Below are 72,089 nucleotides of genomic sequence, written 5' to 3'. Positions count from 1 at the left end.
ACAAGATACAAGTCATTACAAGAAACATTTTACGTCGAATATACACAACATAGTATCATGAGCTCGAAAGAGCTTGTGTTTCGACAAACATCAATTAAAACAGATATACAAACAACAAATAAATATATCACAACAATTAACATAGTTACAATCACAGATATAGATTTAACTTACATCACAGATTTATGAATTAAATAGATAAAGGTCTAAGAATGAACACCAGTATAACATAGACACTGTGTTACTAAAGTTTTAATTAAAACACAATAGAGAAGTGTAATGTACATATATGCTAATGTAGCAAAGAGTAAGAATTTTGAGAATACACTAATATAGTGTACATTAAAATAAAACAATCTTGATAGTAATTTAAATAGATGAAATTAAACTGAGGAATGAAATCAAAACTTGAGACAGCATATTACGAGATACAAAGTATAAAATATCCAGAATAGAACACCACAATTAAGCCACATCACTGAAAGCACATATATAGAGAGTATGGAATAAATAAACATAGAGGTATACACAACGGGACAGTGTGTGAAACAAAACTTTACTCTAAAAGGTAATCATACATGTATTTGCATATGAATAAAATATTTTACAAATGTCCGAAATTTAAATGAAGAATTATGCAAAACAACTTATATGCACTATATACAGATAACTTTTTCCAAATTCTGAATAATAAAGAAGTTTGTTTTTTTCCATGAACTTTATCATTTTATTATTTTGTTATCACAAATCATAGGAATATTTATGCAAGCATTCATTGACCAAAAATAAATAGATATAATTGAAATCTTACTAGATTCATGTAGTTTTTCCCAGTTAATTCTGTTGAAGTACGTTGCCAAAAATTCCAGACATTATTGATGGTGACTCATGAAGATATGATGAATGGTGATGATGATTTAATGATGATATATATATGTGTTTGGAAAATAAAATAAAAAAAAAATTCCAGACATTAATTACAAACATAACAAAACTAATATGAATCCTCAAAGACCGGCCCTGGACTGTCAGTTTCACTTACAGAACGTCACCATATATATGTACATGTATACACTGTAGATATGTAGTTTCAATGACAATGATTGTAAAACTTTTCTCATTAACATTCAAAGTGTAGATAATTACATACCACTGGTACATACGTACAGGACACACATACAAATTATGTATCCACTATTGCACTAAGCAAAAATCAATTAAATATTGTTGAGTCTGATACTTTTTTTTCAGTTTTTGCTGAATGAACTTCAAAAATAAATTCATCATCAATTTCGTTCTGGTTGCATAGGTTACAGATTTTAATACAACATTTTTTTGGGCTTTTGTTCAATCTTCCATATGTTTGTTTGGTAATTCTTATTCTCACAAATTTGAAACTTACATAGATATTGCCATTATATGAGTTATCCATGGAAGTAGATATTACTTCACGTTGTGGGTACACAACTGTATCTCTGATAACTATATGTACACCCCGTAACATATATTGATTTTAAAAATAATAGCATGTATGAAATATTGTTGTCAGCATTGCTCAAATCCAGAAATCCACTGACCAAGTAAGGAAGCAGTATTCTAATATCAAGCAGAGAGGTTTGTATTATTCACAGAAATGTTTTCAAAAAATATACTTGCATGGTATTTTTGTTAAAAATTTGCATTTGATTTGTGTTACTTAGTATCCTTTGTCAATTAAATCTTCTCTTCTGCTTGAGAGTTTTCGAATTTGTTAGGTAGGAATTGCAACTCAGCAAAATTTTTTTAATTAATTTCAGCAATTTGATTATTATAGAATTTGATTTAAACTTTATTTAATTAATTCTTTTCATGCATACACAATAATGATAACCACATACGAATGTAGTAAACTTATATAAATCAGTCTCCTTTAGATATGGAATTTATACCTGTAAATGAAATCAAGAGAGCAAAAAAGACAATGTATACAGATATGATCTATATGCAATAATTTTTTGTTTCATTATTAGGGATTTCCATTTCGGATGGAAATCCCTATTGTTATTGTTATGTTTTTCGGCATAGCCGTCTAATTTTGTTTTGGCCCCGGATATGACGCGACAGGTGGCGTTACTGGTCAAGATGAAGTATGTGATTGGTCAATGTAGCGGTCAATGCAAAATGCAAATATACAGTTAAAAACGAAACAAAGTTAAAGGGACCTCACGGTAAACCAATATTTATTTTTTATTTTTTATCATATTATTGGGTATATCTTGGGTAAAAAATAACCTTCTGAACAATAACCATTCGAATTCGATGATGTATGTACATAAAAACATCAATTATCAATTATTAAAAGGTTATCACAATTCGCTGATCAACAATCTGAATATGCAAACATTTTGTGACATATACGATAAACGCATGCGCACAACAAACTAAAACACATGGAAACAAAAATGGCTTCCAATGTGAATCGACTGCGGTTGAAAACAATAACAGCTTCCGCAATGAAGAGAATAATAGGAAAATGGGTCAAACACAATCCTAGAATTAAACTTGGGAAGCAGTACAATAGACTAACAGTTCAAACATGAAAACAGCAGTAATACGGACGCCGCTCGTATTCTGCTTGATTGTTTGATAGTAGGTCATGACAATCTCGGTAATATTTACACAAACTCGGTAAGATTTCCACAATCTCAGTAATATTTACACAAACTCAGTAATATGAACACAAACTCGGTAATAGTTCCACAAACTCGGTAGTATGTATACAGTCTGTACCAGTACATCGCTACTGTCACTATACTATATGAACAATGTTTACACTTATTATTTACACATAAATATGTGTGCCGTAATATATACAGAACGTGTTGTTTAACATTTAAACCACTGTATAATATCGTTATCCAACTAACCCAGATGGAATATAGATATCGCCTTGTAAACTATCGTGTGTTTGTGCTGCCACGATTTCAAAACAGTCACGTAATGATTTAAAAATAATTTCCGCGCTAAATTTAGAGGGGGATTCCCAACTAAATCGAGTGGTCAAGCTGGACAGCACAGAAACATAACTGGAAAGGAACAAAACGCGTACATTCAGTGAAAATTGCAACGTTTTTTACCGTGATGTCCCCTTTAAATTGAATGCAAGCTGAATAAGTGGATGCATCTATTCAAATGACACATTTGCAGACTTATTATCACAAAAAATGATTCAAACTGATATAATTTTGTTATCTGTGCTGAAACTGCGCTTTTATTAATTACAATGTAGTTCGTTAAGGGGTAAACAAAATGTCGGAAAAAAAATTCTGAAACTAAATATTTTCTTCCCGTTTAAAAGAGCATGAACCACTGAGACGGAGTGTGCAATTTTTTTTATAATTGGATAAAAAATGACGGAGATATGGCACTTTGAAAATTTCGAAGTTTTTCCCGCCAAGATTCAAAAATCAGGCAAAAATGCACTTAAAATGCTTCTCCTCCGTCATCTATACACATACAGACTTGATTGGCACAACAATAGCATATAAGAATGGCTACAAAAATTATTACTTTTCATTGACCTTGACCTTCATTCAAGGTCAAATAATCCCAAAAACTAAAATTTACAAAAAAACGTTTAACTCGAGCTCTTTCTTACTTCGTTTTTTTCCTTGCAAAATCGGTGCATCTTGTAGGCTATGATCAGGGCTAACGTTTCTCCGTAACATGTTATCAGAAAATATGTCAAAGTCAAGTTCCAAGAACGAGGTCAAATGAAGGTCAAAATTTTAAAATTCAAAATGAGCTTATTTTATGAATGCATTGCAAAGAACATGATAAATGAAGACGAAATGTGCAAGTTTCATGGTTGTACGATGAAAAATGACGTAGAAATGGCACTTTGAAAAATGTTGGTTTTCCCGCCAAAATTCAAAGTTGTCTCCAAAATGCACTTAATTTCCGTTTACTCCTATATCGTTACACATACATATTTGATTTTTGGTACAGTGATAGCTTGGACGAAGGGCTACAAACTTAATTGCTTTTTATTGATATTGACCTTCGCTCAAGGTCACAAAGGTCAAATGATCAAAAATCGAAAATTTCAAATTCTTTTAAGAAAATGTTTATTTTGATCCTCTATAGAAGCAAATGCTCTTATGAAGATATATGCAATGTTTCAAGGTCAAATCATAAAAAAAAAAGAATATAACGGTATGGTATACACGATGCACAGTAAGGTATACACGATACACAGTTCAGGATACACGATATTTTTACGGGATACACAATATACGATACAGTTAACACAAAACACAGTACGGTATACACGATACTTTGTACGAAATACACGATACTTGGTACAAGCTACACGGTATAGTATACACAATACACGATACGCTGTACGGAATACAGGATATATGGTTCAGTAAACACGATACACGGTACGAGATCACGGTATGACAAACAATATCACGATACAAGGTACGAGATACACGATTCTCGGTTCAGTAAACACGATACAAGGTACAATCTACGGTATTCACGCTATGGAATACACAATACACGGTACGGGATAGACGATAAATGTTACTGGATACATAATACAGTACGGGATACACGATACATGGAACGGGATTCACAGTACAGTAAACACGATACAAGGTACGAGATAAACGATTCACAGTACAGTAAACACGATACAAGGTACGAGATACACGATTCACAGTACAGTAAACACGATACAAGGTACGAGACACACAATTCAGGGTTTAGTAAACCCGATGTAAGGTACGAGATACAGGGTACAGTTAACACGATACAAGGTACGAGATACACGATTCACGGTCTAGTAAACACGATACAAGGTACGAGATTCAGGGTACAGTTAACACGATAGACGGTACGAGATACACGATTCACGGTTTAGTAAACACGATGCAAGGTATGATATACAGGTACAGTTAACACGATACAAGGTACGAGATACAGGTACAGTAAACACGATACAAGGTACGAGACACAGGTACAGTTAACACGATACAAGGTACGAGATACAGGTACAGTTAACACGATACAAGGTACGAGATACAGTTACAGCAAACACGATACAAGGTACGAGATACAGGTACAGTTAACACGATACAAGGTGCGAGATACAGGTACAGTAAACACGATACAAGGAACGAGACACAGGTACAGTTAACACGATACAAGATACGAGATACACGATTCACGGAGGTCAAATGATACAAAATCTAAAAATTCAAATTCTTTTTAAACGGTTTATTTTCATCGTATGTGAAAGAAAACGTTATTTTAATGATGTTTGCAACGTTAGAAGGTCAACTGATCGGTTAAAGAAGGGAAGCGAAGAGAAAACGAATAGAAAACGAAGAGAAAACGAAGAGAAATCGTAGGTAAAACGTACAAAAGCGTTCGTCAGAACGAGAACATGTCAGCGATCATTTTCTTGTTGGAAATCCCGTGTTTTGATCTTGATCAAATCTAGTTATTATTATTCTTATTATTCTTAGCACTTCTTGATAACACTTTCGTTCGAAAACGAAAACGGACAAAACGTTCGTATTTTGATACATGATAGAGAACTTCAAGCCGAACATTACACTAACATTTTGGTGATCATAAGTTCAAAGGGCAAGGTCACAGATCTAAAAATAGATTTTTTAAAAACGATTTTAGAACGACCATAACATGTGCAAATTTCTTGATAATCGGATAACAAATGACGGAGATATGGCACTTTGAATATTTCAAAGTTTTTCCCGCCAAAATTCAAAAATAAGGCAAAAACGCACGTAAAGTGTATCCTGAACGAAAAATTATATTTAAATATGTTATTGGTATTGATTAATAAACAAGAATGCAGAAAACCGCATCAAAATCGGCCGATCCATTACCAAGTAATTGCGATTTTTCTCGAAAACACACCTGAAGCCCAAAGCCGAATACCTCGTTTTGGTGACCTCTGACCTGTGACGTCACAGGTTGAACACGATCGGAGCCGCCATATAGGAAATATATAGAAACAAACGTGAACACGTGCCTGTAATTAATGCGAATAAGACAACAAAAATGAAAGTACTGAATAAACTCTCTGAGTTATATTTGTGAATTAGTTAATAAAAAGTGCTATCGAAACCAGGGACATCTAATTTTCTTTTTAAACGGGCCATATATAACATGTAGCATCTCACTTTGGTTAATTATTCTATAGACAAACCTTTGAGATACGATTTTTTTTTCGTTTGTAAGGAAAACGAAACTCACTGATTTCCAAAAATAATGTGTTTGATTTCAACAACTTGAAAATGTATTCCCTATAGTATAAACGCAATTCTTAATAAAATTCAAGCTCAATTTATGTACAACCTGTATGACCATGTCTTCGGAACTTTTTTGAAGTGCACAGAAACCAAACGCGTGAACTCAATTATCGGCGTGTGCCGATTAGAACACCAGAAATCACAGACACCTGTGGTGCAGTGACAGGTGTGACGAGCTTGTGGACCGTATTTTCACACCTGGTAATTGTTTAGCGGTATACTAACCCATTCAAACGTGAGAATTCGTAATTCTCCGAATGTTAAAAGTCCCTTTTTAAGTGAAGATATGACTTGCGATACGAATGGAAAGCAAAACCACAAGGATCTGGATCACTTCATAATAATGACACAATTAAAAAAATAATAGCAAAAAATACCTAAAATTTGGGAAAAAAAATCATACACGAAAATCATTGCGAGTTTATAAGTTTTAGTATTAATTAGGATTAGTCACAATGAAATAAATTGTAGTTTTTTTATCATAAAAAATGGAGCTATAATAATAAGTACCTATGGTTTATACCTGTACAGAAAGTATCAATTACATTATAATTGTTGCGACTCACTTTTATATAATTTCACTGACAACGATCGTATATAAATTATATCTTTCTCAAGCATTTAATCGTCCTTAATCCCTGAGACCATGACATGTAAAATAAGGGATAAAATCTGTATATGTAGAAGTTTGTTGTAGACTTCAACACTGGTATTCATACGAGAGAAAGATTTAGTCTATTGTAGATCATGATGATTATAAAATATCACTTTCTAAATTAAGTGTCCTTCATGACTAGAAGCAGCTTTTGTATAGAATATAACGCATGAATTTACTGTACGTGTGTTCTCACAAACCAGAGTATCCAGAACTGTTGTATTGTTGGTATGTTTATTTGAATATTAATTTGCGAATGAAATGGCACATTATTTTATCTAAAAATGTTGATGCTGTGTTCCTTTCTTTAGTAATGAGTAAACACATAGCTAATATACATTTATTGGTGATTGACCGATTATTACCGTGACCAGTCTGTGTTAACCAAGCGGTCGTTTTCAGAGTCAATTTCACTATTTATTCATTTTTTTTTTAAAACTCAAACTTATATTGTTGGATTCCGACTTCTTATCGGCAATATTCGGCAAATTCAACAACCTCAAATTTCATGTCCAGATCGTATTCAGACATGTTTGTGCTGCTACTGTTCACACTGTCCTCTATGCTACTGGCCACCATAACAGTCACTCCGTTCAACCTGTGACGTCATAGACTGAAGAGTTCCAAATCAGCGTGACCGACCGATACGCTGATCAGCAGTCGACCGACAGGTGCAAATCGCGTACTTCGCGTACTTCGATGTGCGATATCTCGACACTCGGCCAACCGATTTTGATGCGGTTTGCGACATTCTTCTTTGGTGGTTACAAAGAATAACATATTTGATTATCGTTTTTCGTTCAGGGTACACTTTAAAATGCTTCTTCTCCGTCATCTATACCCCTACAGACTTGAATTTTGGCACAACAATAGCATATAAGAATTGCTACAAAAAATATCATTTATCATTGACCTTGACCTTCATTCAAGGTCAAATAATCCCAAAAATTAAAAATTTTAGAAAATCTTTTGACTCGAGCTCTTTGTTCGTTCGTTGTTTTTCTTGCACAATCGGTGCATATCGTAGTTCATGGTCAGGGCTAACTTTTCTTCGTAACATGTTATCAAAAAATATGTCAAGGTCAAGGTCTAAGCATGAGGTCTAATCAAGGTCAAAAATTCAAAAACCAAAATGAGTTAATTTTTTAAGTTTATTGTAAAGGGCATGATTAATCAGGACGAACTGTGCAAGTTTTATGCTCATGCGATAAAAAATGACGCAGAAATGGCACTTTGAAAAATGTTCGTTTTCCCGCCAAAATTCGAATTCGTCCCAAAATGCACTTAATTTTCCTATTCTCCTATAACTTTACACATACAGGTTTGATATTTGGTGCAGTGATAGCTTGTACGGATGCCTACAAATTCCATTACTTTTCATTAACCTTGACCTTCGTTCAAGGTCACGGAGGTCATATGATCAAAATTTGAAAATTTCAAATTCTCATAAAAATGGTTTATTTTGATCATATATATAAAAGAAAACAAGTTTTTGAAGATGTTTGCAACGTTTCAAGGCCAAAACTTAAAAAATAACGAAGATACAACACTTTGGGGGAAAATGCATTTCAAATGTTTTCATTGCTCTGACAAATACAAGCTTTATGATTAACACATTTACAGCATACGTCGCTGGCACGATACGGTATACACAATACATGGTGCGGAACACACAAAGATCGGTACGATATAAACAGTTCACGATACATGGTACGGAATACACTAAACAAGGCACAGTATACACAGTACATGATCCATGGTATGGGATACACGAAACACGGCACAGTATACACAGTACACGATACATGGTACGGAATACACGAAACACGGTACAGTATGCACAGTACATGATCCATGGTATGGGATACACGAAACACTGCACAGTATACACAGTACATGATACATGGTACGGAATACACGAAACACGGTACAGTATGCACAGTACATGATCCATGGTATGGAATACACGAAACACGGCACAGTATACACAGTACACGATACATGGTACGGAATACAAGTAAACACGGTACAGTATACACAGTACACGATACATGGTACGGAATACACAAAACACGGCACAGTATACACAGTGCATGATACATAGACAATAAATGACAAAAAATCTAAAATTTCAAATTGTCTTTAAAACGGTTTATTTTCATCATATATGAAAGAACATGTTCTTTTGGATGTTTGCAACGTTTCAAGATCAAATCATCAAGTTTAACTCAGAAAAAGTAGTTTGGAAAACTTTTTACTGACAAAATTAAATATTATGCTAAAATTACACTTGAAATGCCTTTCTTTCAATACTCTGACACCTACAGACTTGATAATTGGCACATCTATAGCATGAATGACTGGCTACAAAAGGTTTGCAAATCTTTGACCTTAACATTCGAAGTTCAAGGTCACAGACACGGTTGAAAGTCAACCGATCGGTTAAAGACGGGAAGTGAAGAGAAAACGGAGAGAAAACGAAGAGAAAACGAAGGGAAATCGTAGGTAAAACGTACAAAAGCGTTCGTCAGAATGAGAACATGTCAGCGATCATTTTCTATTTGGAAATCCCGTGTTTTGATCTTGATCAAATCTAGTTTTTATTGTGTTGATGCATTACATGGGGCTAAAATATATGTTTTCAGCCAAAGAGACAGTGGACCACATGAGGAAGACTGGTGGTGGTCCTAAAACAGAGGCTACTACAAGTCAGTCACTGCTTCTGGAAAACGTTGGCTCCAGACCGGAAGTGGTGGGCCTTCCTGTCAACTTTGACACTTAAGGTACTAGATGTACTCCTGAAAGATTGCATTTCTTTGTCATAGATTAGCTAATCTTGTTTGACAGTCTGTCTAAATCTAATAAGTACTGAAGGGATCTTTCTCAAATGTTACATGCAGGTTCCTCTTGGTCAGTAGTTTTACAACATGGCCGAGTGGCAGCCATCTTGGATTTTAACAATTGAAGTTTGTTGCTGCTACAATTTTAGTTAGATGAAATAATTTTACATAATTTCCTGTTATTAAAGTATATGATATTGAAAGAAGAAAAAATCTGAGAAAAGATCAGTCTTTCATTTGACTAATATAGATCATACAATGGTGGGTGCCAATATCCCTCTGGGATCTCTTGTTGGACATACAATTATCACAAACTGTATATATTACCGGGTAAGATCTTTACACATTTTTTTTTCTTTTGCTGAAATGATGTGTTTTTATGCATCACAACAATTGGATGTACTGTGTCAGGAAGCACTGAAAGTTAAGTCTTACGAATTACAATATAACACAAAAAACAATTACAATGGTATTATTGACAACATGTCAAAATTGTTATCATTATAGTTAACTTGTTGGAGTCTTAATAAAAAAAAATGTTTTGTTCATATTTCAGATTCCAATTACAACTATCAACAGTCTGAAATGGACCAGGATCCAGAGGAAACCTGTGTCTTATCTGTGGTTTCTGATGACACACCTGGACCTTCTACTTTCAGCAGCAAAATGAGTATGTGTATATGCTAGCTATAAAGTACAGTATAGGGATATATAGCATGTATAAATGACAGTATAGGGATATCTGACTAAAGTAGCTTGCTAGAAATGTAAGGGACTGAAAGTGAGCTACAAGACAGTGTTAACAAAGGAATTTCTAAAGCCAAGTGAATTTTATAAAAAAGAAATTCGAACACGCTGTGACGTCATCACCTCATGGTTCCGGATTGCAGCAGGTGCGAGGACCCAAATTGTGACACTTTCGGTCGTGGTAAAATAAGGCGTCTTATCCACACAAAATGCGGATATTGGAAGCGGGTATGTAAAATGTAGAAAGCACTTTTCATTTCCTGCTAAAATCAACGATATTTAAACAAAATAACAAACATTTAAAGCGATTATAAATGATGTAGAGCGACTCCTCGAAAATCAATATGGCGGATGTCAATACAAATCGTTATATTGAAATTGTGATGATATAATTATATATAACTCTTGATTATTCTGATTTCATTTTAAACAAAAAAAGTATGATAAAGTATACATAGCTTCAGAACAAACAAAAATGCATCGCGGAGATGGTTTTTTACATGAATGGATTGGTGATGGTTATGAAATATGGAAAATTATGATGATTATTGTAAATTAATAAATGAATTACAATTATAAGGAATTATTTTTTAGATCTGTCAATTCATTGAATAAGTCATGAATTTAAAGACATTTAATGAAGTGAAATTCATTTGTTAATTAATAAGTAATAAGAAATTGATTCAGGTAAATTATACAAAAAATAGAATGTCAATGACATGGTTCTTTTGATACTCATTGATATTTTTTTTTTAAACTAGATTATGATCAGGACATTGTCCACAGCGCCAGGCTTCCTTTGCCAGATCCCACTGTCTGTAAACATAGGAAGGCAGACAGGACTTGTGATATGACTTCCCACACTTGCAGTTAATCCAGAACAAATCAATGCCATCACGAATTTCGATCGCAGTGCATGACAGCATGCAGACTTGGCAAAGTACTTCATGGGTGGTACATGACATATCTTCTGAATGTAGAATGCCATCATTTTGGCACAGATGACAATGCCATGTACCACCAGTGAGTAGACTCAAGTCAACATCTGCATGCTGGTCATGAGTCAGACACTCTCGGTGATACCACCTGCTACACCTTGCATTATCACAGCCAACCCAGAAAATCCCACTCTCTTCATCACTGGTATGACCTTGGATATTGCATATAGGACAGGTGAATTCTGGGTCAGCAAGTTCTTCACTTATGTTGTTGCTTGTCAGTTCTACTGTTTTTGGCTAAAACACATTAAAGCATTTCTATGATATTTCAAGTGTTAGTAGAGCCAAGTGATACTAATTTCCTAAGAAATATATAAGATTAATGTTCATCATAACAGTACATTAAATATGTATGACTTTAAAAAAAAGAACAATTGATCTTTTGCATGATATTGTTACTATCAAATCTTTGATATCGTTGCATTAATACTAATAATATTTTGTTTATACATGTACCTTTCTGACTCTTTTTTTAGGGACATGCAACTTTGGTAATTCTGTTTCAACATGATGCTTGCCCTGAAAGTCAAGGAAAGGTTAGAAGTTAGTAAGTATAACGGTTATAGCATAAACTTAAATTTTTACAATTTGCAAAATGCTATTTATATGCATACATGAATATTTCAATCTTTATACATTCAATTAATACCTTTTTAACACTTTTCTTGGGTGCCTGATCCACATCTTTCCCAGTATTTGTCATTGTAGATTCATTACTTTCTCTCTGGATAAATAACAGAATTTGGTTAGCGAAAAAAGATCCCACAGGTATTTTTTAAACCGTGGGTAAAGGAAATCTTCATTTGCGTATACTAGAGTCGGTACAAACCAGCAACTACTTAGGGGTCAGACACATGAGGATTTTTAGTTTCATTAGTTTGATAAATGAGTAACAAATATTGCATGGGGCAGAGGACAATATGCATTTTTAGTTTCATTAGTTTGATAAATAAGTAACAAATATTGCATGGGACAGTTGACAATATGGGAGTTTATTGACCGATCTCACCCAAAATAAATATGGATATGGATCAATATTTTGTTATGTTTATTGTTTAGAATTTACCCGTGGTGTTTGTTTATTCGGTTTAGGTTTCCTCTTCTCCTCTTTCTCCTTCAGCTGCTCATAGATTTGTTCTCCTGGGATTAAAGACAGATCAATTAAGAAAGAACACAGAAATGGAAAGAACAAGGAAATATAAGAAGATAAAGAACAAGGAAATATAAGAGGACATACAATAAGTTTCTTGACTGAGACTAGTGTTATTGGAGGTACCAATCGGCCCATGAATTTCAATAAAACAAATCTGGTTAATGGTTTATTAATTCAAAAGCTGATAAAAAAATAATTATGGAATTTATTAAAATATTCAGTGGTTGAATTTGAGAAGTATTTGATAATATGAATATTTCCCTCCTGAAACAATGTTTTATGGATACTATTTTGGTCTACTTAATTATCATTAAGAGTTTCTAGTAAGTAATATATTGTTTTTCACTAAGAAAGTTTTGTAACTTGTTTATGGTATGTTATTAGCTCACCTGCCCTTTGGGCAGGCGAGCTTATGATGTGCGCGCAGCGTCCTTCGGCTGTCCGTCCTTCTGTCTGTCTGGTGTCAACTTTACCATTTAAACATCTTCTCAACAACCAAGAGGCCCAGAGACTTGATATTTGGCATGTGGTAGGCTCTGATGAAGTTTGTTTAGATGAATGACCTTGACCTACATTCAAGGTCACATGGATCAAATAGGCTGAAATCTTTTAACGACTTCCGAATAACCAAAAATTATGTTCAAATGAACTTTACCATGATACAACTAGGAAAATATATTTTCAAGGACTCCTCAAATTACTGATAGGTCTGTTGATAAAAAGTATAATTGGATTGAAGTTGAGCGCTTCAGGTCTATTGGGCCCGTGTTATTTATGTTGTATTTCACCTGTTATAACTCTTGCTTCAGTGATAATTCTTGTTGCTCTATTTTGTTTAGGTGGACCAATGATCGGGACCAGCACAGCTGCCAATTCCTGTGGTATGATGCCTTGGGTCACCAGAGGATGGCCCATGACAAACTGACCACAAGAATGGCAGAGAGGGTCTTGCCGTGATGAAATGTTGTCTCCCCCTGGTCCCATGTTGTTGATGGGATCGAACTCTGGATCTTTGGGCGCTAGCTGTGACTTATCGATGGCATCTTTATCAAACGGGAAAATGCCACATTTCCTGAATCCAGCCTTGATATTGTGAGGACTGAAGACCTTGTCCACAGCAGCTTGAAGTACCTGAGCTAGTCTTGATGAATTAAAAAAAGAAGGTGATTGATTGATTATGATATTCAAAATTATGACAAGTATTATAAGCTAAGTTAAATATGTTGCTCTCCCTCTTTGCTTTTGAGAAAAATTTGCATGAAAACCTAGGAACTACCTTTATGTGGCCTTAACTAATTACATGATATATATATAATATCTGTCTAAATTTCGTTCAAAATTCAATTGGATTAGAATAAAAACATAAGGATTATATTTTTAATGTGCAATTATAGTATAGTTCCAGATTCATCTTATCATTATTGATCCATACCTATGTTTGCCAATTATAAGTTCTTTGTTTACATAGCTTAGACTGACTGCTAAATCAGACACAGCTTTTTTTTAGCGGCCTGAAAAGCGCAACATCTAGCGGTTGAAGGAGATGGGTCGTATGGGGTGGCAAGCAGAAGAACTCTATCTGGTTGGCTCTAGCCATATCAATAAGTGGAATCGAAAGGTGACTCTCGTGGTTGTCAAGCACCAGTAAAATAGGTCTGGACCTTGGCACATGCTTCAGAAAAATTTCCTGGAACCATTTTCGGAACAAGTCCGAGTCCATGTAGCCATTTTCTGACGTGCCGAAAAGCCAACTTTGTGGAATTCCTTCAGGAAAGAAAACAAAAGGTTTGTTTCAGCAACACTCACCCTATAAGGGATCTTTAGACATGTCTATAATCTTTATATTTAGGGGAGCATTCCTGCATTCAGGCAACTTTTAGGTCATCAAAATGTACAAAGTGTTGATGGTTATGTTTAAAGCTTTAGATTAATACATCAGTTTTATTCTCAAGGTAATTTAAACCAAAGTTTTTCAAGAACTTAGTGCTGAAATGTCTTATTTAATTGATGTCTTTATTTCAATTATCATTTTATTTTATTCATATTTTAACAGGAACGATGAAATCTGAGACACATACCATCTCTATACATTCCACTTGGGAAGGACTTTTCATAAATTACCATGGTGGGTAAGACACGTCCATCTGCAGAGACACATACATTTGCTGTTGTGTGGTTTGAGGTGACAACTACTCGAGATTGTGCCTGTCTCCTGTCAGCTACACAGACCTTGTCTAGGGACATACCCTTCCCAAAGCCTGTCTCGTCCACATTGAATATGCACTCTGGCTTATTTCCGAGACCTTGAAATGGATTGATTGACAAAAATTAATGTAATATGTGTTGTATTTTCAAATGAAACAGGTTTCATTGCATTACAAATGCTCAAATTTGTTCCTTACTTAATTTATTTTTTGACTCCTTATTTTAATGAATGAATGACATTGTTGAAGATATTTAAAATTGAATTTATAATTGTTATGAACACAAAAAAATATAAATTTTCATAAGTGTCAACTTTGTATTTTGTTAACAGTCACCATTCTGGTTTGTTTCTGTCTAGTAAATTATTGGGAGTTTTGTAAAATATAAACATACCCAATTTCTCTATTGTTTCAGATAATAGCTTAAAGTGCTGTGCCATGACTGTCTCATTTGACATTCTTGTCCTTCCACCATCGACCAGTTGGGGACTCTTCATCGATAATCTTGGATGCCGTGATAGAAAAGACCTAAACCATTTATTGGACGGACCGTTTCCTGATCCTGACAGTTGTCTGCCGCTTTTGGACACAATACCTCTGACAAATGATTTTATTACTTTCCGTGTTAAAGGCATAGCTCTGGCCTGACAGTATACTATATATGCCACTAATTGCTCCTCCTCTACTTTGCTTAACACCCGGACTGGATGGCCTTTCAATAATCCTTTTTGATGACGGGATATGGTCATGCGATTTATTTTATGTAGCTTCTCAAGACTTCTAATTGACTTCCCAGGCTTTGCATCTTCAATAGCTTGTTTCAGTTGATCCGGTGTGTATTTCTTATATTTTCCTGTTGAACAACATGTGTTTGCTAATAATTATTCAAATAAAATTTTAACTGTATTATTGTTGTAATTTTGTTTCTATTTCAGTAGGGGGGTTTGACGGCTTAAAGAATGTTGTCATTTTGTTTATACGTGATGATCGAGAACAATTTATAAGCTATTGCCTCTTGTTTGTTTCCATTAAAGATATGATATTTCCTTGAATACATCTTTATTTATGTCACTAAAATCAATATCAATTTCCCAAATTTCTTTGTAACTTTATCGTAACAGAATACCAGTTTAACTTGAAACAAAATAACTGGACATTCTTTAATTAAATATGATATTGGATAAAAAAAAATCAATCCTAAGTGTGTTATGGTTTTGCTTCCTGTGACATTCCTATAACAAGGAGTTGATTTTTTTTTAAGAATGTAGGGTGGGTTTTTATCATAGGATTTCAAAACATCTTGTTCTTGTAGGCAAGTCCTTTTTAACAGTATTCAAAGATCCATTGCTGTGAAATTATTGCTGATATAATTGATACCAAGACAATGTTAAAAGAATGGTTAAGAAGGCGACTTATTTACCAACTATAGAGCAGTTTCAATAATGGGTAAAATAATGTTTGAATTTATACATATAGTTTTCATGACTAATGCATCGATCGTTTACATTTTGTCGCATTGGAGTCGTCTCCCTTGGATGGCCCTTGACCATGGCCAGGTCAAAGTCCGCTACAGATTGGTTGATATATATTGGAAGCTTACACCAGAGACATATATCTGTATATATGTCTCTGCTTACACGTATGCACCAAATTGGGATAAAGTTGATATATATATATATGACGCTTACACTGATATTATTATTTAATGTCATTAAAATTTGATATTCATTATACATACCAGAAAAACGTATTAAAAATTGAATCAGAATTGTGGGTTTCTCCAGGGACGTCTATATATGTATAATTATAAATCAGAAGATTCGGAGTATTGTTTTGGTAATGGTCTGCAGCGACGTTTTTATTTAAAATTTTATTTCTTTTGATACAGAACGGACTTGTTTCCGGAATTAGTTAGGAGGGCACCTGCTTTTGTAAACGAATGCACCCATTTCTGTCATGCAGTCAACTTATGAAAGATGGCGGAAGAATGTTTGGTTGGTCTAGCTGCGGTAATAAGACTCGTAACAGCTGTTGTTAGTCTTCTCTCAATTTAAACCTGAGTGAAATTTGATTTTATGGATTCGATTTTCTTTCCTCATCAATTTTCAATGGTATCGGTAATGATTTTTATGTTGAAAACGTACTGTCGCAGGGACGGTTATGTATAGGAAGCCAAAACGTCACCTTACTTACCCATTTTGAAAGCAGCTAACCAGGATACCAGGTGAGTCAGCAGCTGGATGCCATTGGAAAAATAACGTCAACAACACCGTAAATGACGTCACAGACGTTTATTTTTGCGGAATTCTTTCTCGCGACAATTAGAACCATTTTATTGAAAAGTGTCACATTCTGGGTACTGTCACAATTTGGGTACCCTGACCTTACAGTTACAGACTTGGCAATGACAGGAAGTAAAATAAAAGCCATACATGAAAAAAATATAAAAAAGAAAATGTCAAACGTCACAACCTATGAAATGGTTCCGTTTGCGTCAGCAGGGGGCCCTGGAATTCGTTTACTTTACTGTAGGCCTACTGTCAGTAACTGTTAGGCCTGTTACTCAGTAACCTGTATATTTGGAAGTTAGGAATTGGCTCTTAAATGAACGAACATTCGGTAAAAATGACACCCCTCGATGTTCATATCAAAATATTTATTTTAATTGTAACTCAGAGTCTATATTTGTGTAGAGTAACCATGAAAACTAACTGCCATCCTAGCCTTTCAATATGATCATCGTTAGCCTATCGACTGACCTACCTTCGTCATTCCATCAAGACAACCGGTTAAACACATATAATCCTATGTCACAGAAAAGATCGAATACTCGTATAGAGTCGCTGGTTCACACACGAAGTTGCCAAAATCACAGTGAATTTAAAATTACCAGCCACGAAACATCGCCGCGTCATGGCGATCGAGATCGACATCACTCTCAATATCCTTGAACTATGAATGGAATTCCAATGACAGTCGTGACGTCATGCAGTGACGTAGTATTTTATAAAAAAAATTTGACTTGACATTTAAAAGTACAGTGTGTTCTGTGAAATGATTAAATATGTCGAGGTGCAAATCAAATTATATGTGAAGTTGGAAAACTCATTTCAGCGTTGGCTTTCAGTATTGTTGATAGAACTTCTTTTTCTCGGATGTTGACAATTTGATCACGGCCACGTAAAAGTCGGTCAAGTTACGGTAACTTTTATCGGCGAATTATTCATTCGTTCATCACTTAACCACAAAATGAATGAAATTTTTGTGCAAACAACTTTGCCAAAATAGGGTATGCATGATCTTTCAGAATATCACAAGTATATTTTAGTAAAAACGTCAAATAAAGAAATTAAAATATGGATGAGGGACACTTTCGCCAGAAATTCGGTAATGATATGAGAGAAAAAGACTCTTTCATTATGTGTGTATGTAGGATAGGGATATTCCACCCTCGTGATCACAAAATGTGGTAAAACCCTCGGCAAGCCTCGGGTTTCACCACATTTTGTGACCCCTCGGGTGGAATATCCCTATCCTACATATACACATATGAAAGAGTCTTATATTATTCAATATTGATTAAAATATTTAACTGATTTTAGGTGGTGGTGCCATATTTTACAAAAAAAAAAAAGTGCATTACTCAAAAATGTTATCATATATCAATTATAAAGCCTACCGTAAATGAAAATCATAAAGATATGATTTATAACCACATTTTTTTTTTTTTAAATATTCTGTTCATTTATAGATAACCAACATGGGATTAAAAGGAAGAACCCGGCTCGGGATTTCAGGGACCTGGAAACAGAAAATATCAAGCTGGAGAACATCATAGTCATAGAGGAAACGAAGAAAATATTGCTAGAACAAGAAAAACGGAAACTAGAAATAGAGGTGTTGAAGTTAAAAAGAAATTATTACTCTTCCGGAGCAAGTCAGCTATGTGGTCCAACATTACTTTATGAATCCTAAATTATACTTCATTTTCGTTTCCATTCATAACTTCATTCAAAACTAGAACTGTCGCCAGGATGGCTGACTAATACCTCCGCAATCTGCACGAGTCAATAGTAATTTTGGAACTGTTAATTAGAGGCTAACTAAGATAACCCAGTAATATAGTGACCAGTTGCCATAACCATAATTTTGAGAAAAAGAAAGTGGCATGCACATCTACCCATGGTCCTCTATATTTGTGTGAAGTTTCATTGAAATCGGCCCTTCGGTTTAGGAGGAGTTGTCCAGACAAACTTAAAGTTATGGTTCTTATTGGAAAACCTGTTTATAGTGACCAGTTGCCATAGCAACCATAATTTTGAGAAAAATAAAGTGGCATGCACATCTTCACATGATCATTAATATTTGTGTGAAGTTTCATCGGAATTGACCCATCTGTTTAGGAGGATTCTGTCCGGACAAAATGCGTCTACAGACAGACGGACGGACGGATGGACAACCTGATTCCAGTATACCCCCCCCCCCCCCCCCTAACTTCGTTGCGGGGGTATAATTGCATATCAGTAGGATAAACATATGGCAAATTATGTATTGAATTGATATTCGTTAGGGCCCCCATAGAAAATGCCAGTGTCTTAATTACTTTGTATGCCTGTCCAAAAGTTTGATTATTACATAGATTTATACTGAAAAAAAATCATTATTATATCAGATGTTTACATTTTCTTGTTGTATGTATCGATGACTTTAATGGAATTCACATCTCATATATATCAATTTATTGCATTTTTGCCAGTGAAATGTAGAAATTTATCAAACTAATAAAACTTATATTTTCACTGCAGCGATGAGCAGTGACAATATAAGATTTTGCAGTGAAAATATAAGATTTTGCAGTGAAAATATAAGTTTTTCCGTTTTTGACCAATCAGAGCGGACCTTTGTATTCACCTCGTTGAAACTTGCGGATTTTTCCAACCGAAGCGGAGATAGATAAATTGGTTATTTTGCTGTATTTCTGAAATTTTCAGACTAGTTTTTAACAAAATACTCACTTGAAGTTAGCTATTCATGCACAGATTCTCATATATCAGCACTCGTGAAAATATCGATATTCTGTCATACTCGTGAAATATATGTTATATTAAACGGGAACCCATTCAATATCCTCTATATATATCTCTGAAATTGTTGGATCTGTATGATCACAGCTAGCTATGTCTATGTACATGTAAAATAGTTCAATTATGACAGATAAAAAGTAATCTTTTTTATAGTTTAATTAATTACAAACTTTATACAACTTATAATTAACCAAACCCTATTCTGGATATGTCAGTATTCTAATTCTGTATGCATTGCAAGAATTAATCACTGGAAATTATTTTGACATATGTGGTTTCTTACTCCTGCACCACCAGCATCAGGAGGATATTAGAGGATCGAAATTTACACATAATTTTTCTATCTTTTTCATTTAGCTGTAACAAATACTTTTCTATGCCAAATTGTGTCTTAAATATAGAATATGTTTGTCCTCTTGAAGAATTATCAATATCATGAAACCATTTCTGAATAAACTGATCCTGCAATCTACTTTTAACTAGACTCTTTATTTCATCTCTTGAAAAAGAACATATTGATTGGTAAATCCATACATAGTTTAAGCCAGATTTAGATAAAATATCTTTAACGTATGACAGCCATTTACATCATAGATCCAGTTTCCTGTAAAGTATACGTTAATGTATAAATATTACTTGAGAGTTTATTTGAGGTTATCAAGCTACGCCAAAACGTTATCATTCTACATTTTACTCCAATATCAAGAGGGTATCTACCTAGTTCGCCATAAATCATGAAATTAGCTGTACACTTTCTTAATTTAAGTATGTTTTTACAAAATTGCAAGTGAATTTTCTCCCTTGTTATAGGAGTATTCTGACTTGAAGCATTCTGGGTTATCTCCCTTGAGGATAGAGGTCGGGGTTCATACTGATTTGTCTCCCTTGACATTGGAGTTCTATTAGTATATCGATAGTGACCTGACAACTGCCCAAACTTATCTGGGGAAGAGTAGTTTATACCCGGACCCTAGGAACATGACCTTGTAAACCTGAACTCCTATGAACATTGACATTAGATGTGTCATATAGACTTGAACCCTCATCCAAAAATGGAGGATTTGAACATAGAGCAAGGGTACGTAATTTCGCACAGTACGTAAATTCGCACACCTGACGATTTTTTGCGTTTTTCCTCCAAGTGGTCGAGGACTGTGCTTTTTTGTTTATATGTTGACTATTGCCAACCTTTAATGGAACATTTGCCGTTTTAAGTACATCTTTTCAGATTATGTTCGTTTTGAAAACAAATTTTAACTGATACGACTCTCGTCCGATAAAATGGATACCGGATGATTAAATATTTTATTAAAAATAATCCCAGTTATTGATTGGCATGTGAATTCATTACAAATCCACCAAGTATAACTAATAACAGCGCTGACCTGCAGACACCCCGTCATTTTCACCGCCTTGTTTACATTACCTTCGTAGGGAGCGGTCATTATTAAAAGCAAAAATGGCGGTAAATTGGCACTTTCCAATTTTACATTATTTTGTTTTTAAAGATTTTTTTTTTTAATTATGGCATTGGGCTTTATCTTAGTTTAGAATGTTGTTTGTCTATAAAATGGCTGAAAACTATTTTTACCCACATAATTAAAGAAGTTAGATGGGTGTGCGAAATTACGTACCCGATCGTCTTCAAACCCAGCAATAAACACAAGTTAACAACAGCTCCCTTGCGCAGTGATACGTGTGCGCATATCAGGTTGCACACATGTATGTTACGAAGCATTTGTACATCTAACAATGTGACGTATTCTTTCTTGATTTGAAATTGATTTGACGGAAATTTATTTCAAAACATACCGAAAGTGTGCGAAATTACGTACTCCCACTCTAACCCTGTATCACTATATGTTGGAAATGAGCTCCCATAATCATATTGCGGATGATAAAGACATGGCCCTGACTGTCCCTGTGTAGTGACTGTAGCCCTATACAAAGGTGGTAAAGGATGCAGGCGCGTAACTGCCTGTACGCAGGTACGCAGGTGAATCCACTCAATTTTTTCAAGAAAACAACTTTTGTTAATTTAAATGGTAAGATGAATACTTTATGAAAAGTAGAATAATAAATGACTCTAATGAATAGCGAGAAACAAGTTAAAATAAACAAAATGAAAATAATCTCTGCCGTATACATATGAACTGTCTGATCAATCTCTACCTGAGTTATCGTTCCTAATACTCACTTGAAAGTGTAAGGAACGATAACTCTGGTAGTGATTGGGCTATGGTAAGACACCATTTCCGGTTTAAACATGGCGCAGACAAAGATTAAAGTTTTCTTCGCGCCAAAGATTCAAACAGAATCGCAGGTTCCTTCTAGGTCTAGCGATGAAATCCCTACAGTGCCTGAGGTGAAGGATGTTTCAACTTCTTTGTATTATAAGTATCCTGACATTGCTGTGGTGGCTACAGGGGCCTGTGATGACCATACCAAAGCACTAATATTGCAAAATGATATGGAATGGACCAAATCATACATCTTTCCGACAAGGTTAGTTAATACAATTTTTCTTGTATGTCGTACGTAGTAATTTTTTTCTATTAGACGATCTATATGAGAAACGTGGTATTCTATAGAATCAGAGCATAATTTAAACTACACTGACTGCCAGGCTGGTATTTTCCTATCTGTGAACTTGAGCAAGTCTAATATTTATACCTGCTCAAAAATACCTCGATGTAGACCTAACGGAACCAAAATCACGTATAGGCCTACTTCACAATTTATCTCGCACTGTATCCTAAAACACTCCTAACGCCAGCAGTCCACTATTCCATAATTCGAATCAGTGGTGAATCCAGTGCCCTCTAAAAAGACATCCATTTCAGAAAGCTAAAAAATGAAAGTTTCAGGAATTTTCTCTCTACTGTAACTGCCTTAATTATTTAGGACACTGGTATCGAATTAAAAGGGTCTCTATATACTACAGTATACTCTATGTTGTGTTTGTGCTCATTAAGCCTACTTGATATACATATGTATTATAATTATATGTTAAAACAACATTGTCACTCAGACAAACCCATAGCACTAACGTTAACTTATGTTTCTTTCGCACAATGTTTGATTTCACAGATTACCCGTTGCATATATTTACAGAGAAAATGCACCGGGTAATCTAAGAAATCATAGTACGAAAGGAATGTTATGATACGTGGATATTCTACATGTATGTTTGTCTGGGCTCCGTGAGTGTTGTCATTTTAACACTAGTATTGTAACATGTTTGATGTGAATATTAAATTCATTTGACAATCGCATATACCGAAGTGGAGAGATACATGTATATCAGGTGTTGACGTACAAGTAGATTGCCACCCCTGCATGAACAAGCAGGATTCATGGTTTATAATCATATGTGTCAGTTTAATATTTTATAACCAACCAAATTTTGCATTGTTTTTAGATATAAGATTCAAATCGGCATGTTTCTGGCCATGAATGCTATCATAATATGAATGTATGCAAACAACATGCAAACAAAAAAGGGAAAACGATTAAAAACGATTCAACTGGGATTGTACAGGTACTAAAGAAACATCGTACACGTATATAAATTATAATCGCCAGGCCGATGTTCGATGTACGTTTAGTAATACATTCACAATTATAAACAAATTTAAGATGTGCTCTTTGACATTACATTGACACCTACAGCGCATAAAGAACACGACACTTGCTGTGCGTTTTTTTTGCAAATCTTACCAATTGGATCCAATATAACGGAACTTCGAATCTGAATTGTCCCTTTAAATTAGGGCTGTTACGAGTACCCGAGTACCCGGGTTGGAGAAGTAACCGGGTCCGAAAATGTGTACCCGGGACGGGGTACCTGTCAAAATAGGAAAAATGTTGTCACACGACTGTGTCGATGTAAAACTTCTATTAAAGTAGTACAAAATCCCACTCATTATATCAGCTTGTTAGATATTGTGTTTTTCTAATTAATACAGCTATAAAATTGTCGACTGGTGCATAAAAATTGATACCACAATATCGTTCTTGAAGCATACTCCACTCAATGCCTTGACTCTCCCTCGGTAAGCCTGTCACCCCACACAACAAACAAGTTAAACGTAAAGAAAGCTAACTTACAACTATATGATTTATGTTTGTCGAGTACCCGGGTACGGGTGGGGTACTAAAATTCGGGTACCATGGGCCAAAATTCAGTACCTGTGACAGCCCTACTTTAAATTGCCGATGAAACAATTTACAATTTTTGCTAGGTTAATAAGAAAAATATCACGTTTTTATATTTGAAGCATAGCTTTCATCGGCGTCGCCATCTTAGGAGAAACTATTTGAGATCCGATTGTGTTCCATTAGACGGTGCCACCAATGTAGTATTACTGGTACGAATTCGCAGAAGGAACGCATGGTCTGTCTTTCTAAATCATTTCATATCCCAGTGAAACGGAAGTGTGTTTCTTTTCCAGAATGGAGTACGGTGTTCGTAGACAGTTCAACGTGGATTGGTTGAAAAATTATAATTGGCTTCGGTATTCAGTGTCCGAAGACTCAGTATACTGTGCACCATGCTTCCTGTTTGGCTCTCGCAATGTCGACGCAAGAGAGAAAACGTTAGTATCAACTGCCGTGACGAAATGGTCAAATTTGGGGAAATACATCAAAAGGCATATCATAAGTAAATGTCATGACGGAGCCTGTAACAGTGCAGATCAGTTCATGAGAATCCATAATGGTAAAGAACCTAGTGTTCTCAGTCAGCTGGATAGCGGTCATGCTGCTCTTGTCAAGAGGAATCGACATTCCCTTCAAGCCATTATTGAAGTCATCATGCTTTGCGGCAGACAGAATATATCCCTCAGGAGCCACGATGACGAAAACAGTAATTTTATGGTGCTCTTGAAAGATCGTGCAGTAAGGGATCCTCTTTTGAAGGCACATTTAGAGAGCATATCTTCACCCAAATACACATCCCCGGCAATACAAAATGAAATAATAGGACTGTGTGAACAGGCTATTCGCGAACACATAGTTGAAAAGTGCAACAACGCTGTGTGCTATTCTTTTCTAGCCGACGAAGCAACAGATGCTTCTACAATGGAACAGATCGCCATGGTGGTGCGCTTTTATTCCGAGTCTGATAAGATGGTACGAGAGGATTTCATCGGTTTTGTCACAGCAGAATCAACAACTGGCGAGGCACTTGCGACGAAATTCATTGACGGACAAAGGAATGCTGGATTGAACATTCATAAAATGAGGGGACAGGGATACGATGGGGCTAGTAATATGTCAGGGCGTCACAACCCCGTCCAGGCTAGGATTAAGGAGGTAGTTCCCGAAGCCATATACATCCACTGTAAAGCACACTCGTTGAATCTGGCAATTGTACATGCATGTAGGGAAGTTCTCGTGCGGAATATGTTTGATACTGTCCAGCAAATTGGCTTTTCTTTCAATTATTCAGCGAAGAGGCTTTTGGCATTCCAAGAAACTCTGCAAAACGATGCCGTAGCTAAAGAGGAGATGGCAAAGCGCACCAAACTCCAAAACTTGTGCGAAACCAGATGGGCCAGTAGAGCGGACGCGCTATACACCTTCAAGTCAGCCTTCTCGACAATCGTTGATTCGTTGGAAGTACTTGAGCACGAGGGCGACTCAAAAGCCAGAAGCTACCGCTGTAGTATCCTAAAATTCGACTTCATCATCTCGCTAGTAGCCGTCGAGTTTGTTATCCAAAGCATTCTACCACTCAACAAATTGTTGCAAGGCAAAGAGTGCGATCTTGTGGAAGCCTCGAAGGAAGCCAGCGTGTTGATTGCACAGCTTAGGGCAGAGCGCATGGATGATGATGTTTGGGACGCCCTATACCAAAAGGCAATTGACCTCGCCAGTCCACATGACGTTCGTCCGTCACGACCGCGAATCGGCGGCAGACAAGAACACAGACCTAACCAACCTGCGGAGACAGTCTCTGAGTATTGGAAACGGGCGTTATACATACCATTTATGGATCATCTGACCATGGAATTGCAAGATCGCCTGCTGTCAGCAAATTATCGGTTCCTCGCACAATATCTCATACCGAGCTTACTGGGACAGTTGACAGCAGGACACGTAGATGCGATCTACGAGGGGTATAAGACTGACCTAAGCGGTGACAGGGAATTGTTTCGTAGAAAGATCTCACGATGGAGAACAAAGTGGTCCGTAGCAGATGATCCCAAACCCGTCGACCTTCTCACCACAATCTTGGCAACAAACCGCGAGTTATACCCAGACATTTTCACATGCTTGGTCATTCTGCTGACGATGCCCGTATCAACTGCTTCGGCAGAAAGATCCTTTAGTGTGATGCGGCGCGTGAAAACGTACCTCAGGTCGACAATGTCGACTACCCGCCTCTCTGGACTAGCCATGTTGCATTCGTACAGACATATGCAATTGGATATCGAAGATATTCTCGATAAGTTTGCTGGGAAAAAAGGCCGGACAATGGATTTTTTTTAAAGATAACTCCTTGTCGCAGAAATAGATCAAACCAGTACATAGACTGTACAGAAAAGTGAAAATAATGTTGTAAAGTCCATTACATCGACGCGAACTATCAGACAGTTTCATATGTAATTCAAATATACAGTCGGAATTATTTCGGAGCACAATCATTAAAAAAACACCAGTAAATAAATAAAGAGATGATGAATCTTTTGAAGAGAGGTGCAACTTTTGGCATTGTATCAAATATACTATATATCAGCTTATTCCTGTTTTCAGTCGAGTGATGTTTTGTCAAAGCGAAGTGTTTTACAATAAAATATAAGTGGATGGTATTCCAGACTTATAATGTAAACTAGAGCGTCAATAATAGAATTAATTACATGTTAAAATACATCTGTGAAATAAAGCAAATTACTCTCTGGAAAGCTTCCTTAATGATCACAAAGTTGCTATAATGATTTTCCGCCGGGGGGCTTCGCCCCCCTGGGCCCCCTACCAGGGCGCTGCCCTGGACCCGCTGGGGGCCTAGGCGGCCCCCCAGACCCCTCGCCTAAAATTGAACACTCGCGCCTATGGCGCTCGTGAATCCAAATAACAGAGCAACCAGTTACGCCCCTGGGATTTGTATGTGGCTTGGGTGTACTAGCATATTTAGGGTCACGTCTATTGTCAGCTACTTCAGAAAATGACACGCCTTTCTTTAAAAAAACCTTTCTGATTAGAATTGTGTTTGTCACACGTTTCTGTGTATGAATTATTATCACAAAGTATCGTTTCCGAAAAACCCCTTTCTTTAAAAAAACCTTTCTGATAAGAATTGTGTTTGTCACACGTTTCTGTGTATGAATTATTATCACAAAGTATCGTTTCCGAAAAAACCCTAAGAGCCTCACTTTTACATGTTTTTGTGGTTTCCGAATCCCCCTTTCGTGCTCATTTCCCCGAGCTTCAAACACACGTGCGTCATGGCGGTGTTCAGCCCGAGAGCTCTGGGAAATAGGACGGTTTGTTACAGTGATCACAAGCTCTATAGGTGGGGAATTGTGTACTCCACTATCTGTCTGGTTATTAGGACCACAGAAATTAACAGTCACATGTGTGTTGTCAGTGTTTTCCCTTGTATTACTAAGTGTTGTAATGGAAGCTGATTCTGTACTTACAGGTAAGTCAATACCTTCATTACAGTTGTTAGACCCAGCGTCACTACTGTCATATGTTTCTATTGACATGTCAACATCGTCCCTTGGATAATATATAGGCAACTGTTGTAAAGTAGTGGACTCCCCAACATAACCGGTACTATTTTCGGTGAAGGACCACCGTGTCCTCGGCGTACCCCTTGGTGTACCCATTCCCAGCTTATTTCTAATACTATTGAGAGTGTTGAGAAAACTAGCCATTTTGAACATTCAAAATACCCCTTCCTCTCCAACAACAGAACAATATTTTATTTTTGGTCAAAACGGCACCACTTTTGTAACAGGAGCGTGTTGGGCCCGGTTTATGTATGTAAACAGCACCCGCCCTGTGTACCGATGCAACCCAGGTTCGATTGGGTATGATGTACTTGTTTGTTGAGGAGAGGAAGAAGAGACACTTGAATAACGATTAACAATTTATTAGGAATAACATAAATATTTACAACAATTAACACATGAACAGAGACAATAAGCCTAGGCCTAGCCAACAAATAATACTACATTCTACAACCGACGCCCCCATACCCGACGATACCTACGAAACTAAACCCATCCCGGCCCACTCCTAACGTTATATACCTAAAACCTAACCTAACTATAAATACATATGAAGAGAAAGTGACAGCACGCAGGAACTCAATCCGTCAGACTGCCCAGTCTACAAGTAAAACCCTCAATTTATCACCCAATACGAACCTAAAAAACCAATCACAACACAGGACTGACAGAGGTACACGGGTAAGAGGGACTCTCACGAGAAAGCAAGAAACAACTACACGACGACAACAACATCAACACAGACAAGGCACGTGAATAGAGTACAGCAAGGGTCACAGTGACAGTAAACACACACAATACACAACATAGAGACAAGCTTAACTGGTCAGCTTACCCTGACAAAATACATACAGGAACCTCCCCCGCTACAAAAGTTACCACATTAACCAAAACCTATCATACTTATGGGATATAGTCTTATTGATCATGCACATTGTTGTCATTTATCCGTATTTTCGAAAATCCATTGGGTCCTATCGACATGTCCAAGTTTAGTAATTAAGCAGCCATTACGTCAGACCAAAATATCGTCAATTTTAAACGCACAGAAAAAGCACATTGTTTTATCTAGGCCACTACAAAAGTTACCACATTAACCAAAAACTATCATACTTATGGAATGTGGTCTTGTTTATCATGCACATTGTTGTCATTTATCCGTATTCTCGAAAACCCCATAGGGACTTTTTGAAAATTGGAGATTCCCGCCGATCTATCCTGCGGTGTGCTTGACTTTCATACTCAAAATACAAACACTTGGACAGCAAATTGTGATATATTTCATATTGATGACACTTCTGCGCTTTGATATTAATAAAATTAAAGCACAAAATTGGATCTTGGTGATGATTTCAAATAGAAATTATCGATAATTCTGTGTCTGGTTTTCAAGTTTTCTCCAATATGGCGTCTAGTGAAGACTGAACCGAGCGACCGCAAAGGATTGTGGGAAGGTCAGGGGCCACTATGTAAACACAAGGGCAAATAAAGAGCTGCCAATCTCTGTATATATGTCTCTGTTATTACATACGGTCTTTGTCGATTGGTTTAAAATTCAAAATTAAGTAGGGGTTAAAATTCAAAATTAAGTAGGGGTTACCTCCCTTATAAGGCTCCTAACATGTTGGTACGGGTCGTGTTATTCGTATTTTTGTTTAATTTTCATTTCAAATGGATTGACTTTATATATATTTCATTGCCAACTGCCTGATTACATTGAAATAGGCATAAACATAAAATAGGCATTTAAAATATTTAACATAGACACTGGTCTGTAAGAATATAAGAATACCTTCCAATATTTGCTGCTGTATTTGATGTAGTGTAAATGGATCTAGCTAAAACCATTAATTTCTGTATGATGTACGTAATCTCAACGAATTGTAGAATTTTACTAAATACTATTGAACCTATACAATTTTACTAAATACTAGTGAACCTATAGAACTTTACTAAATACTATTGAACCTATAGAACTTTACTAAATATTATTGAACCTATAGAACTTTACTAAATACTATTGAACCTATAGAACTTTACTAAATACTATTGAACCTATAGAACTTTACTAAATACTATTGAACCTATAGAACTTCACTAAATACTATTGAACCTATAGAACTTCACTAAATACTATTGAACCTATAGAACTTTACTTAATACTATTGAACCTATAGAACTTTACTAAATACTATTGAACCTATAAAACTTTACTAAATACTATTGAACCTATATAATTTTACTTAATACTATTGAACCTATAGAACTTTACTAAATACTATTGAACCTATAGATTTTTACTAATACTATTGAACCTATAGAACTTTAAATACTATTGAACCTATACAATGTAGTTATTTGGATGTAATTGCGATATTATAGTTCATTTTTGGAAATAAGTTTATAATTTTTTCAAAGGAAATTAAATGGGATTTTCAATAATTAGTTAAAGGTGTTGTTTTACTGAAGTTAAAGTGTATGTGTACATTAGATCGATTCATGGTGTTTTACGCTACAATGGTGCACTAAAATATTAATTTTACAAGTTCACTTTCCCAAAATATAAGCTTTAAGTATTATTTTGTTAAATTTACATAGTAGATTAAGGTAGATTTGGGTAGATATGGGTGGATTTGGGTAGATTTGGGTAATTCGTCGTGCCCAGTAGCGTAAAACCTTAACGCTACTAACAACTGCAAAATTGTCGAGATAGCTTTGCTACGTGTAGTTGCAGTCTCAAGCTCCGGGCGTATCAGATTTAAAATAAATAAAATACTTTGAAACGAAAATCTGTATCGTTACCTATATTCCCTATCACAGAATGAATTAAGCCTGAAGCGCGGTCTGAACCTACGACAATCCCGGCGCATTCGTCGTCTCCTTAACGCGTAAGCGATCGCCATCTTGGATTTGAGACTGCACTTGAGCTGTCTCAAATATTTGAGAAGTTGAGTTGAGATTTTCGGGGTAAGTACTTTGTGAAAGCCAAGTTGAGAAAATACTCAAGATCGAGTTTGAGTTCAAATCTCAATTTGAGCTCAAATCTCAGTTTGAGATGTTTTGTGCAAGCGGGGCCAGATCTATAACAGACCAAAACAATAAATATCTCTAATATCACCCTACACGGTGACTGCCCCTGGAAGTTGTGATTATAGAATGATGATATCGTGTAAGTTTCAGGGTGAATTATGGCTCGCAAATGAACTCTCAGGAAATTGTAAATAAATAAATTATTCTAAACAAACTCAGCAATACCATACCTCTTCCCACAATTTAGAATGTATCAATTCATATTAATCACAGTGGTATAGTTGAAAGAAAGAGTAAGGGGCAAGAAATTTTCCTTTTTTATTCAAAGGTGCTGTTGCAGAACCGCCCACAGCGATTTCTTGAAATCGACTATATTTTCCAGTAAAGCTATGAAAAATACATATGGAACAAGATGTTATTTTCCACTTGACCCATAAGCGCGCCCATAGCGCCATCTACTTCACTTTTTCGTTTACAAGCATACCTGTGTTTTTCACAGACCCATAAGTGGTATTTCTGTTTGTCACTGAGAGGTTTTCTCATGACTAGGTACTGTACATACATTGTAGTTTAAAATGATAAACAGTTGACCATGAAAAAACAAACGAGTTTAGTACATGTACAAGATGACGTAGAAAACCAAAATTCGAAAATTTTCATCAAATTCAAAATACCATTTTTAAAATCAAGCGGCAAATTCGGCACGAAAATACGCGAGTACTATCGATGTTAGTGTTTTTAAAAACATATTTGACTATCCCTCTGTATACCAGCAAAAGAAAGTCGTGCCGAATCACTGGATAAGGGCAGTAATTCAATGTTGAAAAATGTATGTGGAAAAAATGCACGGGAGATACAAGTGGTCCTTGTCGTACACAATAATATTGTATTGATTTATTATGAAAATGATTTGATACAATGTCCATGGCAATGTATTATGTTCTACTATGTTTAACATACTTATAGTAGTTCCGTATTACGAATGATTCATCATTTTTCTCACTTGACCATCTTCGTCTTCAGTACAAAAGTTCCCTTTGCCACTTGGTCTTTTGACTACTCGCCGCGAATGGTGCTTGGCGTGTTGTTATAATTGCTGTTACGTTTTACAATTCTATTTAGTTCAGTTATTCTGTAGTAAAGTTGTCTTTGTCTCAAATAGGAAAATGGAGAACTCCTGTGTTGGGTTGGGATGTAAAGTTAAGTTCAAGTATAACCAGGTTGGCGATGGTAAAAATCCGCGAAAAATTCAGGACTGGATGAATGATGTTCTCCTTTCTGAAGGTGTCATACTTTCTGAATCAACAGAAGCAAAGATGTGTCCAAAATGCTTTCTCAGATACCTCAAGAAACGTCCTGCATCCGAGAATGCCAATGAACCGGAACGGAAAAAAGCTTCCGTAGACAATGATGATTCTGTTGACGAATCTGACACTCTGGACGGGTATCTTTCTGTAGATGATTTATACTATGGCCCTTCTTCGAACAGAAAATGTAGCATTTGTCGAACTTACAACATGAAGAGTTCTAGCTGCATCAGTGAGAAAGCAAGACACCAGCTGCTTATCAAACATAAACTGTACATGCCTGAGAATTCCAGGGTGTGTTCAAGTCATCTTCTTGGTAAGGATATCAGTCCTGACATTGAGCCGGTTTTGACAGGGAGGGATAAACTTGTTAATCACTTAGCCACCAAGGCACCAGCTGTTATCAACGATTTACTCAAAATCATACAGAACATGTCCAATAACTTGTCACCGTTTGTATTAAACTTCCACAACATGGATGATGAAGATTGCCAAGCTTGGACAGGCTGGGATCGTAATCAATTCAATCAAATACACGATGCATGTTCCGAACATATTACTGGTACAAAAGCATTGTCATCTAAGAATACCCTTCTGCTGTTTTGGGTTAAACTCAAAACAGACATATCTTTCACTCAGTTGGCTTCTCTTTTCCGCATTCACAAATCGAGCGTCAGCAGAATTTTCCAGATCGTTACAGATGCTCTAAATCAAGCCGTAGTTCCCACACATCTTGGTCCGGATCACGTGTCTAGGGCGCAAGCGTTGGATCACAATACAGTTTTCACAAAAACATTCTTCGGTAACAAATTCACTGTAATATTGGATTGTAAATATATATGAACATGAGTTTCAGCGGAAAAGTTACTGCGGTAAAAAAAACCGCAACTACGTGAAGTTTATGAGTATTGTGTTCCCTAACGGTTACGTTCTTGACACTGTCGGCCCATTTCTTGGTAGTGATAATGACGCCAAAATCACTGACAAGATACTAGCCTCATTACAAAGTCTGTCAGGTATCATAGAGGAAGATGATCAGGTAATTGTAGACAGGGGTTTCCGAGACATTTTGAGCAAACTATCAGACGAGGGATACGAGACTCGCATGCCGACATTTCTCAAACCTGGACAGAGTCAACATGATGGTATAGAGGCAAACACAGACAGGTGTATCACTAAAACAAGATGGGTGGTCGAAAGTTATCACTCTCGTTTCAAGCAATTCAGATTTTTTAAAGCTGAACTCACATCAAACTACTTCATCAAAAATCTTGAAAGTCTTCTGAAAAGTGTCATGGCATGTCTGAATTGTCTACGTGGACCCATATATCAGCCTTCATCAACAAAAGCAGCCGAAGATGAAAAAGTTGCTCTGGAGATGAAGTCACTTCTAAACAAGTCAAACATCCTAGCAGAGCGTGTTGAGAGAGCCAGACCTATCACGGAGAACCAAATCCCAATGGCAGAAGCTAGAGGCAGCCCAGCTTGAGTTCCCACGTCTTGACCAATAATATCTAGAAACTCTGGCATGTGGGACGTACCAGGTGAAGTTGGCCCCCGGATACATATCGGAACATTTGACAGCAGATGGAGATTATGAAGTCATGGCATACCAACACTCTTCTGAACTGATTCGATGTCAAATCCGATCTCGTCATAAATCGCAAACAAAATACAACATATGGATCCAGTACTCAGTTACCGAACAACCACCAATACAGAATTACTACTGTACGTGTCCAACCGGTCAGAGGACTGTTGGTATGTGTGCTCATATCGCCAGTGTTCTCTTCTACCTTGGGGTCTATGTCCATAGTCAGTCTCGAAAACCACTTCGACCAACCAAGTTTATGCCACTGATGAAGTAAATAGCCAGCTAATACATATAATCCAGAATGTAGGGAAGATACTACATTGAATGTTTCTGTTATACACAACGTAGCGTCATTGTCACTCTTCAAAAATGATCGACAGTGTCTAGAATGTAACTGTGAAGGAATATAATACTCATATATATATATATGATATTAAGTTCTAAATACACAAATAATACATGATGAGCTGTAATCAGCAAGAACAAAGCACATTAGTTGTACAACAAAGTCATGGAGATAGGAAAATTGGTAAAAGGGACTAACATTTTTCTTGACAAAAATCTTGAATGAAATAGTTTCCTTGAAGGCGAATTCGTCCAATCGTGTTTACTATAATATTTCAACGTATTTCTTGTCCGGACGAGAAGTCTTCACTAGCATGCAGTACATTCAGCACTCTGATCTATATGAAGATTTATGGGGGGTTGACTAATAGAGGTTGCAAAAACGAGGCATATCCAGTAATTCTGAAGCGCAAATTTTTTTGTCATGGATTACACAAATGAATGGAGATATTTTCTATCGACAAAATTCGATAGTACTCGGGGTTTGAATTAGACAAAATGCCGTTTAAACGTGCATTCAACTTTATGAGAAATATCATTTTTTATGTTTGATGTCAAATTTCACAGAAACTAACGAAAAGATTCATACAATCGATATCCGATTACGTTGCCCGATATATAAATGTAATTTTAGTACAATTTTCCTTACAAACAAATAACATTTTGACCTTATAAATAGACTTGATAAAGTGTGCTTGTGAGTATTTACGACTTTGGTACAAAATGGCCTCGTTCTGGCATGTCCGGAACGGAACAAGGTTTTCATATGTAGACCTACTATCAGATGCCCCATGGATATGTCTATCCGGGCATTAGGTAAAGGATCGATTTCCTTCGTGGGCGGTTTTAGAACATTCCTGCAACAGCACCTTTTATCTAACCCATTTGTATGTCGAAGCGAAGCCTAGTGGAGAGTAGAAAAACTACGGCAGGTAATCCAGTCTATGTATTTTCGAAGCGAAGCCTAGCTAACTCCTATGGTGGCAAATTTCTGCCATCGTGTTATTTTAGGTCGCGTTACGGTAACACGACTTGTCGAGATAATTATGACGACAAGTCGTGTTATTAACATGGCAAGTCGTGTTATTATGACGACCTGTCGCGATAATTTATCACGACTGGTCAAGTTAGGTTATCGCGGATCTCGACCGAAAATGTGCTTTTGCCCAGATATGCCATCTATTTAACGTTGTCGAGATAAGTTATCAATGGACACCCAGCCGTATCGGAACGTCTCGGGCTTTACACTGATATTATTACGCAAGGCTGACCGGGAACAGTTGCTCTGACCTAAAATACAAATGAATGAACATAAAATGTGTTTTTTTTTTTAAATCCTGTAATATTCAAACAATAATGTAGACTTGTAACTATTCATTCAAACTAATAACTTATTTACCAAGTGCTATATTAGCTAAGTCCCTACCGTTACCAAACGGGATATGCACGAACCAAAGTCATTAAGATGTGTTTATCTATGAAATATTTGATCCCTCGACTTTGGTACCTCTTCCTATATTTCTATATAGATGACAAAGGTCTTTGCCAAACCCCTGTGACAGTTACAAATGGTTTTGGCTAAAGCGGTCATACTCTAGGTCTGTTTACAATATAGCAATTAAACTTGGCTTATTCATTAAAGCCGTACATAAAAAAAAAAAACCTCCATTTCCCCTGTGGATGGATATTTGTCTCCCATCCCCTCCACTTTGACACCCAAATCCACCTAACCCCGTTCATTAGTCCTCCCGACACTCATAAAAATCGGACTTGGACAATATTAATGTCCCCCGTCCTTATCGAACATCCGATATATACATGTATACATAGAAAATTATAAAATTGGAAACACTTTTGATCAGTAAAGCATGAGAACTTTAATATTGGTTTTGGAGATAATTATACACGTTTCCAAATGGTTTTGGCTATATCGTGTACTGGCCATAATTGAACACACTACCATAAAAAATATGTATGACGTCATAAAAGACAACCAAGCTGTTATTCAGGAAGTCATATTTTGTTACCAAAACCATTATTGTACAAAGCATCTGAAGATTGAAGAAAATAATTTCCGATTTTATTACATGCATATAATTAATGTATATGGACCGTGGGTTGGAAATGTACCAAAACCATGTGCTTTTGTATGTCTCTGAATTGTCCTAAAAAATAAAAATTCTTATTTGACACCCTACTGAAAATTACGTTCATGCAAAAATGACATTCAACTGCTATAGCCACCATTCTGCCGCTCGGATCCAATTGGTAGAGCGCAAGATCTGTAATCAGGCGCCCTGTGCTCGACCCGCCGATACAAATGGTTACTTAGGACTGTTACTATTTCACGATACTAGAAATGTGAAAATTCCACACAGCTTGCTAATATTTCGTATTACATGGAAGTAAATGTATATCTTTGTTATCTTACAGAAAGATGAACGGAAATCACTACAATGGAGCTCGTTGGAGCTACATTGACCATATCCCTTAGGCCCCGGGGATGTGATACTGTCGGAAATGTCATAGTATGAAACTCTTATCCCATGGTTATAATGTCATTCAAGTTTAAATGATTTCCAGTAGAAAATAAATTAAATATACCCAAAAGTATCATTTTCCTATATAAACTTTGCCCCTCCCCTGGGGCAAACGTGGAGACTGGAGGTCATGAAATTCACAATTTTGATAAAGCACCCCAAGACCCTTGAAGAGTATTGGTTTTCAGCATATCTGGATCTGGAGAAGAAGATTTTAAAATGTTTAGCCCATCGACCCCTTTTAGTCCCGCCCCTCAGAGCCCCTGGGATGAGAACCTTATGATTGGCAATTCTGGTGCATATTTCACCAAAGATAGTTCATGCAAAATTTCATTGAAATTGAATCAGTGGTTTTTGAGAAGAAGTTGAAAACGTAAATTGTTTACGGACGCACGACGGACGACGGACGACGACTTTGTCTCAGGTGACATAAAAAGTTGATACACGACGGACGACGAACGACAAATGACGGCGGATGAAAACAGATGAGAAATGGTCACCTAAGTTTACTCAGGTGAACTAAAAAGAGTTACACAATATTAGTAAAATAAACAGAGAAGAAAATAAATGTACGTCTATATTTGGATATGGTGGTAATAGGTAAAATGAATATTTTAATGTGTCAGTTAAGAAATGGTGCCAACCAACTTAACTAGATTTTCCTTATTGTATGTGGATGTAAAATAGAAAAGTTCTCTCATTTTTTCTTTAATGCCCATTATATACTGATGAAAGGCAAAGTTTATACAAGATGTACAGTTTAATAATTAACATGGCTGTCACTCAAGATATGACTTTAATATTGGAAGTACTTATTTTACAGATGCACAGAATGAGTATTTGTTGGAGTGTGTGCATGAGTTTATCAATGCTACAAGAAGGTTAACGATTTTAAAATGTTATTCATGTAATTTATTTTATTTTGATATTCATCCATAACATTATAATAGTGTTACTATATAACATAATTTGTAAAATATACATTTTGTATAATCATATACATGCTCCTGAGTAATGCCCTTATGCGGCCGTTTTAGGATAAAATACAGACACTACTTAAGTGCAAAAACTTTTGCACTTAAGTGCAAAAAAATTAACATAATGGCAAAAAATTACATAATGGCAAAAACTTTTTCACTTAAGTGCAAAAACCACACAATGCAAAAAAAACTCTTTTGCCATTATGTAGTAATCTTTTTACATTATGTAACTGCGCACATAAGTACAAAAAATTTCTTCGTATCCCTCTCTTCAAAATGGATCGTTCCAGTAATACTAGAACTCTTTAGCACTAAACAACACAAATGTTATCCCTTGTCTGCGCATGTCGGGTGACCCTTAAATACATGTATGCCATAGGAAAATATACGCCATAGGGGTTTTCGCACGCCATAGCAAAATGTTAACGATATATACACAAAATAACCAAAATAACTTGTTTTTTTTGCGTTGGTCTACCTCTTTTACAGGTTCTGATGAAGTTTCATTAAAAAAATGTACACTTTGTAAAAAAGTTGGTCTTATTTGCGTAGCCAGGATGAAGCGCTTTGCACTACTATTCATACGTCAGGGACTTTCCTGCCTATATAAATGGTACCGAATATCGGCACCGTTCCCAATTAGAAAAAACAATAAAAATTCCCAATCCGGAAAAAAAAAATCCCAATCTTGCTGCCGATTTTCTCAAATCCGGATTTTATTACTTTCGTTTTGTTTGTTATAAATCACCGAAATCTGTATCGCTTGAGCGTTTGAATAAGAAAGGAACATAGTATTGTTATTTACAAGCGTTCAAATGATGTATCCGCTAGAAACAAAATGTCTCACAACGGGAAGTATTATGTGAGGAAGGTTCCGAAATATAAGCCAAGTTCGACGCTTATATCAGCGTTTTTTTCAAAACGACAAAAACTTGATGTTAGTGTCGATGCACCAAGTAATGACGAGACAGAGTGCAAACCGACTGACGTCGGTGATAATAACATTAACAAATTGTGTGATGAAATAAAATCCGTTACTGGCGATAGCGACGGCGCAAATATCTGCAAACAAAGTGAAACAGTTTCAGTGGAAGTAGCTGTACAGACTCCAGTCGCTATGGTTGCCTCCACGACTACCACGCCACTTCAAAAGAAAGTTCAACTCAGGGAGACACGGGCCGAGATTGATTTTAAGCCAGCTCACAGTAACATAGATCGGCGGCGATTTGACATGAACAGATATACTGTCAACTATCCTTGGCTTTACCACACCTCGGAAAAAGGATACCTTTGTAAGTTGTGTGAATTAACATATGGCTGTAACTGTTCAGATTCAAGCTCTATGAGTGTGATAAGTGTTACGTCTCCATTTATCTCCCCAGGCCTTGAGACATTGGGTACACATCCATCTCGATTATTAGATAAGCATGCAAACAGTACCCCACATCTGAAGGCATCCAAAATAAATGCAGAAGTGAAAGTGAAAATTGGTTTGAAACAAAAAATGTCTGTACTGGAACAGTTGTCAATGAAAAATGAGTCTGATCTTAAAGCTGAAAAAGAAAGGAATGCAAGTGTGTTGAAAAAACTGTTTCAATCAATATACTTTATCATCAGGAAGAAATGGGCCCAAACAAATTTTGAAGATTTTGTGAGATTTGTTGCAAGTTTAGGTGTAGAGGATATTGCCAGGCATATTGAAATCGCACCACCACAGGCTACTTACCTATCAGTTAAAACTGCCACAGAATTAATTGAATTAATAGGGGAGAACATTGAGCTCTCTACGCAAAGCCCCATTTTACAGTTTGCTAGCTGATGAGAGCACCGACGAGGCCAACAAAACACAATTATCTGTGTTTTGCCGCTGGTACCATGAAAGTCACTCCAATTTCACAGACCACTTCATGGGTTTGGTTGAAGTTCAAAAGACAGACAGTGCCACCCTGATGGATGTCCTCCACGGTTTTCTCATAGCAAAAGGGATACCCATTGAAAAATGTCGGTTTGTTGCCTTTGATGGCACCAACTCGATGAGTGGCATTCGTACTGGTAAGTATACTATTCAATAAAAAATGAACTTGTAAAAATAATAACATGAGAAAGAGAAATAAAAACAACAACATTAGATTAAGTCAAAGATGAGCACTTTTAAGATTACTGCCTATATCCTCAAACTGTCTCCATGATCAAGTTAATAATTTATTATTATTAGTTACAGTGGGATTCACTCTGTCACTATGACTGTGTTGAAATATTAATTGATTATTTAAATTATATTGTAAATATTGTTAAATAGTATACATGCTCATTTATCAATATTTTTCTACATATCTGAAACATTTCATTTCCAATTTTGTAGGTCTTCAAAGACGATTTAGGAACTATGCACCAAAGAGCCTGTACATCAACTGTCGCTGTCATCGCCTTGCCCTCTGCCTTAAACATTTGATGAAAACATTTCCTTTACTTGTTGAGGTAGATGAGGCTTTACTTGCGATATGGAAATTGTTCAAGTACTCCCCGCAAAGGTTTGCTGTGCTGCAAGATGTTCAAGTTGTATATGGCATGGACAAGTTGATGTTGATCAGGGCTGCTACAACTAGGTGGTTGTCACATGGCAAAGCATGCGTAAGGTTTATTGAGAGGTACGAGTCGGTGCTTGATGCTCTGGACCAAATATACCAACAAAAACGTGAACCAGAGGTATTTGGATTGAGATCTATTCTTGTACAGAAAAATGTTGTTGCCATGATCTGCGTGTTGAGTGATGTGTTGAAACCACTGAACCATCTCAGCCTCTACCTCCAGAAAACAGATGTTGTACTGTGCAATGTGGAAGAGAAAGTGAAAGCAACAGTAACTGACCTGGAAGTCATTAAAGAGACTTATCTTGAATTTCAAGAGAACAATCATATTGGGGATCAGTTATATGTCAGTCGTCTTTCAGAGTTGCTTCTCATCATCAATGAAAGAACTGATCTGCAAAGGCGTCACAGAGGTCACCTTGAGAACCTTGACATCAAAGCATTTATTAAAGATGTTGCTGTTCCATTTATAGACAGTTTGATTGGAGAAATCAATGATGCTTTCTACATGCACCCTGTGTTTGATGCTTTTCGGAAGGCTCTGGATCCTAGTATGATCGAAGCCAATGCCAGTGCTGTTGATCTTCAAAACCATGGAAAGGTACTATAAATATCAAGTAGGCCTATATTCACTCCAGTTATGCTCTAGAATTAGAAAGAATTGAACTTGTTGATTTTTTAAATCTTTATTTATTGGAGACCAACACAGTCCTTGTTCAATTTAAATACAATAACTGATCCTTCAATGATAGTTTTTGATTCATTATTAATATAATCATTAACAATAAGTCAGACATTCACAGCTGTTTTGACAAGTATTAAAATGTTAATCATAATTAAACGCAGTTACCTCGACTCATCCTAGACATTTTCTGTTTATTGACTTAAGTTTTTTTTACCTTAGGAGGCATTGACTGTACTTTGTGGACACTATGGGGAACCTGGAGAGGACATTTTCCAAGGTCATGTGACAAGATGTGAGAGGGATCTTGATCCAGATGCAACTGAAGCTGAATACTGTGCCTTCAAGCATCAAATCAAAATCATGAAAAGGTCAGTACTAATCGAATAGGAAAGTTAAAAAAATAAAAAAGATTAATAATTAAGTATAATCAACATCATTTCATTACAATAACTCTTCATATGATAATAAATTTCCTGAACTACCAAAGACTTTACTGCTGAGTTTGATTAATAAAGACTATGAACCTGATCTTCACTAAAGGTTTATTAATCTGAAATAAAGTAGTTCTGTATTTGCTACATCACTTCAAAAATATTTTGTATAGGCTAATATAAAATTAATTTAATTAAATCATTTGTTCATTGACATGATCCATAATCATACATGTATTGCACATTGCAGAATTTTTGCAAAAATCATGAAATAATTTTTTTACAGAATGAAAGCCAGAAATCCACAGCCTTCCAATAGTAATGAGGGTGACCAGGTTAACAATCTGCTGTCAATGTTTTTAAAAGTCTCTGGGGATCCTGTACTCCAAGAATCTTTTCCAATGATGTGCAAGCTTCTGTACCTGGTGAACATTATTCCAGCATCAACGGCCTCAGTGGAGAGGAGCTTTAGCCAAATGGCTTTGCTAAAAACCCCAATGCGCAGCAGATTGAGTTGCAAGTCAATTAATGCAATAATGCGCATTAACATAGAGGGAGCCAGTACCCTGACGGAATATGAATTAGAACAACTTGTTCAAAACTTCAAACTTGCAAAAGATCGGCACTTGTCCCTGTAAAGTACATTGTACAAGTGTAATATCAGTGATTAAAACATCAAAACAGTATTAATTGGTGTTAAAGTTGTTTATTTTGTAATACAGAAAGTTTTACAAATTTTCCCAATTACCCCCTTTTACGACGTAATTTTCCCAATTTGATGATTTTTGGCGATTCCCAAAATACCCAGGAAAGTCCCTGTACGTGTTTCTGCACGCCATAGTAAAATTCAAGAGTTGTTTGTGAAAAATCAAAGGATTTTTCAAATTGTATGTGTATTATACATGATATAGTAAAGTTTCATTAAACAAAAATGTGTATTTTGTACGAATTTCGGTATTTTTTGTCTATCGTAATTTCAGGTCAATTCAAGGGAAGTAACTCTTACAAAGTCCTCAGAGACATGAAACTGGACCAGAATGGGTATTAAAGGTGTTTATCGCTTATAAATTGTGTTATTTCGCAGTGTTTTGATTCTATTACATATTGAAATACCTTTTTTTTTACCAAAAATTGTTTTTAATTATGTATTTTAAAGGCATAACCCTTACATTTACAAAATGAACAAAACCAGATTGGACACTATTAAACACTTTTAATTTATAAAAAAAACAAAGATATTAATACAGTCCATATACTTCAACTTTGAAAACCAATCATGATTTATTGTGTTATATATTGTTATCAATGGCAGATATATAGTTTTATATACAATAAAGTAGTACACAAAACATTTAAAGGAATTAAACATTTAAAAGGAATCGGATATTTATATTATTATATTATATACACAAGCAGATAGATCTGAAATCAAAATATTAATATGACACAGACAAAAATAATGATAATGGAAACAACATCAATCATAATGTTTACATTTCTAACTCGCAACAATAAAGTTGATTGAATAATAAAATAAAATATGATTATCATGAAATGATTCTAGTTAATAGTTATACATTTTTAAGATTAATCGCTTGAAACATATTGTAAATTACAAAGCATAACATGACATATTAAAGATGTTTATCAATTTCAATCAATTATACAAAAAATGGTCGTCTGAAAGCATGGAACTGGGTCCTGAGTCCTGAGTTGTTGAAATGCACTTGGTCACAGTCAAAGTACTCTAGTAAGCAGTTGTTCATTTATCTTCTTCCGTTGTTTCTCAAAAGAGGTCGTTGTCAGGCCGGGGGACTTGTCAGAGCTACCAATTAAGTCGCACAATCTCTGAAAAGTACACCTGAATTCCAGCGTGATGTAGGTCCACCTGCAGTGTCGGAAATCTCTGGAACATGTAGCTGGGGATAATGTCGCCGAGATGTCATTTCCTCTTAGTTGGATGAGTACAACATCAGGGTTGTACTCTATCAAGTCTCTAAGTAATTGTCTTTTGATCGAATCTGAACGCATGCCATCCTTCCCGAAGAATCTGACAGTGCCAGGAACATGCATAAGAAACACTAGTATGAATAAATATAACATTTCATAATAGTGGACAAGATTGGAAATTAAATTTAAATACTAACTTTGACAGTTATGATTTTTTTTTATATATATATGTAACTTGCATTTTGGGAATTACCCAACAAATAGAGATTTTGATATTTTCTTTTCTAAAACACATTTGTTATCATTATTTTCCTTAAGGAAACCTTAAGTGCAAAAAACTTTTTTTTACACTTAAGTGCAAAAAACTTTTTTTTTTACACTTAAGTACAAAAAACTTTTTTTTTTCACTTAAGTGCAAAAAACTTTTTTTTCACACTTAAGTGCAAAAAACTTTTTTTTCACACTTAAGTGCAAAAAACTATTTACACTTAAGTGCAATAAACTTTTTTTTACACTTAAGTGCAAAAAACCTTTTTTTTTTACACTTAAGTGCAAAAAACTTTTTTTTCACTTAAAGGGTTTTGGACACACAGAGTATTTTTCCATTTTCTGTTAGCCCGACCCCATAAATGTTGTCTGACACAGGTTTCCCCTCGCCTTACAAAGCTGTTTATCTATTTTAGGCCAGTAGGGGGATATTGCTGCTGGCTGAAAAATTTTAATGAGCTAGGTGGTCACGTGGTCCGACGCGTCATCTGGTTCACAACACCAGTATCACTAGGCTAGGATCTGCCTTGGTATATGCATTTATAGAGGGAAACTTCAAAGAGCCCCATATTATTTTGTAAACATTTAAAGCAATGACATTGAATGTCCTGATTTTATCATCTTACATGTTTAGATTTTCTTTCCACACCTCATGTCTGTAATTGTATAATCAAAATAGTAGACCAGCGGACAATATCATAACCTTGGTAATTTACTAATATCACATGTCATTATTTTATTTTATTTTTATTTTAAAAACTCAAATAATGGCATATACACTGAGGTGACAAAATGACCTCACTTGTGCAATCTTTTTACGGTGATTAATTTTCCTAGCCTTGTTAACCATTTAATTTTTGGCATAATCTGATAAGATTTTGTACACTTTTAAGAACATGTTTTACCATTTTCTGACGTAATATTAACATAAAAATATCCATTCCTAATTTTGCAAGATAAAGATTTGATAAAAATGCAGTAGTTTGATTTTTATCTGAGACGAAACATGTTTTTTGTTGTACATTGAACTTTGAGGATTTCCTTTGTACACATTCAAGAATTTTTAAATATTGGTTGAAATTAAAGCGTCCAGATAATTTTTTACTATCAGTTACTGTTCTGTTCAATTTTACAGTAATGTACTCAAACAACGTCCTTTTTTGACAATTTCCTTAGAGAATGTTTTATGAAGGTTATGAAGGAAATGTATTTGATGCGGTGAAAATGTTACGCAGACATTCGTAATGATTTGATTAAAACATATCATTTTAAATACTATAGTATCTTTAAACGTATTCAGTTACTCAAAGTAGAAAATATAAAAGAACTTAACAAATTAGGAAAATATTTATCACTAGCAAATAAACTAAAGGAAAGATTTTTTACAAGACTTTAATTAGAATATATTCATTTTTAAAGATTATTTCTCTGTTTCCCTGTAACAAATCTGACTAATTAGCTTATTGAATTATAAATCATGTAAGAGTGGATGCCTTTGTCCATTAATGTTATATACTATTTTATCCAATAAGTTGTAAAACTTATGGAATAAAGTTGAATTTAATACAGTTGTTTAATGAATAACGGGATCATCACTGGAGTACATGTAACCAATTCACTGTTGTAACCCAATATATTAATGTAAAGTATTCCCACATCACAAAACCTTTGGTAGATAGTGTGTAAATAGTGATTTAATGCGACACACATTTTGGTGTTTATAACGTTAGTTATACTATCATCTCGGCAGCAGTGAACCTGTGACGTAGGAGGCTGACCGACCTCGTTATCAGAATGAAATTTTGCATATAGGTCAGTTGTCCAGATGGGCCCATGTTGTGCCCGGTATCTCAGCGTGTATATACACAAACCTAGGAGTGTGAGGGTAATTTGACTGGTTTTCATAAAACCAACCTATAGACAACTTTAACCTTTTTGTGTCTAAAACCCTTTAAGTGCAATAAACTTTTTTTTACACTTAAGTGCAAAAAACTTTTTTTACACTTAAGTGCAAAAAAACTATAAATTTAGCCCTAGATTATCATCCATTTACATTATCAGTCCTGGGCGGGGGGAGGAGGCTTTTACTTTATATTTTTTTACTAAAAAATTCCTGTAATTGTAAATATGTCTAAATTAATACATAAAAGCATGTGAAGTGTCCTTATTCCTTCACTGTTTACATTATTTTAGTCATAAATGTTACAGTTAATCCCATTTATTATGCTACACTTCCGGAAATGTCGATATTCGCAATGACATGTGATACTCTTTGCAAAATAGGCATATTTCTTTAATCAATACTTGGGGTGTGACATAATAATTCAACCAGCACAGTTTCAAGCTCTGGTTTCCAGCTTTGCATTCAAGTCAAATGCAGTTGCATTTATTTCCACAAAAAGTAAGTAAATTCATAGATATTTGCGTGGTAAAGACAGTATTATGTAATATTACCATAACTTGTTACCAAACATATACTGGAAGACGTGGTCAAAGAAGGTCTACTGTAAAAAACCTTCTATTATGGTTTATATTTCACATTGATCGATTGTACCATTTAAAACCAACAAAGCTTTTTTTTTTTATAATTGTTTCACTTCTATATGTACGGGTTACTTCCCTCATCACTACAGCTAATTTCGATAAAATTGTTTACATTCTATCTTTATATTAATTGCCGAGCATTTGTTACAACTGTGGACACCTCCATAAAATTCGTGTCTCGGGCGACATTTGTCGGTTATACTTTATTTATTTATTTATTTATGGGTTTTACGTCCGCTATTACGGCCTTACGGCCTTTCAGCTGACGAGTCGCTCGGTTACAAGATTAAGAAGCCGCCATATTGTTTACGTATCGCTAGGGCACACTGCGACAGTATGCATGATTTGATTGGTCGATACGAAATTGATAGAACTTCGCCCATTGGTTGACCAATCATTAAGTGCAAATAATTTTTTTGACACTTAAGTGTAAATCTTTTGCACTTAAGTGTCAAAAGAACATAATGGCCATTTGGCTTTTTTTGCACTTAAGTAGTGTCTGTATTTTATCCTAAAACGGCCGCCCATACTTATGGACGCTTCATGGTCATAACACTCATCTAATGGTATATATCGCAAATTATTCATATCATTGTAATGAGAGATAAGTTATTTTTCTAAATAACTTTACGAAAAAGTTGCTATTTGTGTATAATCATTTTTGTGTGTCTTTGTTGTTTTTGATGTGTCTTTAATCATTTCATATATATGTATTTCGCATTATGTATACGCATGTAAAGCCCGAGACGTTCCGTAAAGGCTGGGTGTCTAGGACTCTCATTCCTCACAGGACACTCATTAGGCACACCCTTATGGGGGGGGGGGGGGGGGGGGGGGGGGGGGGGGTGGAGGTCCATAGAAGAACGTTGTTGTTGGCTTAAGTACAAAATCTGATATACTCTCTCTCTCTCTATAATACTATGTCAATCATTATGTTGGTATGGAATGTATATGGTGTGTATGTGAATTAGTGAAATCTGATTGAAATCATAATTATGTACTATGTACCAACAATAATCCACGGGATAAGTTATGATTTCAGCTAGGATTTACTGTTGTATGGAAAGTTATTGTGTTCGTGTATGTAAATGTTGTATTATATGTCTTATGTTATTGTGATGAGTTAAAAAACTTAAGCAAATAAAGAATCTAAATAACTTAAGGTGGTGGTGAGCTGGGGTTTGGACCCTGGGGTGGCTATGACAACAGGGATATCCTGAGAGTACCAATTATACATACAGGTACATGTGCATAACTTGTTGTGTAGATTATTATATGTCTCTTACACAGCATAAATGAGAATATACGAAACTTCTGATTCTTGTTTCTTGATTATGTACTATGAAATGATTTCATGGTTGAAAACACATATATTAGTTAAGTAACAATACATTGAATATAAAATTTGTTTTGTCTGATAAAGTAATAAATATCAAAAGATATGTACTTATACAGTGTACTTGAGAAAAAAATCTACAAACAATCATCAAGGTCTAAGGTAGAATTAATCATTAATATAAAATGTATATTAATTACATCTAAATAAATAAATGACAAGCATCAAAATTTGTCAGGAAGATAAACATTGATTTTGCACTATAATGAAATCTTTTTTTAAAATTAATTATAAAAAACCCACTACAAATCCAATTGATAGAGTTTGGAATTTTCTTGTGCAATTATATCATATCAGAACTGCAGCCAATTCTATTTTGAGTTGATATTAGATAAAAGTTTACCAACATTTGAATATACCTGGTAAAGTCAGGATGACAGATATAAGGCAGTAAATCTACACAAGTCTGTATTATATGTAACAACTACAGGTATCTAACACAAGTGTCCAGTGGCACTGTCCATTACCTGTATAGGGGGATTTTTGGTCACACCTGACTGGACGTAGTGGACTACTACTTTACCTGTAGCTAAAATGTAGTGCACTACTAGTTTACCTGTAGCTTAAATGTAGTCCACTACTAGTTTAAACGTAGTGCACTAGGAGTGCACTAGGGTGTAAAGCTTAGCTTACACTCAACTGTAGATCAACTTAAAAGTTGCTGTAGAACGAGGTAACAGATACAGGCCCGTTGGGCCTCTTGTGTAAATCCTTCCACCTTTACCTTTGTGTGTGGTCATGTGACTCACCTGTGCATGATCCATTTGTTCCATTCTGCCTTCACAGAATCACAGATCCAATTGCAGGTAGGACATTATTCATTATATATATAGCTAATTCAATTCATCCAACAGAATGAGTGGCTTCTAATCATTTGATTATTGTGAATTATCTGCTGGAATAGTAACTACTAATATTATTTAAAAAAACTTTAAGCAATTTACTGTGTCATTGTGAAAAGTGTTCATGGTTTAACTGCCATCTTGAAAAATATTCTGTTGCAATTAGCTGAATCATTTTCCCTCTGTTGCCAATTATAGTTATATGAAATAAGATCATTGAATAATATGTGAAATAGTTCTAACAGGGGCATTGACTATTTTTTTTTGCTATATAAGGGATCTTTTTCTTTGTCCAGGCTTTATCTCGGTCAGTTTGTTCAAACTCACCTGACATTTTTTTTTGTTACATTGATAATATAAGTGACAATGTACATTTAGTTGAATATTCTAAATACATATTAGAAATTATATAGTTATTGTTAGACCATCCAATGTCGTATATGTGACGAAAACTGAAAATAAGTTAAACAAGAGATCCCAGAGGGATCTTGGTGCCCACCAATGGATGATCTTTATAGGTTCCATGTCAGATTGATCTTCTCTCTATTTTTCCCTTCCCCTTACTAATCTGTGAAAATTGAGAAACATCCCTCCAGTACTTTTCAAACAAGGGGAACTTAAATATGAAATTTGAGATTTCCTGATAATGGCTGTCTGTCAACCATATTTTCAGATTGGTCCCAAAATGCGATATGACGGACCAAGGGGACCCTACATATGAAATTTGAGAAAGATCCCTTCAGTACCCTCTGAGAAATAGCGATAACAAACTTCAATTATCAAAATCCAAGATGGCTGTCTGTCGGCCCGGTTGTTATCCTATTGGTCCCAAAATGCAATATATGCATAACAAGGAACCAAAGAGATCCCTTATGTGCTTCCTGATAAATAGCGATAACAAACTTCAAATGTCAAAATCCAAGATGGCTGCCTAGCAGCCATGTTGTTTTCCGATCGGTCCCAAAATGAAATATGCATAAAGGGCCCAGTAGGTCCTGACGGAATATGCATAACTACAGATCAAGGCGAACCTGCATATGAAATTTGAGAAAGATCCCTTCAGTTCTTTCTCAAAAATAGCGATAACAAGAATTGTTTGCGGAGGGAGGGATGGACGGAGGGACGGATAGATCAGGAAGAGACAGACTGATGGACGGACCACAAACGCATCACATTTGAATAGCCCGCCATCTGATGATGGCAGGCTAAAAGAACACAAAACAATACTGTATTTGATTATATTTGAATTTTCAGGGAGTAGAAAAACTATGAGTGTGTAGCATATGTTAGGCATTTTGCTATTGATAATACGTTATAGAATAATTTGCCATGTAAACAATGATTCTAAAAGCAAAACAAATGATAATGTTGAATATAATTGTGCACAAGAGCAATGCCCCCTATGGTAATAATTCGATAAAAAAAAAAAAAATGTAGGGTAGAAAGCAAGTTTTATTTTGCCTAAAACATAATTATTAATATTCCATTCATTAGCAGACAGGTATTATCATATATATGTTTAAAGGTAGGTGATAAAAATCCTACTTGAAAAAATATGTAAAATAATTATTTATTAAAACTAAATTAACGTAATAATTATTATTATGTATATATGTCAATGAAATTGCCATACAGGTTACCTCCAATAGCGGACACAAAACGCAATGAAGGAACGGCGGATCAAGAAAACACATTTCATGATAAAGTTTGATTAAATAATTGGAGGTTTTCATCAAAAAGAATTTAAATTTTCAAATATAACTGTGTTTTGCATGGAAAAAGGGATACAGATCCTGCAGACACGTATATGTATATATCTACTGTATGTGAAATAATTCTGCAAAAACAAAGACATGACTATATCGCACATGATATACCTTTCCTTCGACACTTACCTTAGCCAACGTTAATTTCCATGTAACCCCCAGTGTCCATGTCCATAGTATCCAGTAGTTCAGTGTTTTCTACCTGATAATTTTCTTCTCACTTCAGGTGAATTTATTTTGCATCAAAAAACACTTTTGTTTTCCTGTTGCTTGACCTAATGTTCATATACCGTATTTGACCTAATAAGGGCACAGGGCGCGGGTAATTGACAGTGGGGGCGCCCTTATTAAGATTAGTTATTCTGAAGTTTTATGAAACAGACTATACCTTATAGCAGAATACCCAAGGTTGTGGAAACGGTAAAATATTCAGTCATAAAAATATTCCAGATGAAGATATCTATTCATTATCATATATTAAGCTTAAACATGACCTGAATACTCCTGTAAACTTGTAAACCATGCCAGCTGATCTTTAGACCAGAGAACGTGTGTTCCACCATTTATGTTCAAATGGAACTCTTTTGTGTTCTATTTATAGAAACAGGTGATTTCCCAGATCATATCAGACATATCAGACGTTTTCTTTGACCTAATAATTGATTTACAATGTCTTTTACTAGCTTTCTGTTCTGAACAAAAGTTATTTATCAACAAGAATGAAGTCTTTACTTTATCTTCAAATAAAGATGGTAAGTTATTATTTGTATGTGTGTTTAGTTTTGTAGGAATACACAAAATGTGGTGAAAACATGTGTTCCAGTTACTTAATTTGCTGAAGAAAATTGAACACATAAAGTAGCAAAATATTTCACATGAATTATTACTTTTGAACACCATTTTGACACTCAGTCAAAGATTTATTTCCTTGAAAAAATGTAGGGGCGCCCTTATTAGGGCAGGTGCCCTTATTTGGTCAAATACGGTAAATCCAATACCTGACATAGAATCATGTCAGAATTGTAATCCATGTTTGTATAACTTTAAATAGACCTTCTGTTGGACATGTGTACGTGCTTGATATAGTTTCGTTAACATTCCCGAGTAAAATGAAATCTAACATCTCGGCTGTTTCCGTACCTAAACACTCGTGATATTCTGTAATAAGGCGGGGCAAAAGTGTACGTGACTGGTGAACTGTGGCGACTGGTATTTATTTCATCACTGGCATTTATTTAAACAAAAGAGCACATTAGTTTAAGTCTGATTATGACCTCAGCCTGGGATTTCTCAATGTAACCCAAAGATTCGGGCTAACACCCTCATCTCTGGAAGAAGAAATCTCCGGTTTTGGTCATTATCAATTACATAATGATCATGTAACATGATACTATACATTGTGGCATGACTTTTTACTCAAATACATTCAAACATTCTCAAACACACAAAAATAATAATGCTTAAATACAAATAGTATTCACTCAAATACTTCTATTTTGTGCATAACATGGTCACTAATGTGGGAATACTTCGTACTAGGGTCCGAATTTGTACAATATTGATACCCAGATTGATGGTCATGTGGAAGAATCAATCTTGCCGAAACTAAGAAAGATGTGGCTTAATTAAATTTCAGAGATTTACCCAAATATGTTTTTCAATGCGAAACTATTGTATGTAAAATAATAGGATTTATTTGACAGCTAGAAGTATTTCATTCATCTTTTAATAATTCGTGATTTTCAATTCGATTACTATCAAAATTGAATTACTTAAATGGGCAATAATGGACTTGAACAAAAACAATGTAATGTTTGTACTCAGAATCATATGGTCCCAATAAAGTGTTCTTGGTCATATGTTAAATATTGTTGGTTTATTATACGTAGAAGTACCGTATTTAGAAATTAGTATCAAAATACTAATGGACCCTTCTGTATATGTTGTTACTAAGTCATATATGAAAGCATGAAAGTGTTTGCTGCAATATATATTTTTTTTAAATCCTTGAGATTTTGCATCCCGATTTTTAACCGAGTTAAATTACTGAAATGGACCTGAAATGGTCATTACCTATAGAGAATGGACATATTATAGTATTCTTGAACATTGTGTATAGTCATATTTTACCTGAAATTATTTAAAACTAGAAATTGTCACAAATGACCTTAAGGCTTAATATTTCCAAACGTAAAAATTATTTTAGAACATTTGATAGGCATTCATCCCTATTCTAGTTTTGGATAAATCTGGCAGTGGATATGTTACGTTTCAACAAAGAAGTTGGAAGATGGGAGATTTCCATAAGAGCACAAGGTTATTATTCAAAATGGTGTACCATGTATATGTTAACAGGGAATAGTACAAAGAAACTAAAGACATCAAAATCCTTAGAATGACATAATGCATCTAACCATTTAAATGTTTTGATTTGTTATTAGAATTTTTAGCTCATCTGGACCGAAGGTCCGGTGAGCTTATGTCATGGCGCAGTGTCCGTCGTCCATCCGTCCGTATTAGGTATTAGTATTTTGGATTTTTTTTTTTTAATCTGTGTTTTTTGTTTTTAAATCTTTGGACTTTGTGTTAAGTTTATATTGTGAGTGTTGAAAGGCATAGTAATACATGGTATTAGGTTCCCTGTGGGGGTTAAACTATCCCTTGCCGGAGTTAAACTGAAACATTTTTTTGGGGAAAAAATTAACACATTTTTAAAAAATTTTGTGCAAATGTTGAAAGCTATTCAACACATCACTTTATGATTGTACTAGGGTGCTGATATTTGGTAAAAGAGTCTCTATGGAGTTACACTATCCCTTCTTGGGGTGAAACTGAAAATAAAACAATGTGAAAATGCTCATAATAGACAATTTATACCGGTCCACATTTTTCAAGGGAGACAACTCACATTAGGATAATATTTTGTCAAAAAATTGAAGAAATATGTCCAGAAGCAATTACATTTGTATTTAATGTATTCATTTAATCTACACCAGCATAGCTTGTCTCCCGAATATTTGTCAATAAATAATTCATATATATATAAATTGGTATGGTTTTGAAAATTGCATGAATACACAAAGCATAATATGATCAAGTAAACAATATAAATATTATTAATGCAATTGGCGAAACCATTCCAATTAATATATTTTAATTATTTATTGACATCCAACCGCTCTTGTTAAAAATGCATTTACTAGTTTTTGGAACTCATGGGGAAAAAAAGCAGGAATTCAGGACGATAAAAGAATGGTGGGACATAGCAAAGCTAAAAATAAAAGATATGTGCATAACCGTAAGTAAAATAGTAAAAGTGAAGGAAAGTCACATTTAGAAATTGGAAAATAAACTACAGGCAAAACTAGACATAAATAATGCAGAATCAAATGCTATTCAGCAAACATTAGAGGTGACCTAGTCTATTATCAACAAAAAAAAGGCTACAGCGGCCAGAATTAGATCAAGGGTGAAGTGATATGAAGAAGGTGAATATCACGACCCATACCAACATGTTAGCAGCCTTATAAGGGAGGTAACCCCTACTTAATTTTGAATTTTAAACCAATCGACAAAGACTGTACGTAATAATCATTATAAAATGTTAAAAACATCTTTTTGATACGTTATTGATGTAATATATATTATTTTGTGTGGAATATATGGGTAGATTTGGGTGGATTTGGGTAGATTTGGGTGGATTTGGGTGCATTTGGGTAGATTTGGGTGGGTTTGGGTGGATTTGGGTAGATTTGGGTAGATTTGGGTGGATTTGGGTGGATTTGGGTACATTTGGGTAGATTTGGGTGGATTTGGATAGATTTGGGTAGATTTGGGTAATTCGTTGTGCCGGTACAAGTCATGCGGATTTACCAGTCCAGGTATTCACAGGTTTATTCTTTATGTATATATGTTAAGTATGATCATGTGGTTAGCAGTATTTGTTCTTTGTGTAAATGTTTTATCAGAATCTTTGTTTATGTGTCCAATTGTTCCTGTGGTGTGTGTTAAATTGGCGAATTTAATGAATATGAATTTATATCTTTTTTATGTCCAAGCCCATGTATTTTTTCTGTTGATTCAATACTCATTTTATCAACAATTGTGCAAAGTAAGCTGAGCCTTCAGCTTGTTCCATAAGTAAAAATAAAAACTTTACAGGTATGACTATTCCAGTTTAAAAAAATGAAAACAATGAAGTCAAAATAGGTATGTTTGCTGATGACTCCCAATTATTCGTAGGTACAGAAAAGAGCCTAGTAGAATTATTTCAAAAGCTAAAAATATATTCCTTTCTTTGGAAAAGCAAAGTTTATAAAGTGTCCAAAGAAACTTGCTATAGAGACAAACTGAAGAGTGGTCTAAATATGACAGATATTGATATGATGTGCAAACAAAAAATTCAGAACTTCAAACAGGAAGATATGATGATAAATTTAGTATAAACTTCTTTCTATGTATATGTAGCAGCTTAAAATCTCTAGATCTCAGTAAAATACCAGAATTTTATATAGTTCAACCATCAGAGTGGCAATATTTTTTACAACACTAGGAAAAGATGGTATTAAAAATCAGTTGCATTTTGGAAATAATAACATAATCTTCAAAAGAAGTCCCTTATTTTTAAAGAACTGGACACAATCCAAAATAACCACGATAAAGACAATGGGATGAACAAAGCAAAACTTTTATATCATCAGAATCACTACTCCAAAAGTTAAGACAAAAAGGAAAATCTGAATTAGGAATTTTCAAGAATTAGACATGCAATACCTAATAAGTGGCTAACTAAACTGAAGTCAAATGACCCATTGCCTGATAAAAAACAGTATATCATAACAGAAAATCTGATGATCAAAAAACATGAAGTCAGCTGTAGAACCAAATAAATTACACAACAAAATATTGTTAAATGGGTCTATCAGATGGAAAATATAATTTTTGTAATGTCAATAATAAAACGCAACAACACTTATTTTTCAGATGTATTTTTACTAAAGGAATATAGAAAACTTTAGCACCATTTATAAATAGAGTCAACAGAATTTCAAACCAAGATGAACTTTATACCATTTCTGAAACAGATGTTATGTTTTCTTGTTATCACTTAGATTTTAATTTGTCTTTAATTTTGAATACTATCATTTTTGTAGCAAAAGGGCATGTTTGGAAATTCAGAAACAAACGAAAATTTGAAAACCATGGGGAAAGCAAAATATGCATAGTTAATAACATCATGAATTTCATTAAAAATATTGTGGTTATGCTTAGAAATTTTAATATGTATGGGACACATTGAAAAACACATTTGACACATAGATCATGTATATCATTTCAAAAAGCATTAATGTTCTCGATAAGTAAGCCTGAAAAATATTTGAGAAAATACACTGTAAATTTAATAAGAACAATACTTACTGTACAAGCAAAAATTACTACAATGAATCCTTATACTATCAAATATTATGTAATGTACCTGGATGAAATTTGTGAGGAAGAATATGTAAGATAAAACTTTATTATGTAATTCCTAGAAGCAAGAATTTTGAATATTTAAAAAAAAAAAAAGAAAAAAAAAAGTCTGAGGAACACTTGGTTATTGAGAAGTCGTTTAAGCCTATGTGACGTTGAAAGGTCAAGTTCATTCATTTGCTCAAGCTTGGTAGCATTTCATCCAAGAATGAAGCATGCCAAATAACAGGTCCCTGTGCCTCCTGATGTTCGAGAAGTTGTTTAAGATTTTTTAACCTATTTGACATATGTGACCTTGTTATAATGAAGGTCAAGGTCATTCATTTGAAGAAAAAAAAACCTTGATAGCTCTTCAACCCAGTATGCTACAGGCCTAATAACAACTTAACAAGTCATGATGGGTCTCTTTGTTATTAAGAAGTTGTTTAAATATTTTAGCCTATTAGACCAATGTGATCTTGAATGAAGGCAAAGGTCATTCACTTGAACAAACTTGAAAGCCCTTCGCCCTAGCATGTTGCAGGCCCAGTATCAAGTCCCTGGGCTTCTTGGTTATTGAGAAGAAGCTGTATAAAGATTTTAGCCATCTGGACCAATGTGACCTTGAATGAAGGTCAATCATTTGAACAAATTTGGTTGCCCTTCATCCCAGCATGACACATGACACATGACAAATATCAGGTATCTAGGCCTCTTGGACTTTGAAAAGTAAACGACGGATGTTGCACCACGGCAAAAGCGGCTAAAAATGAACATGAAATGTTTTAATAGTAGCACCATAGTGCCTCGGAAACATTCACAGATTTAATGCAAAGCATGATGCTTGTTTTTTTTACTGAGGTTAACAAAGTGAATAGGTCTGAGAGTGTAAAACGTAAAGGTTTACCTTGAACAGAGGAATAGTTGAAGACATGTAATTTACCTTCTACAGTGGAAAAGTTGAACAATACACATGTATTATAGTGAAGTTTTATGATATGCCATGTTTTAAGTATGAGAAACACCTCAAACTATGGAATAGTGTCAAGATAAAGCACAGTTCTCGGCCCTGACGCGTATCTATTATCCTTTATTTTGATTATTCCACAATTTTCAGTGTTTCTCCGATACGAAAGGAAGGTCTACTATCTCCCTTTATTTCAAAATAGTTTAATGGTGAATACATTCCTCACTGAAATATGTTTGTGAGGAAGATTGAATATCTCCTCGTTACGATGGCCAACAGCGGCCGTCACCTCGTACACGGGTATTAGAAAAATGTATACCTAAAATTTTGTACCGTGACACTTCATATATGCTTATTACAAAAATCGTACATGAAAAATGCGTCAGTGACACCTCATACACAGAAAGTAGAACAAGAGGTCCATGGGGCCTGTATTGCTCACCTGGTTGAACTTGACCAAACGTCAAAATATTATTCATGTTCATTTCATTAATACCTTTATTTGTCAATCTCAAACAACGCTATATATGCATATAGTGTGGGGATCTCAACTACTTTAAAGAAATAACCCAGAAATGAAGTCAAGACAGCTCTCTTAATTAAAGCTGACAGTGCAAGTTAAAAAGTATCCAATTGAGATTAAAAAAAATATGTCATTTTCAGATTTCCGAAAATCGTTTCCGAGACATTCCCCAGTTATGGTAGTGTTGTCTCTAAGGATGGGCAGACATTTTTATACCCCCGCAACGAAACTGGAATCAGGTTGTCTGTCCGTCCGTCCGTCCGTCTGTAGACGCATTTTGTCCGGACAACTCCTCCTAAACCGATCGGCCAATTCCAATGAAACTTCACGCAAATATTAATGTTCATGTGTAGATGTGCATGCCACTTTATTTTTCTCAAAATTATGGTTGCTATGGCAACTGGTGTCTATAAACAGGTTTTCCAATAAGAACCATAACTTTAAGTTTGTCCGGAAAACTCCTCCTAAACTAAATGGCCAATTTCAATGAAACTTCACACAAATATAGAGGACCATGTGTAGATGTGCATGCCACTTTCTTTTCTTTCAAAATTATGGTTGCTATGGCAACTGGTCACTATAAACAGGTTTTCTGATAAGAAACAATAACTTCTAAGTTTGTCCGGACAACTCCTCCCAAACCGAAGGGCCGATTTCAATGAAACTTAATTCACACAAATATGGAGGACCATGTGTAGATGTGCATGCCACTTTTTTTGCCACCTGTATCACCTACACTTTATCTGTACACCACATGACCTACAACTTTATTCGTGAACGACACCAAACAGAAGAAGCACTTATCTGTAACCTTAGCAGAATGATGGTCAGTGTCTCTCAATTATCTTTCAAATCTTGCTCAAAATAAAGCCTCCAAATAAATGCTGAAAATGCATCGTAGGTGCAGCCATTTTGATAACAAGTAAACAGTCTGAGGAGTTCTGATTTTTACTTGCGTCTGCATTAGCCCTTGGAACTCTTTGGATGTATTCCTGTTGTCTTCACTTCACTTAAGGGCTATTGTAGTGCAGTAGTGAGGTTTTATCACGCTTTAATTGTGTTATGACACATGCACAAATGATACGAAGACACAGAAAATATTTTGATGGAAACTATTGATATATTACTGAACAGTTGTAAAGTTATTCTTGTTGCAAAATCTGTTCCACTTCCCCAAGAAAGTTTCTGACCAAATTTGGTTAAAATCTATTAAGAACTTTATGACTAAGTAGTAATTTAAATGACTTACCTCTATTTCCCCTATAGGGTCCCATCCCCCTAGGGCCAGTTGGGTCAAATTTAAGTCTCCATTCAAAATCTGTTCCCTTTTTTCCAAAGATGTTTCTGACCAAATTAGGTTAAAATATATTCAGAACTTTTACAAGTAACCATTTAAAGGGTTTTATGATTTCCTCTATTTCTCCTATTCGGCCCTGCCCCTCTCACCCCAAAGGGGGTCACAACCACCATTTATGCAAAATCTGTTTCGCTTCCCCCAAGGATGTTTCTGACCAAATTGGGTTCAAATCCATTCATAACTTTATGACTAGTAGCGATTTAAAGAAATGACCTCTATTTACCTTATTTGGCCCTGTCCCTTTGGCTCGTTGGGAGTCAGAGTTACCATTTATGTAAAATCTGTTCCCTTTCCCAGAGGGATGTTTCTGACTAAATTGGGTTCAAATCCATTCAAAAGTTTATGACAGCAGTGATTTAAGGCATTACCTCTATTTTGCTATATATATTGGGTCCAACCTTTTTGGCCCCTTGAGAGTCAGAGTTACCATTTATGCAATATCTGTTCCCCTTCCCCAAAAGATGTTTCTGACCAAATTGGGTTCAAATCCATCCATAACTTTAGTACAAGTTGTAATTTAAAGAAATGACCTCTATTTACCCTATTGGGCCCTGTCCCTTTGGCCCCTTGAGAGTCAGAGTTACCATTTATGCAATATTTGTTCCCCTTCACCAAAGATGTTTCTGACCAAATTGGGTTCAAATCCATTCATAACTTTAGTACTAGTAGTAATTTAAAGAAATGACCTCTATTTACCCTATTTGACCCGTCCCTTTTGGCCCCTTGGGAGTCAGAGTTACCATTGATGCAAAATTTGTTCCCCTTCCCCCAAAGATGTTTCTGACCGAATTGTGTTAAAATCCGCTAAGTATTTTATGACAGGTACAGATTTAAAGTAAATGTTGATGGACAACGGACAGACAAATGACAGACGGACGGACGCCACTCCATGGCATAAGGTTGCCGGACCTTTGGTCCAGGTGGGCTAAAAATGTGTACTTAAAACTCCTCAGCCAGCAAAATCTTGTAATTTAATCAAATGATCTCCAAGCCATGATAAACATTGTAAGGCATGATTAATGAGGAGTCTTTATTTTGTTGTTCAGTGAAACAATGATTTATGGACAATCGCACATTTACGTGACGGGGACCCGGGAGCTATAATTAATATTATTTCGTAAGGTATCGTTTGATCAACAATTCCACTACTTGTAACTTCATTACATTAAGTACTGGAGAACAAATATAGTATGTGTTGATAAAGATGTTGCCGAAAACATGTATAACCATCTTGGCATTACCTTATTTAGTTCTCATTGATGGAACTGAAGATAGTGAAGATGAAAATTAACAACACTTGGTCATTGATCAGGACCATCTCAGGATCATAATACCCCCTCCCCCACTCAACAAAGTTAAGGGGGGGGGGTATATTGGAATCAGCTTGTCTGTCTGTCCGTCCGTCCATCCTTAGAAAAAGTTTGTCCCGACAACTCCTCCTGAACGGCTGGGCCATTTTCAAACAAAGCATCAAACAAATATAAAGGACCATGTGTTGATGTTCATGCAACATTTTCCCCCCTCAAAATTATGGTTGCTATAGTAATCGGTCACTATTAACAGGTTTTCTGTAGAAAAATTTTGTCCAGACAACTCTAAACCACTGGGCCAATTTCAATTAAAGTTCACACAAATATATGCCACTTTCAATGAAAGTTCACACAAATATATAAAGGACCATGTGTTGATGTGCATGCAATTTTTTTCCCCTCAAAATAATGGTTACTTTGGTAACCAGTCACTTTAAACATGTCTTCCCTAGAAAAATTTTTGTGGACAAACCCTAAACCGCTGGACCTTTTCATGCATAGATGTGTATACAACTTTTTTTCCCCTCAAAATCATGGTTGCTATATATGGTAACCTGTCACTATAAACATGTTTTCCGTAGATCAATTTTGCCAGCACATATCAACTCCTCCTAAATTGATTGGCCAATTTCAATGAAACTTTACTATACACAAATAATGTGCAGGCAACTTTTTTTTTTTTTAAAGTATGGTTGTAATGGTAACAGGTCACAATAAACAGGTTTTCGGATAAAGAGCTATAACTCCTCAGTCATTTTGGCAATTTCATTCATCTTTAGTCAAATGTTGTAAGTAAACAAAGCATGTAATTAAACACATATGTTTCAAGACTTTCCAAAATTATAGGTTTTATTGCCATGACAACCATGCTGCTAATGAAATGGTGGTGCAGGATTGGTCGAAATTTAGATATTGTATGATTTTCATCAAATGTAGTGTACAAGAGTGTTAAGGGATACTACGTATCACTATATACTGGTTTATTGCTGTGACAACCATACTAGGTATTTCCCCACAATGCATACCCTATTGGACAATTTCTTTGTCAGCTTTCCTACGACAGCAGTTCTGACTGACATTCTTCGAATTCCAAGACACTACAGTGATCATTTCTCGATCTCATTGGCTTTTCCATGGACTAATGGATGAGGTTTACAATTCTAGGTTTTTTCATCACTGATTTTGATTAAAATGTGAAGGCTACTGAAAGATAATTAATGATTGCCTGGCCTTATTGGCCACAAACAGAAATAACTGTCACAACTCTGAAAAGGCGGCTAATGGCTTGGTTAATGCATACATCAGAGGTCTAGGAGTGATATTATAGCAAAATTATGCAGAAAAAAATGTATTTTTGTTTGCATTTTACCATTTTCTGGCACCAAAACCCGCTTTAAAGTTTTGGAAAGCTTGTAAGTCCATGCCCTTCTCATTTATACATCCATTAGAGGTCTAGAAGGGATCGAGCGATATTATGTGACGTACAATTTCAAAATGACATGCTTATACATACATGAATGGATAATGTGATTGCTGCTGCGGGTGAGCTCTCGCAATAATTGATTACACTTGTTCTAACATGCCTGTACATTTAAGTGTCATGATGTTTCACTTTTTCAAGCAGACATTTTTCTATTTTGTGTACGAGGTGTCATGGTACACATTTTTAGGGTACATTTTTCCCTAATTCGCGTGTATGAAAGTGTCTAGGTAGGCATTTTTAGGTCACCTGAGACGAAGTCTCAAGTGACCTATTCTAATCGCCTTTTGTCCGTCGTCGTGCCTCATCTGTCGTGCGTCGTGCATCGTGCGTCCGTAAACTATTACTATATTTACATTTTCGACTTCTTCTCCAAAACCACTTAACCAAATTCAATGAAATTTGGCAGAAAGTTCCTATAGCTGAAGGTCAACCAAAATTGTGAATTATATGGTCCCCACCCCCCAGGGGCTGAGGGGCAGGGCTAAAAAGGGTCAAATTGACTAAAATTTCAAAATTCTTCTTCTCTGCTCTCATTTTTGGTAGAACAAAAACTCTCCATAGATGGAAGGGTCTTATGGTGGTTTACCAAAACTGTGAATTTCATGACCCTGGGGTCTTGTGTTTTGCCCCTGGGGAGGGGGAAAACTTTACAATAGTTTATATAGGGAAATCACATTTTTGACTATCATTTGTTGGATTTGTATTGGAACTCATTCTAACCTGGTCAACATTATCACCATAGGTGATGATGGTATGCAAATGTTGGCCCTAACTGACCCCCAGGGTCTGATGGACGGGGCTAAAAAGGGTCAAATTGAATGAAATTTCAAAAATCTTCTTCTCTACTCTCATATTTGGTAGAATCAAACACTCTCCATAGATGGAAGGGGGATAACAGTTTGATGGAATGCACATGTTTGCCCTGACTGACCCCCAGGGGCTGATGGGCGGGGCTAAAAAGGGTCAAATTGACTGAAATTTCAAAAACCTTATTCGATTACCTGTATAAGATAAAATCAAACACTCTCCATAGAGGGAAGGGTCTTATGGTGCTTTACCAAAACTGTGAATTTAATGACCTTGGGGTCTCACATTTGTCCCTGGGGAGGGGGTAAACGTTTCTATAGTTTATATAGGGAAATCACATTTTTGACCATTATTTGTTGGATTTGTATTGGAACTCATTCTAACCTGGTCAACATTATCAGCATGGGATAACAGTTTGATGGAATGCACATGTTGGCCCTGACTGACCCCCATGGGCTGAGGGGCGGGGCTGAAAAGGGTCAAATTGACTGAAATTTCAAAATCTTATTCTCAATACCTATATAAGATAGAATCAAAAACTTTTCATAGATGGAAGGGTTTCATGGTGTTTTACTTAAATTGTGAATTTCATGACCCTGGGGTTTCATGTTTGCCCCTTGGGAGAGGGTAAACTTTGCTATAGTTTATATAGGGAATTTTATATTTTTGACAATCATTTGTTTTATGTCTATTGGAATTCATTTTAACTTTCTTAAAATTATCAGCATGTGATGACAGCTTAATATGCACATGTTGGCTCTGACTGACCCCAAGGACTGATGGGTGGGGCCAAAAAGGGTCAATTAAATTAACTGAAATATTTTAAATCTCAGGTGACCGTTAAGGCCCGTTGGGCCTCTTGTTCAGGTACACATTTTTCCGAAAATGCGTGAACGAGGTGACGGCCGCTGTTGGTCATCATCCTCATAGAAGATGGTGAGTACATCTCTAACTGACAGGTGCATGTTGATACGTATGGCCTTTTTTACTCTTCAGATATATATGAAGCTTCCCCATATCTAACAATTGATTAAGAGGAAAAAGGGGGATAAGGCAAAAGTACAGAAAAGATCAGTCTTTTATAGGAGTGATAAAGATCATTCAATGGATGGAGCCAAGACCATTTTGGAAGCCCTAGTTTTGAAATGGTGGCTTTATGCATTACAAACATATATATACATGTATATATACAATGTACACTAAAGGAAAAAAAATTAGAACTCGAACCATGCCGTTGGGGAGGTGATCATGAGCAGCGGGAATCAAAATCACTTGATTGTTGAATGTTGATTGAACAATGTTGTAGTACCTGCAGACTTATAGATTATACAACATATGTAGAATAAGTATATCACATTAAATGATATAGAATCTTTTTACCATGCTTATTGAATATTTTGATTGTGGAATTATGTCTTTGTTGCAGGTATAAGAGAGAAAAATGGGTACGTAAATATATACAACTATCCCAATTTTGAGTTATTTCATATTCTCCGCAGCCGGAGGTCTATATCAAATCATCGTCCCCTATCTGTCCATCTCCTAATCTAAAGATTTTTTTTATTTTGTTAAAGTCAATAATGATTCAATGCAGTTGAAGGGCCAATTAGAATCTTCATTCCGTGTCTGTCCATGTTTCGTTCCTAAATATTTTTTATCACAATTTCTATCTCACAATTTCTATTACAGACTACGAGCAGATGACCATTGGCCAGCTACGAAGTGCAGTCATAAAAAAAACTAGGAATTTTTGTAAGTACATATAATTTGTGTAGAAAATCAAAGTACTGAAAGTACTGCAGGAGGCTTTAGTCAGATGTAAAAGGTGATATTTGAAATAAAGCAAGAATAGAAATTAAACTGATATCAAGATGTTGGATCATTTCTTCTTAAGTGTGTCAAACCAACTGGACAAAATGGTTTTCACAGTCCTGATGAATGTAATGGTTTAGACTGTTCCGATGTACGTAATGGTTTTTACCATCTTCAAGTTTCAAACCAACTTCTATTTAAGTAGTTAAACATTTCTAATTTCAAACAAACCTTTACTTAAGAAGTTAAACATTTTTTTTTTCAAACCAACCTCTACTTAGGTACATGTCGTTAACATTCATACTCTAAACCAACTTTTATACTTAAGTAGTTCAAAACTTGCATTTAAGTGTTTACAACCAACTTATACCTCATAGGCCTAGATATTAGAAAGGTCGAAACGATATGTTCACAATTAAATACGCTATAACAATACACGATATGTATTGAAAATACAAGAGTGTCTGCTACTTTTTTGTTGAAAGTGTGCAATGTCTTTCAATATCTTGTAAAAAATTGCTTATTCCTTTCTATTTTGATCTTAGAATAATATCAAAATTAAGATTGACGACTTTTAAAAATTATTACTTTTTTATTCAACAAAGACATCATTTTTTAAGGACAATTATTTCAAAATTAGGTATCAATTCCATCTATTTTAATAGATCCAAAATCAATATTAACAATAAACTGTGATTTGTAATTTGTTGTTTTTCAATTTACCACCAAGATGTAGACACTAGCCGATTATGTACTGTATAAATATACAGTGTTTTACATGCAAAATTTTGAAGAAAACTTTCATATTTGAAACCAATTCAATATGATTGTGTTTAAAGAAACTATAAGTCCCTTGGGGTGGGGAAAGAACACAGGGCCTATTTTTAGTCCCCTGCCGTTTGAAAAACGGGGGGACTATAGGTTTACCCTCCGTCCGTCCGTCTGTCTGTCTGTCTGTCTGTCCGCTCTTACTGAGAGGGCCATGTGGGGTTATTTGTAAGTTTTTTTGGTGTTTGTGGGGTTACTTTGGGATTCTGGGGTTAACCCCACAAAAAATGTGTTTTATGGACTTATATTGGTCCTGTGGGGTCATTTAAATAGTGAATGACACTTAACCCCACAAGTACTTGTCCAAGTGTAAAAATATCATTGGTCTGATTTGTCCATATGGGATAACACGGACAACACCGCAAAATCATATTCAGACATCCCGCCGCGGTTACGTTCCCATTGCGCATGCGCTAATTTATACCGTGACGAGTGCAACACTATACTGCGACGAGTGCAAAACTAAAAACCGTGACGAGTGCAAAAGGTCGGTCTCCGGCAGTCCTGTGGGCAGCATCCATAACCTGTGCAAGGTGAGTTCTCTTTGGGGTTCTGCATTACTTTTTTCTTGTTGAAAATCATTAAGTGTAGTTGTCTTTATTTCGGAATTGTTGAGTATCTTTTTATCATGAAGCAAAACTATTGTGAATCAGGGAAACGTCCATGCATCACTGATCAGAGTCGGAAATCTAAAAAAAGCACTGGATACTTAGGCCTAATGAATGTCGCTTCGCAAAAACAGTTAAAACTATTACGATAATATTGTGGATACTTTGAAATGAGTGCATGCATAATTTTAACTAATTTAACACGTTGGATAAAGATGTAAACATGTCAATTTACGTGACCTACTTCTTCAGTCGATAAAATACAAAATGGCGATAGCCTATAGGCCTATTGATGGGCCGATCCGGTTGGCCTTCCCTGTCGGGTCAAAAACATGCGAAAAGACAGTTGTACTGTAATTATATTCGTTGAAAATTTCGGTAAAGAGTAAGAAACTTGATTGATAAACCCGACAAACAGTTATGTTATTTCTAAATTTACATAAGTAAAATCATTATGTAATTTGCGTCAAGACTCACGGTACTGAAACTTGCAAGAAATATACGGTAACAACTCAAAAGTTGTACATGTCCGGTCAATAATATGCTGCTGATATATCCAAAGTTTTGTTTACCTTGTCTAATGCAACATCAAAAATGCCAAAGTTACGGCTAATATTGCCCTTTCGCTTTCAACTGGCCATGGTAGCCTTTTATCAGACTCTTAGAACTGCTTTCTATATATGACAACGTTTTACAAATAAAACCGCACCGACGTGATTAACAGTCCACGAACCGGTCAATTATTGCATGCTTTTGTGAACCCATTATGCAGACATTCAATTCATTAATATCTTTTGCAATTTACGACGTCAAAAAGTGTTGATCGTCTTCAGATTTGCCTACTCAAAAAATATGCTTTGTATGCCCAAAACGATGTATTTGCCCTATCTTCTTAACGTTTTAATTAGTTATATTTTGAAAACATTTGCACAGTGTTTGAAATATTTTTAGTCCCACCAAATCCAGCCTACAATGATTTGTTTTCAGCAAGATGAAACCATAATATCTCTCATGATAAATAATAAATTTTCTTTCAATAAAAGAATTCCAATAGGGGAGGTAACTCTAAGGATAGACTTGCACTGGTCATAATGACATTGTAAGCTATATAAATTATCTACTAGTTAATTAAAATATTAATCAACGCTCTTAAATCTTTTGAAATTGCTCTGAAGTGCTCTATAATATAATGATAGTAAAATTAGGCTTGCTAAAAACAAACTTAATGATCATTATATTAAAAGAATATGCTCAGTGATATACATGTCAAACTAAACTTTAATAATAAAGAGATGCCAAACGAACAATGATATGACATTTTGTGCAATTACTTGATACAACAGATATTTGAAAAGAATTTTTTTTTGTTTGAACTTCTTATTTATTTATTTTTTTAATATATTTTTTTCAAGTATTATTAATTTTAAGATATTTTTAGTACTTTATGACCCTGTACCTTATAAAAGTTCCATTTCTAAACAATATATTCTTCAGTAGTTATTGCTACAGAAAGACATGAAGAGTACTTACAACTCGCCTTTTCATAATTCAACATGGAGAGACAGCAAGTCCAGGTTTTAACCTCACAGTAGCTATTAGACAACAGAAAGCACATGTAAGTGAGTTCCTGTTTGAACAAAATGGAGGACTGGTTCCCTGTTTTCATATCTTCAGTGCTTATGCTCATTAGTCCCAAATGTTTTGGGTGTGGTCTTGATATTTCTTATGTTCAGGAGATGGTCAATACTTTTTAATTCCTGGAACAGAGATTTACAATAGTTGCCATGTTAACGTTGATCTCGTTCAAAAAATGAAGGGGTTGTTTGAAATATTTCCACTTGTAAAAGTACATTTTTGATTCATTTTATCAAAGATTCTTCTTTTAAATATTGATTGCATACTTGTATCTAAGATACAACATACACCTGTATGTACAGCATTTGGATTCGGAACATTTTCCATAGAAATTGCAGAGGAAATAACAAGTTTGTGTATACTGCACAATATACTATTTGAGTGTGAATGACAGCTGACTTTATTAAATTCATCTCTTAAGGTAAGCATTTCACTGAAACAAATTCAGTCTGTGACGTTAACATTTCCGTGTACTATCCCGGGCAAGCGGGTTTATATTTAGGTTTGATAAACTGAAACTTCAAAATTTTTAAATCCCATTTTATTATTGATTACTGTATGTTGTATTCCCTTTTTAAGCAATGGGAAAGCGGAAAAGACATGGTGTTTATACAAGACAAGATGGAGATGTCAAAGTCGGGCAGTTTGTGTGGGCTCAGTTAACTGGGGTGCCCGCAAACATGATGTGGCCTGTTAGAGTTGTCGGTATTCCATCAGAAGGCCATTATGCAGTTTTCTGCAAAGCAGACCAAGCAACGTAAGTGTCATATATATATATATATCGTTTACTTTTTAGACTGAATTAAGAGAAATTTTATGCTTGGTTTTGTTGGTGACTCTAACAAATAATGATATTGCAAAATGATAGGTGTGTAATTGTGAAAGAGATTTTCTTCAACTCCTTAACATGCATAAAAACCCACAAATATTCAAATTGTATTTCAATTTTAGCTTAGAAATATTAATTTGCACTGGGATGACTTTTAACCCCACAGTGTATTTTGCATCAAACAGGAAATGACATCACATTTTCAAATTGAGGCTTGAAAATTGAACATAACACTGTGGTGGATGGTTAAGTTATTTGGTAAAACCATAGATAAATTGATACAGAACAAAGAACACTTTTTTGTAAGGAAAGAAGACATTATGGCTGATGATAGTGTTCCCATTGGTTTCATCGGTTTTTTTTCTGACATTGAGTTCTCAGAAGCTTGTTGTTTTTGCTCTGACTTTGATTTTGATGTTTTGGAGATATTTGTCTGTGGTAATATGAACTATTTAACTTTCTTCTCTGCTGAGGAATTTCAAGCTTGTGCTTTTTTCTGTTTGTATGAAAATATTGATATCCTGAAGTATAAATTGACAGGATAAAGGGAAAAGGTTTGATAGAGTAAGTAATAATAAGTAATTTGTTGATAATCTTGAACATAATTATTGCACTTCATATCTTGAATGTTCTATGACACCACATCTGTATAAATCTTTGTGATGAATAAATACTTTGCCTAAATCCAATAGATTTGAGAACATCAGAACATCACTCTCAAGCCTTTGGATAACTTATTCTTAAACATATGTTGGTTTTGTAAAAATGGTAAATGGAATGCCTTAATGATGTATGTATGAAACAAATGTTCCATGACCTTTTAATGCAAGTATGAAAAGTTCACCAAAAGATGTATGAATTGTTACATGTATTTGAAACATTTATTTACAAGGTGTGTTTAACTGCTTGTATGATATTTGTATAAGGTACTATGAGTTAAAGCATGTACCGGGGGGGTATACGTATTTGATTTACAGATTGACTACAAGAAAAGTGGAATATTTTCAAAATCATGATATGTGGAAGAAAAAAGGACAACGTAATGGACATATAACATTTCTTTGATTATGAAATTGCTGTTTTTCCAAATTATGCTGTTTTAGCATGGTGATAGGTCAATACGAGGTTTGAACTGTCCAATATTGCTGACAATGGTCAAAGGGCAGGCATTGACAAATATCATCATATAAGAATTGCTAGGATTGATACGTCATTATTTGTGTTTTAAGCAAAACTATGACATGAGTATATATATTCTGTGATAAATATGTGTTACAACCTCAAAAGTTGGAAATATTGGCATTGCAAATTTAAAGCAGTTGGTAGACAACTCATTATTTTTCAAAATAATCAATGATTGATTTAATGCCTTCCTCTTTTGAGACACTTCAATATAAGATTTCACTAAAATGGTGTAAACAATTGGTAAAGATATTGTCAACAGATTCTCGACAATATTAATCATTGTTCATTATTGATAATTTTTGAAATCTGAAAACTTGATTCCCTTTAACTTGTTTTTGAAATGTTTATTGAACAAAGGATATATATATATAGGTACAGAAAAATAAAACGAGTAGTGGTTAGACTTCCTTAACATCCTCTTAAAATTGAACGCTATCTAATGCAAATGATGATGTGATTTTGTATTCATTAATATAGGGTATCTGTATAATTCCTGTTTTTCAGAAGTGCTCAAAAGAAAGCCTGCAACATTAAAACAATTTCTGGAAGACATCAGTTGGGCACTAAGGGAAGAAGATGGCGACATTCTCAATCACGAGACAGAGGTCATCCAAATTACACAGGCTCCGTACGCATTTGGGATGGAGGATATATATAAAAAAAGTTGTTCTCAGGATGGCCTGATTCACCAAAGACCAATGGATAACATCAAAAAGAAAGTGAGCTTTATATGCTAATCAAGAGGGGAAAAGCATCCAAAATGAACACTGAATTATTGAAATAGCATTAGTGAGCAGACATTGGTATCAAAGGAATTTTACTCTCATATATTTCTAATAGACAAACAAATCCAGAATGAACAAAAAACCCAGCACATTTTGGTGATGAGATTGCAAATAAGTAGTAAACTATGTGTTTCTTGTATTTGTGAGAGATTTTACTGTATACAGTTGTTTTATATAATGGCATTTGGTTTCTTTGTATTCTATAAGCTAAGAAAAGCTTACTTCACCATCTTAACTGTAGTTACTACCTCAGTTGACCAAATTAAAGCTATCATTGTGGGGCTATAATGTCTATTTAAGAACTGTGGGGTTACCTACTTAGTGTTGTAGTGTGGGGTTATAATGTCTATACCATACCTGTGGGGTTACCTACTTAGTGTTGTAGTGTGAGGATCATTGTTGGGCTATAATGTCTATTTAAGAACTGTGGGGTTACCTACTTAGTGTTGTAGTGTGGGGTTATAATGTCTATACCATACCTGTGGGGTTACCTACTTAGTGTTGTAGTGTGAGGATCATTATGGGGTTATAATGTCTATAGCATACCTGTGGGGTTACCTACTTAGTGTTGTAGTGTGAGGATCATTGTGGGGTTATAATGTCTATGCCATACCTGTGGGGTTACCTACTTAGTGTTGTAGTGTGAGGATCATTGTGGGGTTATAATGTCTATACCATACGTGTGGGGTTACTTGTATCTACTTGATGTTGATTAATGAAATGCTAAGGTCATTGTGAGATTATTTGAAATGTTTTATTTTGGCACTTGAGATTCCAAATAGAATGAGATGAATATGAATTTTCCTGAAGTTAATGACCTTGTATCACTGTACATTACTGTTTATAAACGTGTTAGCATGTGCACAAGACTGTCTGCTAAAAATCAAAGAAGTCAATGAGGAATGATATTTGGTCTGTTGATTACTGTTTTTAATAACTTTAACCTATTTTCTTGGTCAAAGGTGTTAAATGAATCACATGTTTTTTTGGATTAAAGACTATTGATTATTTTGAATCACATGTTTATTTGGATGAAAGACTATTGATTAAGATTTAAATGATGTTTCCTTCTCATTTTTAGTAAAGGGTTAGGATCAGCTTTGTTTCACACAAGCTTTTATTAGGGAATGTTTCTTGTTTCTGAGCAAAGATGGTTACCTGAATATTTGATTTTGTTAAAGTGCTCCATGGTATATGAATGAGATTAGAAATAGTACTTGCATATATATATACTCATGGGATTTTTGAAAGTTTTTGCATAAAAATGTTCATGATTTCTTTACCTGGGGTATTAATAAAATTATTTCTTGCCTTTTTTTGTTGAGCTTTTCTTTCCTGAGCTTTGTTCATGTGGTCTATGATCTTCTTTCTTCATGTGCCATCCATTTTTAACATTTTATATTTCAACGGACATAGATATTTGACAAAGAGTTGTATCTTTCACTCAAACATCATTGCAATGTGACCCAGACTGCCATTTTGAAAATTAATTAAAAAAAACTCGTGTCCAAATGGGCCGATATTATGTCTACTCTATGAAATGATTCATTGTCATTAAAGTCACATTCTACATAAACTATTGACATCCAACCATCATATCTAAACAATGTCACTGTCTTGCGCTCTGATCAAACAGTTTCACTTGGAAATTAGGGTGAAAATTTAACTTTGATTTTATCACGTCACCTGACACTTTGCTGCTTCAATTTGTCTTTATCTACCTAGAATTTTATGTCATCCTGACCACTTCTTATTTCTCAAGTCAATCAGAAATGCAGTATGGCCACCATTTGGAAAACTGGTTTTTAATTTTAAATGGATCAATTCAATTGAAACTTTGTTTGCATATTTTATTGTCATGACAAAGTTTTCAAGGTGATTGCAAATCCAATATAACTCGTTTCAAAAGACTAACCCAATTGATTGACAATAAACCTATCATGTTACTTTTGCATATTATTACTTCACTTGCACTTCAACATTAAAAATATCTAAATTCAATTGTGGTGGCTGTTAAAGGGCCATGCCTCTAGTTTCGATTTACAAAGCAATGGCTTCTTCAAAAATTCAACAGGTATGACAAATATACAATAGTACCATTTCTGTGCAATCATGAGAAATATTATCCAATGTTCTTGAAACTTGGTTACAAGGTTAATGCCTACAGAGCTCAGCCAAGTTTGATCGCCACTTTTTGCGGGCATTATTTTGAAGAGTAAAATGCCCTTTTTTTAATGATAAATGACATTTTCTGCCGTTTCAATGCAATCATCGTCACAATTATCCGCTTTCTTGTGTATAACGCTTTAGCTTTCGTTTTTTCCTAGCAATATAACTTGTGTCAACAGCATCAAAACTATATATTTCAACCTTGCCTTAAAAGACCTTCCCTACAATATGATGCCACCTTATGAAATAGGGGAAGTTGGGGAAATTAACTCTACGCATTCGCTTGTTATTTAGTGGGGAAACATTGTATATCATTGCGGGGTTATATG

General features: G+C 35.2%; 3 protein-coding genes and 2 long non-coding RNA genes across 6 annotated transcripts; all 5 read left to right on the top strand.

Annotated features, from left to right (window-relative positions):
* The first annotated feature begins 11,338 nt into the window (after positions 1–11,338).
* On the top strand, positions 11,339–14,336 carry LOC117318869. Of its 2 annotated transcripts, none has more exons than XR_004530469.1 (5): positions 11,339–11,752; positions 12,043–12,113; positions 12,659–12,838; positions 13,559–13,882; positions 14,227–14,336. It is a non-coding gene; the product is annotated as an uncharacterized LOC117318869 (long non-coding RNA). The 2 variants fall into 2 exon arrangements; XR_004530468.1 differs by having other exon boundaries at positions 11,340–11,741.
* Positions 14,337–24,462: 10,126 nt separating this feature from the next.
* Positions 24,463–26,502, top strand: LOC117318859 (zinc finger MYM-type protein 1-like). The gene has a single exon (XM_033873788.1). The coding sequence runs from the start codon at positions 24,463–24,465 to the stop codon at positions 26,500–26,502; it is 2,040 nt and encodes a 679-aa protein (XP_033729679.1).
* An 11,878-nt stretch (positions 26,503–38,380) lies between these two features.
* LOC117318867 lies at positions 38,381–41,936 on the top strand. Its single transcript, XM_033873797.1, has 5 exons — positions 38,381–39,112; positions 39,309–39,594; positions 39,905–40,731; positions 41,035–41,183; positions 41,533–41,936. The coding sequence occupies exons 1-5, from the start codon at positions 38,381–38,383 to the stop codon at positions 41,882–41,884; spliced, it is 2,346 nt and encodes a 781-aa protein (XP_033729688.1). The 3' UTR covers positions 41,885–41,936.
* Positions 41,937–48,141: 6,205 nt separating this feature from the next.
* On the top strand, positions 48,142–63,661 carry LOC117318876. Its single transcript, XR_004530473.1, has 3 exons — positions 48,142–48,209; positions 63,336–63,354; positions 63,599–63,661. It is a non-coding gene; the product is annotated as an uncharacterized LOC117318876 (long non-coding RNA).
* A 3,750-nt stretch (positions 63,662–67,411) lies between these two features.
* Positions 67,412–69,566, top strand: LOC117318870. The gene is made up of 2 exons (XM_033873801.1): positions 67,412–67,549; positions 69,311–69,566. Exons 1-2 carry the CDS (start codon positions 67,519–67,521, stop codon positions 69,541–69,543), a joined length of 264 nt encoding a protein of 87 aa, XP_033729692.1. The 5' UTR covers positions 67,412–67,518; the 3' UTR covers positions 69,544–69,566.
* Positions 69,567–72,089: the final 2,523 nt, after the last annotated feature.

This window comes from Pecten maximus, unplaced genomic scaffold (assembly GCF_902652985.1).
Source record: "Pecten maximus unplaced genomic scaffold, xPecMax1.1, whole genome shotgun sequence".
In the NCBI taxonomy this organism is placed as follows: domain Eukaryota; kingdom Metazoa; phylum Mollusca; class Bivalvia; order Pectinida; family Pectinidae; genus Pecten; species Pecten maximus.
This window is presented reverse-complemented; position numbering and strand designations above follow the sequence as displayed.

Bases quoted from the DNA above. Each gene is read 5' to 3' on its own strand.
- LOC117318870 (XM_033873801.1), top strand. From the start codon at position 67,519: ATGCAGTTTTCTGCAAAGCAGACCAAGCAAC. The intron at 67,550-69,310 runs GTAAGTGTCATA...CCTGTTTTTCAG, and splicing joins TGCAAAGCAGACCAAGCAAC to AAGTGCTCAAAAGAAAGCCT.
- LOC117318859 (XM_033873788.1), top strand. From the start codon at position 24,463: ATGGAGTACGGTGTTCGTAGACAGTTCAACGTGGATTGGTTGAAAAAT.
- LOC117318867 (XM_033873797.1), top strand. From the start codon at position 38,381: ATGTCTCACAACGGGAAGTATTATGTGAGGAAGGTTCCGAAATATAAG. The intron at 39,113-39,308 runs GCAAGTGTGTTG...TTGAATTAATAG, and splicing joins AAGCTGAAAAAGAAAGGAAT to GGGAGAACATTGAGCTCTCT. The intron at 40,732-41,034 runs GTACTATAAATA...TTTTTACCTTAG, and splicing joins ATCTTCAAAACCATGGAAAG to GAGGCATTGACTGTACTTTG.